The 72089-nt window shown below is 37.6% G+C and overlaps 2 protein-coding genes across 2 annotated transcripts; both read right to left on the bottom strand.

Moving 5' to 3' along the window:
- Positions 1 to 31682: 31682 nt before the first annotated feature.
- Positions 31683 to 32650, bottom strand: LOC5564600. The gene is made up of 2 exons (XM_001648896.2): positions 32252 to 32650; positions 31683 to 32190 (listed from the first exon to the last, which is right to left on the bottom strand). The coding sequence occupies exons 1-2, from the start codon at positions 32577 to 32579 to the stop codon at positions 31727 to 31729; spliced, it is 792 nt and encodes a 263-aa protein (XP_001648946.1). The 5' UTR covers positions 32580 to 32650; the 3' UTR covers positions 31683 to 31726.
- A 13994-nt stretch (positions 32651 to 46644) lies between these two features.
- On the bottom strand, positions 46645 to 70928 carry LOC5564603 (DNA replication licensing factor MCM4). Its single transcript, XM_021843707.1, has 6 exons — positions 70661 to 70928; positions 69550 to 70593; positions 50405 to 51005; positions 48712 to 49078; positions 46914 to 47366; positions 46645 to 46857 (listed from the first exon to the last, which is right to left on the bottom strand). Exons 1-6 carry the CDS (start codon positions 70731 to 70733, stop codon positions 46762 to 46764), a joined length of 2634 nt encoding a protein of 877 aa, XP_021699399.1. The 5' UTR covers positions 70734 to 70928; the 3' UTR covers positions 46645 to 46761.
- Between the last annotated feature and the right edge of the window lie 1161 nt (positions 70929 to 72089).

The raw sequence follows: 72089 nt of genomic DNA, 5'->3' as shown, positions 1-72089 counted from the left end.
ACAATTTCTGGTAGAATTGGTAGAGAACACTCTAGAAAAATTTCTATAGAAATCCCTGTGGGATCACTATGATAATTCATGAAGTTTTTCCTCTGGGAATCTGAGACGAAATTCTTCAAGAGCTTGCTGAAGTCTCTAAAGGTTTCTTCGGAGCCTGTACACCTACTACCAGTCCTGTCTTGAGGATTCATTGGATCAACTTTCGTTATCCTTCAAATTAAAAAATATTTAAATCCCTTTTAAATCAATTTTATTAAACAAATTTGACAAAAACAGACCAAACTGCTTTTATTTAACTATAAGTGAGGTTGTTTTAATTTCCTCATCTATTTCTAACATGGATAAACAGCAAATATTCTGTGAATTTGTATAGATTTTTTTTTTGCACAGAAATAACTCGTTTAATCGCAAAAGTATTCAGGAGAAACTAAAGATGTTTGGAAAATGTTTCATCGAGATGACTCGATATGATTACGCAGGAATTTCTTCAACAATACTCAAAACAAAATTTCAAAAAATCGTCATAATCTGCTCTAAATATGTTTAGAAATTTAATCAAATCATTTTTCATGAATTTACTACGAACTACTTCCATAAATTTCTATGGAATAAGCCAAGAACTTGTAAAGAGTTAGAGACTGTTATGCCTTGAATTTTTCAATATGGGACTACACTAATTTCATATTTTCCACAACATTTTCAAACAAGGTTTTGGTAATTTTTATGTGCATAGTAAAATATTTATCAAAACATGAATGTTTCAATAAAAAAGAGGTGGCACGAAAATCAATATGGAATAGTTGTGCTCTTGTGCTGATCTTGATTTTTTTTGTAGAATCGTGGGTAGGACAATCCTTTGACTGTCCTACCCAGGCATTTTTGTGCGTAGTACATGTCCTACCTGTCCTACCCACTTCCCGCGCCACTGTATGGACCAATGCACGAGTTCATTAATTTGACGTTTAAGCGATGCCGAATTTACTCTTTGCCATGGTTACGTAAATAACACGGCACCGCTAAAACGTCAAATAGTGAACTCGTGCACCGGTCCATGATTGAATCTTTTGCTTCAATGATAGAATGATTTCAAAGCCTGCGGTAGAACATTGACAGCTGCGGTAGAACTCTGCGGCTACCGTAAAATGGAAAAATTTCTTAACAACCGTAATATTTCATTTTTTTAAATATGACGCACCTTAGGATGCAAAAGACATTTATGCGATTATCGTTTCAGTTTTTTATATTACATTTATTGAAATTCTAACCCAGAAAACTAAAACCATCAATGATTTATTACAAAATTATGTTGATTGATAGGAGTCTGCAATCAACGTTTATTATGAACTTATAAGTATGGACCAAGGTATGGACAATTGCTCCTCACAGCTCCTAAACATCGATAAAACATTTATATGATGTAAATGTGTATAATCCTGACAAAACTGCAACTTTCTTTTCAAATTTGTAAATAAATATTATTCCGTTTTTGTCAACTGGAAATTGCCGATCGTGTTGATAAAAACGGAACATACCTGTATACAAAAAAATACCTACACGGGAAAAAAAAATCTGTGGTGAAAAACACTATTTTAGCTGACTACGCCCATTCTTGAAACTACCATGGAATTTCAAACCAATTTACTATGTTTACGGTACATCCCACCACATTATAGACAGACAGAAATAATGTACAACAACCTGATTTCGACTACAGACATGGTAAAATTAAGCGTATTTCTGGTCTGTTGAAAATTGCCGGTGCGAGCGCTTAAGTTAACCCCCTAAAATAGTAGTTTTTACTGCACAATTTTTTTGCGTGTAGTAATCCAATAGGCCTATTCACATGACGTCTTAAATCAGCTGATCGGGAAGCACTTTGACAGTTCTTCTATGAAAATGACAGGCTCGTGTTAGCACCGGTCCTCCACAGATGTAAACAAATGCATAGACGGATCTGTCACATGAAAAGGCCTATAACCGCTCACGAGAATAGAAGTAATATTGACTTCGCAGCACCAATCTGGAGTTCGCCGGTTGGACTTCCGAAGCGAAGTTTTGAACGAACTAACTGTCATTGCTCTGCCGGCTCGGCTTTTATCTCGACTGTTTTTGAAAACAGTCCAACATCACGTCGACGGAAGAAGTTTCACCACAACGGAGGATTTGTCAATTCGAGCGCGCCAAAATCCTTCCGATTGAAAATGTGTTGGCGGTGCTTAAGGTGCAACTGTTTGCTATCCATAAACGATGATCAATTTTGTAGTTTTGGGGATGTGATATCGGTTCTACCGGACAGAGATGAACTGAAAGTATATCAACATGCCTGTTATCAGCAAGCATATGACCCGATAGATCACCGAATGACCGATATGATATAAAACAGAAATATTTTCTTTTCAACGATAGTTTGAACATAGATTTTTCACGGATGCCACGATGAGTCTATCGTGTGTTACCTTAAGTTCGTTGATAAAGAAGAGGAAATTGAGCGAAGTTCTTTTTCTGAATTTTATCAGGATGCACAATAAACCATAGAAGAAGAATGTCGCTGGCGTCGCAGTAAGAACATCTTTTGCTGGCGGAGATAGGCAGGGCTATAAATGTCAACGCGAAAATGTATGCAGTTTGACACTTATATACCCAACATGTTTCTGAGCGAGAACAAAGGGAACACCAGCGACATTATTCTTCTATGGTTTATTATTTCTATCCTCACGAGGTCTTGTGTTTTAATATTATGTACCCGGTAGAAATCAAGACCAACATTTATTTATAATTATTGTTTTCTCGGGCCCAGTGCGTCGCAGCTAATATGTGATTAGTGCGCTGTGTTCATAAAAATCGTAAGAATGCAGCGGCCACACTAAAAAACTGATTTCAAAATGTGGCGAGTTGAGGCGCGTCGCGAGTCTCGCTGGCGCGATCCGGTTTGGTGGCGGTGCGACAATATAAAGAATTATTTTAAATATCAAATGAAAATAACGTCAGACGACTTAATTTCAAAGTTGCTCATATTGCTTGAAATAATCCGCGCGAAAAATGTAGGTTTTTGGCACGAAAAATCATTTTTTTTACACTAGTGAGCAGAAACAGGGGCATGAGCGGATACTGGTTCACTGATGGTATTATTTCAAAATTATTGTTTTTCTTCAAACCGCGTGAAAGTAACGTTGATTTGAAAAGTTATTGCGGCGCTTATATTAAATCCACATCCAGCGGCGGCGGTAACGCGCAGAAGATATGCGCGCAATTCAAACGCAACGTCAAAATTCAAGTAGGCTTGGATTTTTTCGTCGTTCAAGGACACAAATGTTTCAAATTTGCTAAATCTAAAACATTTGGTGATTTTCATTACTACTGCAACCGTATATCGACATTTTCAGATAATCGCATTACGTGGATTTATCTTGCAGAGCACAATACCGAGAGCGATAGGCCCCAAGCACAATGTGAACGGCAACGCGGTACCACGGCAAAACGGCATGCCCATTTTGATCTACACATTACTTATCAATCCCATGTTGACTAAATCCTTTTCAACATTGACTTGACAAGTAGAGTGTAGCTCAAAATGGGCTTACCGTTTTGCCGTTGTACCGCGCTGCCGCTAACATTGTGCTTGGGGCTATACACTGAGCCAACTTCCTTGCTAATTGTTATATGGAAGACATATACTCTTGCACTATTAGAATTCCATATAGAATTCTCCTTAGAGTAAAAACTATTGTTGAAAGCTATATGCAAAACATGTGATATGACTCTAGGGCGAGGTAGTTATTACTATGTGCTAAGCATTTTATTTTCAGATTTCAGCAAGCATACGCATTTCATCAGCTAGTATGATAGAAGCAGTTGTACATCGTTGATGTAATTTATATGTAAATATAAAAAGTTATTTCTATATGCGTCTAACTTGATTTCCATTTGTAACTAGGGTAATAATTATAGTGTTTTTTTTCTAAACCGAATTAAATAGACACAAATATTGAAACTATTCAAGTATTTATTAGTTGCAATATTATTACAATGCATTATCTTCTCCATTTATTCATAATTAAAAACAAGTATTTATCGAGCAACGGACTCATGTTCCGTAACCGGTCGTTTGAGAACGTCGCGACCCATTGGAAGCCCACACAATAGATACCTCAGCCAGCGCAGTTGCTGGCTAGTGTAGTGTGCTATTCCTATACCTAAAAAACAATGCGCTCTCGGGCTAGGCATTGGATATATATAGAAAGCGTTGTGTTTGGATGGGCATCTAATTCTTCCGAAAGAGGTGCACTTTGCGAAAAAGGACCACGTGATTATTGAGCTGAAATCGAATTCAGGTCAACTTCTGCGTTCATGAGTCCTCTCATGGCGTAGTGGAAACGCGCCCCAACTAGAGATCGGGGAGTCGTGAGTTCGATTCTCACTGAGAAGACGTGTAACTTTTTCGCAAATTTTCACATCAATTTGTCCATCTAATCCAATTGCAAATTATATGTAATGTTTAGCTTTTCGGTAGTTGTTAAACTTCCACTCGGCTGGTTAGCCGTAAAACCACGATTCATAATTAAAAACAAGAATTAATTTTCTTGTGTTGTGATGTTGACCATGTTTTGGTAGAGTTAACAGATTAATGTAGTCGGTTGAAAATCGTTAGTGCAGTTCTTAATGTTACCATGGATTCAGTAGTTTCTACAATAAAATTCATTTCAGTGTAGAATGTATAAGAAATGTCTGATAAAATTAACTGACAGATTTAGTTGAGTGTATGCGAATGCGCGGGTGGTCCGGCTCTGTCGTTTCTTGCGTGCGAGCAATGCGTTTGACATATCGCTTTGTTTTTCATAAAAAAAATCGTCAACTTCAGATTTCATTCTCGCGTTAACGTTCATAGCAGCAACATCGGGAAGTAGAAGCTGGTCTTGTTTGAGCTTGTTTCGCGGACACGCGGTTTTTGGAAAAACAGAAAGTTTTAATATTTTTGATTGAAGTGGTGGAATTGTTCATGATTGAATTGATTATTTGAGTTCCGCGTTTTTTTTTTAAACATATCCATTAACTTTTATTATCTTTGAATTCAGAAATCCTAGAGAAAAAAAAAATCAGCTAGAATAGGTTAGGTTTAATTTTAGTGATAAGTGGTGTAAATATAGGTTAAGTTTCAGTGGATGAGCTCAAGTGATAGTGAGTTTTTGGGGTTTGAGGACCAAGATGGCGTAAACCAGGACTCATTCCCAGGTAAGAACGACATAAAAGACGGACTAATGAAATGTGGAGTTAGACGAAAGTTGGAAGAAATTATCGAAAGTCAAAAAGCAAAAACCTGTAAGGTTGACAAAGGAACGGAAATGGTACAACGAAAAGAAATGACGACCAATCTGACAAACAAAATGAACGTCGATGGGACAGAAGAAAATGAAACAGACAAACTGAATGAAGCAACTGGAATGGAAAACAGAAGGAATATGAAAAAGGACCCGAAAACAAACAAGTACACGACCCGCGAAAACTGGATCAAGAATACGACAGATACAGTTTTCTTCATTGAGAGGGACAATCCAAATGACAAACCAGTGCACACGATGGAAATGGCCAAAATTCTTCATAATATTAATAAAATATAATATAATAAAAAACTACAAGGAGTTGAAATTCGCAGGACAAGGACGATACAGAATTTCCTTCAATCGACCGAGAGACGCAGAGGATTTGATTAATTCAAGACTACTGACCGAAGAATTCAAATTCAAGACATACGTACCTAACATGCTGAAGGAATCCGTAGGTATCGTTAGAAATGTCCCCCCTTCGCTGACCGACGATGAAATATTAAGCAACATTCAGACTGGAGGCAAAAAGAAAATTACGAAAGTGGAACGAATCAAAAGGATGAAGGACGAAAAATTGATACCAACGTACACAGTCAAAATTTTTGTTGCGGGACAAGAACTACCTGAAAATGTTGCTATTTACGGGGTAGCGGCGATGGTGGAAGCTTACATCTTCCCCATAAAAATGTGTAATAAGTGCTGGCGATATGGACACAGACAAAAATCATGTAAGAGTAGGAATGACCGTTGCGAAAACTGTGGTCTTGAACATGACAAGCAGACATGCACGAATCCGACTAATTGCTATCACTGCAAACAGACGCACAGAGTGACGGACAAAAATTGCCCGGAAAGGATTCGCCAAGACAAGATTCGTTACGTTATGGCTAATGAGAGACTGACCTTCATTGAAGCATCAAATAAATTCCCAAAACCACAACAACTACAAGACAGACTGGAATCATTGACAGAATTTCCCCCCATGACAGGAAACGACTGTAACAACACCCGACCAACAACCCGATCTCAAAACTCACTGACAGGTACAATTCACAAAACAGGAAACAATTTGAAACAACCGCAGGAAAAACCGTCCGAAGTAACTACAATCATAAACAAGATAAGCGCAATACAGAAATCCATCCTCAAACACGCAGATAAATCTAAGAACAACAAAGACACTATTGACACCGACATTCTACTGATTAACATAAGCGATCAAATTAAGTCGATAATTGAATCGGAAGTTATGAAAGGTCAGGCCAACCCAGCAAATACAGCATGGACAGTTACAGGAATTTAAAATTTATGCAACATAACATAACTAGTATTCGTCCTTCTGACACTCGTAAAGTACTGATAAACTTCCTCAATACAAATAGAATTGATATAGCTCTTTTACAAGAAATTTGGATTAAACCTAATGAAGAATATAAATTTGCAGGATTTCAATTTGTTAAATTACTAAGAAATAACGGTTACGGAGGCGTAGGTATACTAGTCCGTAATGAAATAACATTTAAAAAATTTAATTTGCCAGATTTAAGCCCATTGGAAGCAATAGCCATTAAAACATTAAACACAGAAAAGCCTCTTTTAATAATTTCAATATATATACCTCCACTCCCTATAAAGAATCAAGACATTAAAGACCCGTTAACAAAATTACTAGAAATAATTGAAAAATCAGAATTACCAACAATATTAGCTGGAGACTTCAATGCTCATAGCCAAACCTGGAATTTGAAACAAAATAATTGTCCAAGAGGAGAGTTATTAGAAAAACTATTAGAAAATACAGCTTTAGTTAATTTGAATGACGGTTCCCCTACATTAATCAAATCACCAAACACAACTCCATCAACCATTGACTTAACATTTGCATCATCAGATATAGCACATAAAATTGAATGAAATATACACTTTGATGAAATTATGAGTAATCACCGAATTATATCTTTTGAAATATTAAACTCTGCTAAAAAATATAACTATCAAATTGAATGTATTAACAAAACAAAAGCAATCAAAATGATCAATGAAATTGATGTGGAAACAATAACCGATCAACATAAAATTTTACCTATTATAAGAGAAAAAATCGACAAATCTAAATATTTAAAAAACAACAATAGAACTTCCAAAACATGGTGGAATAAAGAGATTGAAGAACAATTAAAAATGAAAAACTTTCTCTTAACAAAATATTTCAGAAATCCAACCTACGAAAATCTAATACAATTCAAAAATGCAAAGGCTAAATTAAAACAACTCATACGAAAAGCTTCAAGAAATAACTGGAACATACTGATTGACTCAATAAAACCTGATATGGACTGTAAAGAACTATGGAATATAATAAAACGAATTGGAGGAGGTTTTCCCACCAAAAACAATAATCACTTACTTAATGATGCAAACTTAGCTAACAAATTTGTTGATATAAATTTTCCAGAAATAATTTAAACTTTAAACTATAATCAATCCCCAAATACATTCACAACTAACATTTCAATTTCAGAAGTACACAAAATTATACATTCCAAGAAAGATAATTCAGCTCCTGGAACTGATGGTATATCATTTCACATCCTTAAAAATCTAAATTCATCATTAATAATTAAAGTAACAGATATGCTTAACGTAGTTCTAAAATCATACGATATTCCTGAAGACTGGAGAGAGATAAAAATAGTTCCCATTTTAAAACCCAACAAAGACCCTCTAAAAGCAGAATCATATAGGCCAATTTCGATGCTTTGTGTTTTCCTTAAACTAATTAATTTTGTGGTAAAAAAACATTTAACAAATTTTCTAATGGAAGAACAATTATTACCGGAATATTCATTTGGATTCAAACAAAAAATGTCAGCAGTAAACTGTGTTAACGCATTAATATCTCATATTAAAGAAGCTAAAAGAGAAAAAGAAATAGTAATAGCAACCTTTTTAGATTTATCTAAAGCCTTTGATAACGTCAACATTGAGAAATTATTAGAAATCCTTAACAATATACAGACTCCCCCCAAAATAATCAATTGGATATACCATTATCTTAGTAAAAGAAAAGTCATCCTGACACTAGCAAACGGAACAAAGATAATAAGAACTACTAACAAAGGACTTCCTCAAGGTTGTCCTTTATCACCTGTGTTATTTAATATTTATACTATGGAATTACATAAGTTATCAGGAGAAGATAAGATTTTCTTTCAATTTGCAGATGATTTCACTGCTATAGTTAAGGCAAAAACAATACCTGAGGCAGAAGAGAAAATGAATACTTTTTTAAACCAAATTTTAAATATATTTAATAGTTTAGGAATGCAAGTAAACCCCGACAAATGTGCAACAGTAATTTTTACAAATAAATTTCACCCCACTACAAGAATCACAATAAATAATATACCAATAGAAATAAATCCCTTTCACAAATTTTTAGGAATAATTCTAGATCACAGATTAAATTTCAATAAACAGGTGGAATACTCTACTACAAAAGCTAAACGAAAAATAAATATATTAAAAATGATAACAAAAAAGAAAAACGGAGCACATCCGGAAACTGCTCTTAAAATCGCAAAAACGATTGTTCAACCTCATCTTGACTATGGACTTACAATATCAGCAGGAACGTCAAAAACATCATTTACAAAGCTAGAAACTATCCAACACTTGTATATTAGAACGGCAATGAGATACTTAAAATCTACACCGAATCATGTTATTTTAGCCGAAACAGGAGAACTACCGTTAAAGGAAAGAGCAGAATATTTAGCTTTCAAAGAAATATCAAAAAATATTTACCATAATAACACTCCAATAGTTCCCATTCTAAATAAAATGATAGGATTAGAAGAAACACCAAAACACTGTTCATACTTAGAAAACATAGCTAACATTAACAATTTCCATTTACTACAGCTAGCCAAACCTAAACCATTCAACCCTATCAAAAATTTAGTAATTAAATCAGAAATAAAGAATTTAACAAAAAAGAATATTACAAACAAGGTACAAAAGCAAATGGTACTAGAAGTAATTCGATCACAATATACAAATAAATATCTTATATACACTGATGGATCTAAAATACAAGACAGAACTGGATACGGTTTTTATGATAGTAATGAAAAAACGTCATACAGCGGTAGACTTAAAACGCAATTCACCATAATGAATGCTGAACCTGAGAGAGACTCGCGAAGAGGAAAAATATCAACGTCATATGCAGCCCAGATTCCCCTCTCACGAAACGTCAAATGCAGCCCACCGTTTTTATGGCTGAAAAAGTGCAAAGTATTGTGTTCAAAGTAAACTGTTATTAAAAACCTCAGTCGGCGGAGCAGTTTTTACCAAAGTTGCTGATACATCTAAGCAGAAGATTAATTATTTCTAATGTCTGCTACGTTTGCTGGCATGAAATTTCACTCAAACGTCTATTTATGATTCGATGTGATGCAAACTCAATCATTTTTTGCTGAGAGGTTCATGTGAGAGTTTGAACGGCTTGCGCATAATTGGTATAAACACGAAGGGGAATTAGAAAAAAACTCAGCAATCACAGAAAAAGAAGACCGTCTTCGCGAGTCTCGTCTCAGTGCTGAACTATCTGCGATACTGAGGGCAATTGAACATATCCTTGAGAAGAATATTAAATATCCAGTGATATTAACAGATTCGAAAAGCGCAACCGAATTATTAAAGAATATTGAACCCACAGAGAATTATTTAATCAACGAAATTTTCCATAAAGTTAATCTATATAACGGCGAAATAATAATACAATGGATCCCAGGACATGTTGGACTTCTAGGAAATGAAAGAGCAGACTTGGCAGCAAAACTAGGAACGAATATGAATAAGATAGACGATCTGAAAGTAACTAAAAGCGACCTTTTACTAAACGTTAAGAAAGAAAACTACTGTATTTGGAATCAAAGATACAAGACTATTTCTACAGAGAAAGATAAGCAACATTTTCAAATTCTACAAGACGTAACTTCTAAGCCATGGTTTTACAATTCTAACTTACCCACAGACTTGACTATAATATTATCTAGATTAAGATCAGGACATACAGCAACAAAAGATAGATTACATAGTTGGAAACTTATTGAATCAGATAAATGTGAGCAATGTAATGTAACAGAAAACTTAACACATATTTTGCACCACTGCCCTAAATTTCAATCAGTTAGACAAAAATATCCAATACTATCACAATTTACAGACATTACACTTATTCTAGCTGAAAATAATACTGATAAAATAACCCAGATAGCTGAATTCATTAGAGAAATAAAAGTTAGTGTTTGAATATTAAATCCGTTTTGTTAACTGAATTCCAATAAATAAATAAACTTAAATTGACGTTTGGTCAGAACATACTCCCGGTACTGAAATCAAATATATTTGACTTGCTTATTCGCCTTTTCGTTAAAAAAAAAATGACATGAGCCTCTGTACGTGCCATAAATTCTTTTGTTCTCTTGACTTTTACTGTGCGCCGTGTGTTGGTGTTGTCTCGCTCTCTCTCACGGGTAACTTGAAAACAGGGCGCACAGTAAAAGTCAAACGTTTTATAGCATGCATAGGCTCATACGATGATGTCAAAATGCAAAACAAGACTTGGCTGAAATGGACCGATAGGTCTGCGCCAAAGCGAGAAGAAGAAAGAAAGAAAAAAGAAATAACACGGCACCGCTTAAACGTCAAATAGTGAATTCGTGCATTGGTCCATACATTCCAAAGCACTTTTCCTTTTCCTATAGGCCTTTTCATGTGACAGGTCCGTCTATGCATTTGTTTACATCGGTGGAGGACCGGTGCATACACGAGGCTGTCATTTTCATAGAAGAACTGTCAAAGAGCTTCCCGATCAGCTGTTTTGGAACGTCATGTGAATAGGCCTATTAGTGCTTTCATCTTTTAATTTCAATATTATACAATAAAATACTGTTTGGCATCTTCGGACTTCGGATAGTTGTAGTCATGTGACTTGACACTCTGAACTCAGAATCTTGAATGAAGTTTATTGAAATGAAAGTAAAAGGAGAAAGTCCTATGGGTATGCTGCACGAGCGAAGTGAGTGCGTTTGTAAAACATTGCATGACCATGTACCGCACATGTGGCAACAGTTACGAAGGTTTCAAAAAAAAGGAATTGAGGAGAGTTTAACTGCTGACCGGGAGGTCGCAGTTATTTATGCATATTTTGGTACTGACTGTGAGGTCGTCGTAAATTTAGGAAAGCAATTAAAATAGGATATCTTTAATGAAAATGTTTACCATATGTGGGTCATGGGTACAGTACTGAATTATGAGAAATGTAGTAATGCTACTACACCTCCCCTCTTAGCGAAGAATGGTGTAACCATTCGAAAAATGAAAAAGAAAATAAATTTTGGAAATAAACTCACTTCGTCGTTTCACATTATTTGATATTTTTATTACAAGTCTGTATGTTTAATAAGCCTGGATTTATGAACTTTTAATATGTTTGTTGAAATTTCGTGTTTAATGATAGCATTGGCGTTATCCAGCTCTATTACAATGTATGGTCTCTCTTGAACGGAATCTAATTTCCTTCTAGCTTCTAATTTTAGATAAACTTTATCTCCTACGCTGAGTGATGTTTGTTTTATTAGTTTATTGGCATTATTTGTTCTAATTTGTTTAACATTTTCTATTTGTTTGAAAATATGGTGATGTATGTGGTACCGAGATCCGTGGCACACGCGTCTAACTCAAAGAATGAATAGCCGTGTTCGCTCGCTAGTTAGTCAGACCATCGATAGCATTAAGTTAACACTAATACACAAGTGGTACTTACCGAGTATCGTTATATATACCTATATCATGCGCTGTCCACCACATCCCCCTTTTTATAAAACAAAGACATTATTACTTATCACCGAGTCATAGCAAATTTATTATAGTTCCTTACTCTTTAGAGTTAAACAAGATGATCAAATAAATGTTTTAATCCTAGTATTTACCGGAATCATATCTGTTGGTTACTTGCCGCGATCTTTCTGATCGTCGGGGTGCTGCGCTATTAGGATGATCACTTTCAGGAATCACGACTTCATTAGTGGTCTCTGCTGATTCCGAAATCTTCTTCAAGTGTGAAACATTTCTCTCGTATGATTTTCCTGTTTCCAACGATTGAACTCTTACGTTAGAACCATTGCGTTCTACAACTAGAAACTTCTCCTTGAGGAAGTTTGTCGAGAGTTTATTTGTGTGAAGAAGATTTTGCATAAGTACAACATCGCCAGCCGTGATGTTACTTAGCGTTGCTCTACGATGTGCATCCTCTCGTTCTTTTCCCGCAAATTTTTGAACTTTATCACGATCAGCGTAATCAGTTGAGAAACTGCTGTTGAAATGTCAGCCAGATCTGGGAGTTTTGAACGTATCTTGCGATTTTGAAGAAGCTCGTTTGGCGTCTTGCCGGTAGTCGAGTGAGGAGTATTGTTATACATCTCCAAGTATCGATCCATTTCTGTACGCCATGAACCATACAACGCGTTAGCTATCTTCAATCTCTTCAGAAGAGAACGGTTTTGGCGTTCAACTTCACCATTAGCTTGAGGCCAGTATGGTGACGTATGATTTAAAAAGATACCTTTTATCCGGCAGTATTGTTCAAATTCTGTAGCGACGAACTGTTTTGCGTTATCTGAAGTAATAGTACGCGGAATACCCCAAAGGCGGAAAATTTTGTCTAACCTTTTGATAGTTTCTTTAGCAGTGATGCTCGTCATAACATCAAGATCAACATGTCTGCTAAAATAATCAACCACTACCAGAATGTACTCTCCAGATGGTAGTGGGCCAAGAAAATCGATAGCTACATCTATCCACGGTCTATCCGGTAACGGTCTGCGCTGCATTGGTTCTGGAGGATCCGGAACCTGTACCAATCGACATCCTTCACATTTTTCGCACACTTTTACCGTTTCTTGGTCCATATTTGGCCACCAACATCTATCTCGTAAACGCCTTTTCATACAAGATTGACCTGGGTGCCCTTCATGAGCAAGCATTAGCATTCGGCCTCTTAAAACCGATAGAATGACTAACTTCGACCCTCGAAGGACTAGATCATTAGCAAACGAAAATTCGGTACGAAACGCAGAATATGGTTTCAGTTGCAAGGATGACCAATTATTTATCGGACATAATAGCCTCTTTAACTGCCTGTAGTTCTCTATCATTCATAGTGGCCTCAGTCACCTCGGAAATGTCAATTGCTGCCGTCTCTTGGATTGATCGAATCGTACTCTCGATGTCTGCGTCATAATCTGTCTCTTCTGATGCTTCGGATAGTTCAGCTAACGTTGTAGCAATCGACCGTCTAATGTATACGTCTGAGTCTTCCTGCCATGAACGATCTACTACATGAGACGCTAACCGAGACAAATTATCTGCGATATTTGACGAGCCTTTTCTATATATGACTCTGAACCTGAATGCTTGCAATCGCAGCAGCCAGCGTTCAATTCTAGCTGTTGGACGTGAATTTGGCGTGAACAAAACCTAAATGGAACCATCAATGGAAAAAAAAACTTTAATTCTTTCGACAACAAAATAAGATAAGAATTGAAAATACCTCCAGCGGTCGATGATCTGTTTCTAGAGTACAGGATATTCCGATAAGGTAGATCTTGAACCTTTCAATACCCCAAACGATCCCTAGGGCCTCTTTCTCTATCGGAGGATACCGTTGCTCTGCTTCTGATAAACTACGCGATGCATAGCTGATTACTCGCTGATTGTCTCTCAACTGGACCAAAACTGCCCCGAGTCCTACTCCTGAAGCATCCGTCACTAGAATTGTTTCGTCCTTTGGATCGTAATATCCTAGATGTTTCACATTTGCAATCCGTTGCTTGAGTTTTTCGAAACAGTTTTTATGTTGCTGTAGCCATTGAAAATTATTCGAATTTTTCAGAAGCTCTCGAAGAGGTTGACTTTCAGTTGCCAAGTTGGGAATGAAGCGGGAAACGTAGGTGACAAGCCCAAGAAAACTGCGTAGCTCTTCCTTGTTCTGTGGTGATCGGCATTCTAACAGGGACTTCATCTTATCATCAGAAGGAAGCACGCCGTTCGCAGACAACATATCCCCATGAAAGCGAACTTCTGCTTGATTAAACTTGCATTTATTGACGTTGCCATGTCTGTGTAGCACATCAAGCGTATGCTTTACCGTTTTGTCATGTTCCTGTTCATGTCATGTCCTCTGTTAAACCCCATATTAAAATGTCGTCAATGAAAACCACTGTATAGGGACATTAGGCTCTGGAAAAATTCTGGGGCGTAATCAACACCGAATAATAGACGAGTGTAGCGGTATAGTCCCCAGTTCGTTATGAACGTAGTGATGTCCCGACTATCTTCCGCTAGTTCAACCTGGTGGAACGCCTGTTTGATGTCCAATGTCGTAAAGTATTTTGCTCCATTGAATCTCGATAGCATATCTTCGAAAACGGGCAAAGGATGGTTCAATCGTTGGATAGCTTGATTTGCTCGTCTCATGTCAATGCACAATCGCAATTCACCATTATCTTTCAAAATCGGTACTAGGGGAGACACCCATGAAGCTGGTTTTGTAACACGTTCGATAATTCCCATTTGTAACAATTCATCTAGCTTCGACTTCACTCTACCAAGAATGGGAATCGGACAACGACGAAGAGGCTGAATCACGGGAGGAACTGAGTGATCGATAGGTAGAATTAACTGAAAATCTTTGATTTTTGGAAAATCTTTCGTTGCTTCCACTTGATTGACATTCTTCCCAAACGTGCTTCGCAGACCAAATTGCAAAAGACCTAGCTTTCTTGCGGTATTTTTCCCTAGCAACGACTGTTGACCGCCTTCAATGACGTAGAATGTTGCCTCTGTTGAAATTGTTTCGTTTCCATCTCTAACATCAAGGACCGCATCGAACACTTTTAGAAGGTGCAGGGGTACACGCCCATATGCGAAAAACCGCTTTGAATTGTCATGTCTCTCAGCTGCAAACTTAGCATCTTTCAATTTCAACAGATTTCATGTTGTATCATCGACTAGGTTGTACGTTGAACCAGAATCTATGAGCATTTCTAGTTCTACTCCTCCCTATATCCTACATTTGATAAGTTCATCTTCTTCATCAGCGATATTATAGACTGGCAACTTTTCCTCCTTAACCTCGTCATCGTTAAACATCTCAACATTTCTCACCATTCTCTCTCGCTTTGAATAGCTAGATTCACTTCCAAACCTATAAGGCGAATGATTCCGTTTTGTCTCCTTACAAATAAACGAAGAAAAATGTTACATAATAATGAAATAACACCTATTCGGAAAAAAATAATTTCTTACTGTTCGTCCATCCTTAGATTTACACATTGACTGAAAATGCCCTTTCATGTGACAACGATGACAAGTTTTATCCGTAGCAGGACATTTTTCGCTTCCTCGATGTTGAAATCTACCGCAACGTGTACATCTAGCTTTATGCGCTAATATTCCACTATTCTTATAATATGGAATTTTTCGCTTATCCACCAGAAGACGATTAATATTCACCTTAGAACCAGAATTCATCAATGATGCTTGCTGTTTTATGGATTGATGCGCGTTAATTATTTTCGTAGCATCATCAAGATTCAATCGTTCCTTTTCTAATAATTTCCGTCTCAAATCTTCCGATGAGTTCTGGATAATCTTGTCCATAATTGCGATTTGTCGACATTGCTGTTCGGTATGGCCAAAGAAACATTTCTCGGCTTTTTGCTGTACCCTCAAAAGAAATTTCTCAATTGGTTCATCATCGCACATAGACATCGACCAAAACTGGAATCGTTCAAAACTTTCGTGTTGCTTTGGAGAGAAGTGTTCTGTAAATTTCTGTTTGGCCTTTTCATATGGATTGAAGTCAGGGTCGTCAACTACGATTTCGTAAGCTCCGGGTATGCCGTAGAATACGTTTTGTAACTCCAAGCCTCCCATTGCAAGCATTTGAGCTTTGCGGCAATACCCATCATTTATGTTTGTGGCAGTCATCACGTTTTCAAACCAACGTATCCATCCAATCCAAGCATTTCTTATTTCAGATGGCGGGAGATGAAAATACTTAAAAGGGGGTAGATTGTACGAAGCCGGGTTGAAAACTGGAGTCACCTGTACTTCTTGAATTATTTCTGCTGCAGACGAATCCATTTTCCTATTGAACAAAACATAATAGCTCTATCATTCTAACAAAACTGAAATGGAAAATTTTCATCAAAGCCCAGTCTGACATTGCCTGTTATGGTCTTGCTAATTAGTGAATTAAATCACATTTTATTTTCACATTTCATTCTTTTTTTATTTACGAGCTCATTCATACAACAGTGAATCAAATCACATTTCTTTCAGTTTCTAAGCTGTAGTGAATTAAATCACACCATCCAAACACCTTGTTGACTCATCCTTGCACTAAAGCATTCATCGTTTCTATTTTTCCGTATATTCAACAGTGAATTAAATCACGTTTTCCTCAGCATTCAAGTTCTAGTGAATTCAATCACAGTATATAATTATTCCGTTGATAAAAACAGACAAAGTTGACATACACTCATAACCAATCACCCATACAGCTAAAAAAAATAGAACAGCATTCCAAAAAGAAAATCAAACATACATCCCAGCTGTTAGGGATTAGAGTCCATACAGCCCTACGGCAATCATTCACCATCACAGTTCATACTAACAACAACCCTTGGTTATTCAAGATCAAGCCGTCTCTTTTTCTCTCATAACTTCGTTTCATTCAGTGAATTCAATCACGTCCTTCTTACAACCAGTATTGCATTTCATTCTTATTGGATTCCTCTCAGTTGCCTATGCCAATATAAACTAGTGAATCCACACTCGGAATGGAGCAAAATCTGGAGACACCTCGCTCAACTCAGCAGTGTACGGTCTTTGGAGAACGAGATTAACTGTTTCTTGCTCTCTTTCGCTCTTTGCTTCGGTTTTTTTTTCTCTCAACGGTAGTGAGCGCAACTCCATGCTATCTCCACCCTACGCGCAGTCATCGCCGCAAAGCGAAACCGCTATTTTTTTTGTCCCGTGGTTATATCGATGTGCGAACACGTGTTAGTGTGGAATGTAGATTCAGCACGCTTGCATATTCGCGTGCTTCTTTTTTCTTTATAGCTACTATCGCGTTGACGCGTACTTACAGAACGCACTGCTTAGATAAGTGATTGTGTGGGCAGCTGCGTATGAATAAGCAATAATTTCTCTTGCATACAGAGTAGTGTGATTTTCGGTCACAAATACTCCTGTGCCACCTCTAATCTTGGTTGAATGATTAGTGATGGTCACTGCAACGCCATTTTGTACGCCAGTACGAAAGAAAGTACTGCATGAAACAAATCATCAACGAAAATGAAACATTCCAAATATGTATATACATTCTATTCTTTTCAAATCAATATGGTGCAACATACCTTGAATTGAAGATACCAGTCAAGCTCCATTCGCTCACTTACCAACAGAAATGATCAAAAAATTCACAGCATATAATCAAACAATAGCATTCAACACTCAACATTTTTTTCGATCATTTTCACATTACCACACTTTTTCTGCAATCACATATTCGAACCCCAAACATTCATTATCAATAATCACGTTTCTCCATATTTTTTTTCTACACAAGGCTTCATTTTTTTTTCCACATGCGTAATTGGCATCACATATTCGTACCCCAAACACGTTTTATTTTTAATTTTTTTTTTCCACTTTTCACACAAAGCCTTATTTTTCACATTCATAATTGGCGTCACATTCGTGGGTGATGAAAACATTCCGTTCTTTGTTCAATTCCACAGTATTCTTTGAAATTTCATTTCGATTATTTTACCTGGAAACACAGATTATCAATATATTCAATAAATGATATTCTTTGCCTTGCTTTCACTCCGATATTTTTTTCTTTTACCCTCGTCGCCAACTTGTGGTACCGAGATCCGTGGCACACGCGTCTAACTCAAAGAATGAATAGCCGTGTTCGCTCGCTAGTTAGTCAGACCATCGATAGCATTAAGTTAACACTAATACACAAGTGGTACTTACCGAGTATCGTTATATATACCTATATCATGCGCTGTCCACCACAATGTATATTCTGCAATTTGAATTTAAGCTCATTTACGTATGTTTCATAGTTATATACCGGATCTATTTGATTTAAATTTATCTGATCGAATTGATTTACTGACTTTCCAAAAACTATTTCAAAGGGCGTATAATTGTGGTTTGTATTTGGTGTAGTGTTATAGCTAAAACAGTAATAGGTTAACCAGTTATTCCAATTATTTTTCAGATTGTTGACAAAGAACCGCAGATATTCATTGAGACATCTGTGATTCCTTTCCAACGCTCCTAAAGTTTGTGGATGGTAAGCTGTTGCTAAGGTATGATCAATATTTAGTAATTTGCAAACTGAATCGAAAACGCCTTTATATTCCGTGCCTTGGTCAGTTCTGATTGCCTTCATCGGTCCATATATTAAAATACATCCCTCTACTACAGCTCTGGCAATTGTATCGGCTGTTTTGTCAGGAATAGGAATAGCAATTATATATTTACTCAGATCGCATTGAATTGTAACTGCGTATCTGTTTCCTTTATCGCTAATAGTGAAAGGTCCAATGGTATCTATTGCAACTATGTCAAATACTTTAGTTGGAGTTGTTGTTTTCACCATGCTCTCTTGTACTCCCGAAAAATGTTTATTCTTTTTGCAACTTTTACATGATTTGACAAATTTAGTGACAATGTATTTCATATTTGGAAAATTATATAAATTTTTAAGTTTTTTGTATAAACGGTTAATTCCAACATGTCCTCCAATTAATGTATTATGGTGATGTTCTAAAATGGATTGAATTTCATTTTGATCGGTGACTATTTTGGGGGATTTAAAAATAATTATCGAAATTTCTTTAAGTATATGATTTCCTATAGCTTTAAAATCATCGATACTTATATAACTAAAAATGACATCGCGAGTCGAAATAGCTATGTTCTTATTTTCAATTTTATCTTGTTTTATGAATTGTAGGGTACCCTTTTCAATTAAATGGAATATATTTGGCAAGTCTTGCTTAGTGATGTTGAGGTCTAACGCTAGAGTTAGGCTCTTTTTATAATTTTTTTTCAAGAATATTAATTGCCATTGTTGGTTCGTTTCTATTTGAATGAAGCGAAAATTGTAATTTCCTAAGTTTATATATTTGTTCACTATTAATAGCTTCATACACATGGAGTTGATCAAGTTCCGGTAATCTGCTTTGCCTATCTTTATTGTTATCATTATTGGCGAGGCTGGGTTTGCGTAGCATTGACCTAGTCTGCACTTGTAAAATACTCATAGACTTTAATTCATTCGAAGTAATATTAATTCTAGATAAAGCGTCGGCCACGACGTTGCTTTTACCTGGGACAAACTCAATTTCAAAGTCAAAGTCTTCGAGATCTATTCTCATCCGAGTTAACTTTGAAGAAGGTTTCTTCATCCCGAAAAGGTAAATCAACGGACGATGATCGGTACGAACAATAAATTTCCTACCTAGTAAATATGGAGTATAATGCATGATAGCCCAATGGATGGCGGCTAATTCCTTCTCGATGATGTGTTTATTTGCTTCACCTTTTGTAAACGCGCGACTAGCGAAGCAAACAGGCAGATCATCGTTTCCAAATTTTTGCGATAAAACAGCGCCGCACGCAAAGTCGGATGCATCAGTTGTCAATATGAAGGTTTTATTAAAGTCAGGATATTGTAGTATCCTAGGTGAAATTAGCATATTCTTCAATTTTTCAAAAGATTGTTGACATTCTTCTGTCCAATCGAAAATAGCTTCTTTACGTAATAATTTGTTCAAGCAGTGGCAAATTGCTGCAAAACTCGGGATAAATCGTCTATAATAATTACACATAGCCACAAAACTTCTGACTTGGTCAGCGTTCTGTGGTGTAGGATAATTTTTTATAGCATCATATTTGGAACTGTCTGGTAAAATACCTTTGTCTGTAATGTTGTGACCTAGAAATGTCACTTCGGATTTGAAAAAAATACACTTCGAAGGATTGAGTTTGAGGTTTCTTTGCCTTAAACATTCAAAAACTTTTCTTAAATTTTTCAAGTGGTGTTCAACGGAACAGCCTACGACGATAACGTCGTCAATATATAAAAATGCACACTTGGGACTCAAGCCACTGAGTGCAATAGACATCATTCGTTGGAAGCTGTTTGGACTTATGTTAAGCCCAAACGGTAATCTTTTATACTGAAAATGACCACGTTCCTGCAGAGAGAACGCAGTGAATTCCCTAGAGTTTTTCTCGATCTCAATCTGGTGGAAACCTGACATTAGATCTAGAGTCGAAAAATACTTGGCCCTATCAAGTTGGTCGAGTATGTCATCGATCCTTGGATGAGGAAATTTATCAGCCAGCAGCTTTTTATTCAACTGCCGGAAGTCAACGACCAATCTCCATTTCTTTTCAGACGTAGTCGACTTCTTGGGTACAAGTAATAGCGGAGAGCTGTAATTTGATATGGAAGGTTCAATGATGTCGTTAGCAATTAAATCGTCAACTTGACGACAGATTTCTTCCCTATGACACTGTGCATTACGATAATTTTTTATGTACACCGGTGTTTTATCCGTTAAATTAATTTTTTGTCGGTAAAAATTATTATACGATAAAAGGTCATCTTTCAGGCTAAAGATGTCGTTATATTCATTGCATAATTGTCTTATGGAACTTACAGCAAACGTTGGTATATTTTCTAAGTTTAATTCAGCGCTCAGTTTCTCGAGTCTGTCCGCGTTAGGATTTTTATTAACATTAGCTATGAAGAAATCGTTAAACAATGAAAACTTAAATTGAGGCTTATTAATTTGTATAGGATAATCATTAGTATTTATAATTTTTACAAATGGTGCTTTACTATTTACAATTGCGTTAGCGCAGAAAACTCCTGGTGCTATCTCAGCTGCGTTTACTACGACGTCTTCGTTCGTACCTAGATTACTAATGACTCTAAAAACTTCTGATCGTGCTGGGATCCACGTGTATCCATTGAGATCATTATGAATAGGTATTTCAATTCTAATATTATTTACATACGCAGATAAAATCCACGTGTCATAATTAATTTCACATCTATATGCCGTTAAAAAATCTCTTCCCAGAATACCATCCGTTGGTATCGGGAAGTCATCATCAGTCAAGTGAAAGGTAGTATTGAAAGCTATATTTTGGATTAAGACTGAGCAGTTGACCGTTCCAATACTCTTTAGTTCTCCTGGTGTTATCCCACGTAATATACAACTTTTTCTTGGGTTCACCGAGGTCGATTGCTTTAGAAATTTTTGTTTTAGCAATGAAACATCTGCTCCAGAGTCTACTAAAAACGAACAGGGTTTATCGAAAGTGCTTATCGAAAGGTTGGCAAAGTTTGAAGTTGCTACATTAATTGAGAAAATTGATCCACCGTTCCTAAAAAAATTTCGTTTTGTGGTGGCGTAGCTGTCGTAGGTTGATGTACCTGAGGGGTCATATTCCAGTGCGGTTGGTTAGGGTTTTGCATGTACGGAGTGAAGTTATTATGCATGCTCGGTGTTGACGCGGCGGTTTGTGAGTCAGCGAAATAAATTCTGTTAACGCGCTGTCCCTGGTGTGGGTGACCACGGCTGTTTGGTCGTCCTCCACGATAATTATCGTTAGGGAAGAATTGCCTTTGGAAACGCGGTGCGGTATTGTTAAAGTTAAACCGCTGATTGTAAGACGGTGTTCCACGGGGGTAAAAATTGCTATTTCCCGCATCGCGTGGGGCGTATCTTCCATTACCTCTATGTTGATTTCTATTTTGATATCTTGTTTGGTTCGCGTTTACGCTGAAGATACGGTTAAGTTCATTGTTCTCGGAGTTATCGGGTAATTCATTAAATTTCTGAATGGCTTGCTCAATACTTGAGAATGAGCCAGCTTGGAGTACAATTTTCGCATTTTCAGTTGGAACAGTTTTTACCAGCGCCTCGATACCTGATTTTGTGGCTATTTTCTTTGCGGTCGCCTGTGGGATGCCCTCTTTGACATATGTTCTAGTCAACTGATTGCAAAGTGATTCAATTTGTTCGCAAAATTGTTGTTTTGGAGAACCCTTTTTAACACCTTTCAGTTTAGCGAGCACTTGGTCTGAAGTTACCTTGCTTTCACAGTGCTGGCTAATTAAGTCAACAATTTCCTCTATTGATTTTCCAGTAATATCGTTCGGCAATGCATCTCGCGCTTTTCCAGATATTCTCGTAGATATGAATAACTTTAACGTTGGGAGGTCGGCAGCTTGAGCTGTTTTTAAAAAATTTACACTGTCTTTGAAAGCAGACAGCTTCTCACAATCACCGTCGAATAGCAATAAGATTGACGAGTCGAATAGCAATAAGTTGCAAGTCTCGCGTCGAAAGGCATGATTTCGGAAATTGGATTTATAATTGGTTTCGGTTGAATTACTAGTTTGCTATGTGTTACTTGTTTAATATAGTCAATGGAAGTTCTTGCTTTTTTGATATAAATAAAAAATTGCTTATCAGGGATTTTATCTTGGTTTTCTATTAATTCGGTTTATATCTCATTAAACAACCAAAAAGCTTTTTCTAAATTTGTCTGTAATGTATCTACTGTTATACTTTTATTAATAGATTTCCTAAGATTCTGTTCTATTCGTGTTAACTGATCAAGATTGTTCACTAATTTATCGAAAGTCATCCCTTAGTTAACTAACTTTTTGTACTTATCTGTTTTTGAGACCTCTCGCGGTATGCGATTCGTATCCCACATATTGCTGCTCTCGATTGCTGCTGTTGCCCGTTGGTTGGTTGGTTCATCTGTTCCCGAAATTGCGTTTCGTCTCGTTTATTGCGCCTTGGTTCTCGTTCAATCACTGCTGCAATTACTTTTCGTCTCGTTCACACCTTGGTTCATGTTCGATTATTGACGAAATTATGCTTCGTCTCATTTTACTGTGTGTCGCACCTTGGTTCAAGCTCGTTTGTTGTCGAAATTAAATGTTTATCGCACCTTGGTTCCACGCTGATTTAAATTCACGGTCACACAAAATGTTTTACTGTTGTTTTTTTTTTGTTTTACACTTTATCGCTTCGCACATTGTTCAGTTGGATTTCGCGACGTATTGTGTTTTGCATGCCCTTCTTCTGGTATTTGTTGTACACTCGGAGTTCCGATAGCGGTTACGATAGCGCCGACGGCTATCCTCATTTCTATAGTAGCGAGATCAATCTGGTTCACGATATGATTATCCGCGTTAAACCATCCCATCGTGACAACTTTGCAATTCCACCAAGTCTTTTTGTTTTTGAACACTTAGAAATCTTCCTTCACTTTGATACTTTTAGGCTTGATTCACTGTGTCTTGGTTCTGTTCACACTGTCACGGTCTGCCATTTGGCATCTTCGGACTTCGGATAGTTGTAGTCATGTGACTTGACACTCTGAACTCAGAATCTTGAATGAAGTTTATTGAAATGAAAGTAAAAGGAGAAAGTTCTATGGGTATGCTGCACGAGCGAAGTGAGTGCGTTTGTAAAACATTGCATGACCATGTACCGCACATGTGGCAACAGTTACGAAGGTTTCAAAACAAGGAATTGAGGAGAGTTTAACTGCTGACTGGGAGGTCGCAGTTGTTTATGCATATTTTGGTACTGACTGTGAGGTCGTCGTAAATTTAGGAAAGCAATTAAAATAGGATATCTTTAATGAAAATGTTTACCATATGTGGGTCATGGGTACAGTACTGAATTATGAGAAATGTAGTAATGCTACTACAACTGCTTATAAAATATAAAACAATACGTTGGTGATAGCGACAGCCCTGGGGACATTCCTGGGTTCGATGGAAGCGTTGCGGCCGGCCAACAGTTAAAGTACTTTGGATTCAACTACAGCACGTTTGTGTTGGATCTGAAACACATGTACCTACTCAGGCGGGTAAGTTGTGGTTAGTTTCGGCAAAGCTGTTGGACATTTCTTCAATATCCATAATGCTGCCTTCTTATTGGACCTTCTTATTTCTCAGCATTTTAACATACCAGTGGATATGTGCCTTTTCCCATGTTGGCCCAAAAGCCTCCCTCTCCATGTTGTTGGAAGCTAAACCTACCGAAGATTGAATTTAAAATTGGTCAGAAGTCGAATGTTATAACAGCTATAGGTTTGACTTGGAGGGAAGCTGTTTACATTATTTTTAATTTAGAGTCTTATAAGGATTAGACATGTTTCTACCACTTAGCATTGTGAAAAAATATTAAGTTATGTCAAGCAGAACATATTTTTTTATGAAATAAAAACGGTTTAAAACATTGTAATGTGTAGTATTTCTTTTTCTTATGGGATGAAAACTACGATGCAAGATTAAATAAATCATAACAGGAATAGGTTTGCTTGTTGTAATCTTTTGGTGGGACTCTTATGCGAGTACTTTCAATATGGGACGCATATGATTTGGTATTTTTTTCGCATTTGGTCCATACAAAGATACAACTTTAAGTGTGATATCATGAAGTACACTAATAATAAACATGATTCATGACGAAAACTCAAAAGTGATGAAAATTCAAATGGGACTGTTTTGCGAGTATGGGCAGATCAGATCTTGATGATTTATGCAAATTAAAATGATTGCCATTGCAAATAAATCAAGACATCTTGGCGTGTCCCAAAAATAGCCCTTTTTTACCTGACCTGACCCAGTGACCCACCAGAACATCTCCGACCACAGGAACATTCCCGAGATCCCTTGGCCACTTTTAGGAACTAGATATGTGGGCCAGTATACTGACAAAAAGTAATTGAAATCCGTTAAGTATTCGCTGAGCGGTGAGGGTTTTAGTATTTTTGCTTTCACTCAGGCCTACACGGGTTAAAACCGTTAATGAAATAGTTCAAGCATGATTGGGAATGATTCAAGATATCAAGAACCTACAAGAAAATCAGTAAGATGCTATACTTGTAATCAACTTGGTCATTTTACTTGCTTAATTGATTATGATAGTGGTTTTCGGCTAACCAGCCGAGTCGAAGTTTAACCCTCTAATAACCAACCCCGCCTTTAGACGGGGTTCACTTTGGAATTTTGTATATATTTTCGTAGTTCGGAAATCGAAATGACTGTATTTTTGGCTTAAACCTTAGCTCATAACTCGCGTATAAGGAAAGTTTTTTTTGACTTTTAAAACTTTTTTGTATTATTTTTTAAATGTTTAAACGACGTGCAATACAAAAAATCATACCTTTTATATTTTTCTACAATTGACCTATCACAGAAGAAGAGCTTGGTGGTATAAAAATAATTTCAAACCTGTTTTTTCCATTAGCTACACGGAAAATAAAATATGCTGCAGACAAAAATGAAAACTTGAATATTTTCAAAAATATCGTAGAAACTTCAATTTTTATTATTGTCAAAAATCAATAACCAGAAGAGGCTTCAAGAAAAAACGAAAAAGGGCAGGGATGTTCAATAATAAAAATTATAAAAATCAAAAACCAAAATTCATAATTTCACATATAAAAATAAATCATTTTCCAAAACGTGGTTAGAACGATTTTAGATAACGAAAAATGATCGGAAATAAAAATTTGGGTATTAGAGGGTTAACAACTACCGAAAAACAAAACATTACATATAGTTTGCAATTGGATTAATTGGACAAATTGATGTGAAATTTGCGAAAAAGTTAAAAAATGAAAAAGGGCACAGGGCACACATCTTCTCGGTGAGAAACGAACTCACGACTCCTTCCTTTCATTTATTTGGCTTTACATCAATTATCTTGATGAAGGGGACGGACCTGGTGTAGTGGTTAGAACACTCGCCTCTAACGCCGAGGACCTGGGATCGAATCCCATCCCCGACATAGTCACTTATGACGTAAAAAGTTATAGTGACGACTTCCTTCGGAAGGGAAGTAAAGCCGTTGGTCCCGAGATGAACTAGCCCAGGGCTAAAAATCTCGTTAATAAAGTCAAACCAAACCAAACCAATTATCTTGATAAAGCCTCGCCAACAATAATTCGCCAATTCACTCGGTTCATGGCCGCTTCTCTCCATCCTCGACTGTGACCAAGGCTCTCCAGGTCCTGGTGCACCTGCTCAATCCACCTAGCTCGCTGCGCCCCACGCCTTCTTGTTCCGACCGGATGCGTAGCGAACACCATCTTTACAGGGTTGTTGTCCGGCATTCTTGCAACATGCCCTGCCCAGCGTATCCTTCCAGCTTTAGCTACCTTCACGATACTGGGTTCGCCGTAGAGTTGAGCGAGCTCGTGGTTCATCCTTCGCCGCCGCACGTTATTCTCCTGTACGTAGATCGTCCTTAGCACTCGGCGTTCGAAAACCCCAAGAGCTTGCAAGTCCTCCTCGAGCATAGTCCACGCCTCATGCCCATAGAGGACTACCGGTCTTATGAGCGTTTTGTACATCGTACATTTGGTGCGGGGGTGAATCTCTCTTGACCGCAGTTTCTTCTGGAGCCCATAGTAGGCATGACTTCCGCTGATGATGCGCCTTCGTATTTCCCGACTAACTCACGACTCCCTATTCTCTAGATAGGGCGCGTTACCCCTACGCCACGAGAGGACTCATGCACTGCATTCGATTTCAGCTCAATAATCAAGTGGTCCTCTTTCGGAAGAATTAGATACTCATCCAAACACAACGCTTTCTATTTATATCCAATGCCTAACTCGATCCAATGCCTAACTAACAATGCGCATTATTTATGAAATACCACACACTGCTCGCCAACGATATATACAGGTCCGTATAAAATTCATAGTTTTGCTTAATGGTAGGTACGTTGTGACTGAAATAGATGAGTTCCAAATTGCAAATATCCCATTTAACTCGATGGAAATGGATGAGTGATATCGATGAGGACATCGATAGTATCAGGATGCCCGAGATATAGTAGGTGATAGTAGGCCTCGACTTACTACTAAGAAAAAGAGTGACATTAGACTGGCTCGTTATGTAATAAACGCTTAAGGGGGCAGGATCCGTCATTGATTTCGGAATTTTCAAAAGCAGTTTTTTTCGTTCAAAATCAAGAAAATTTACAGAAAAATGTGTTCACTGTATTCTGATCCCTACCGAAACACAGTGAACACATTTTCATCGAATAATGTTTAGTTTTGAACAGAAAAACTGCTTTTCAAGTTTCGATGATGACGATGATTACGATGACGGAGCGTTGATCGTTAAACCTGAAAGACGTCCCTCTATCATTTGCTACAACCGGTTTTACAGTTTTACCGTACGTGCCGAAAGAATGGCATCCGACCAACTTGCCCCAGTGCAGTGTCGTCCAATTGAGGATTTGTTCGGCTCCCTCAGTACCCTAGTGAACAAAAACAATTGGCGGGCCTAGAATACGAAGCAGTTAACGGCTGACCAAATCCCCTTCTTCAATAATCACTGACGTTGTTTTCAAGAATAAACATTATGTTTCAAATAAAAATAGTGAAAAATCTCATTTTTCATTGAACAACCGTTAGTATGAAAAATAGCCCTTAAAGCTAAAGAAATCCAAATTTTCCCGACAGTTTTGTCAAACTTTCAGGATGTGATTTATTTTTTGCTAGGATAAACGTAATTTATTTTTGTGCGTTTTTATACATTTTTTCGCGGTAGGGTGCCGGTACCAATGGTTGTAATGTACCAGTAGATTGGACTATGGAATAAAACGTACATTTTTTGATAAAAACGACATGTGCTATTTTTGGTGGATAGATCGCCTCTAGTTTAGTCGATTTGCCAAATTTCAGCTTTTTATTTCATCAAAAAGTCATATAAATAATTAAGTTTACGCAAAAAATTTGCTCCCTTGCACCAATAGTTGCCGTCGTGTTCCAGTAGTGGATCAACGGATGGAAGCAGTTTTTAAAATGGATGTATAAAAATGAAGAACAGTCCCAGAGATGTTCTTAATGCTTCATTCGAAAGATATTAGTTGCTGTTCGAAGGGAAAAATGTTAAACCTGTGTAAAAATTTGCCTTTTTGTTTAAAATTCCTTGTATAATTACCAAACGTCTACTACTGGAGCACTAGCGCAACTACTGGAACACGTGTACCAATAGTGGCTCAAGCGATTTTATGCTAAAAAAATAGTTTAATCACTCTTTTTATATTTTTCCCATATAGTAGAGATTGAAATCTTTCTGTTGACGCCAAAAGATCTCTGCTAAGGCTTTTCGTTATTTTGTTATGGTTTTTTATAGCTTAGGTAGTCCATTAATGGCACCGGCACCCTATCGTGGTAAAAAACACGCTCAAAAAAAAAAAAAAACAAAAAGACGTAAAACAAATGATCACTGTTTTTATGCAAATTAATTTTTTTATTATTTTTAATAAAAATGGTCTCGAAATATTTTTTTTTCTTTTGCTGCTTGCAGTGGAAAATTCTAGAAGCTCCAGCAAAACCTTTTCTATATTATATATAGAAATATATTTCTTATAGAATAGATATTTTTTATCAGATTCTTCAAAGCAAAGCTTCAGAAATCCTTGTAGAGGCTTCTTTAGCGATTCCTTCTAAAATACTATTGGGGACTCCTCCATACAAGGCTTTTTCAGAAAAAAAAAACCTCTTGAGATTTTCCGTATGCCTGGATGAATTTATCCAGAAAATTCTAGAGCATTCCAACGCTACTACCTCCAATGGTTTCCACAAAGTTTCCTCCGGAGAAAATTACTGGGGCTATTTTAGGAATATCTTCAGATATTTAAACTACTTCTTCAGATTTTTTCAAGTTGTTGCTGTAGGATGTCTTCTAAATATTCCTACAGAATCAAAAAAAAAAAAAAGACAAATTTATTCAAGAGCCAGAAAATCCTACAACAATTCCTCAAAATTTCACGACAATTTTTCCAGTTTTATCCAGGGCATTCATCAGGAATTAGTATATAATTTATTATAATCTGAGATTCCTTTTGATCCGAGCCTAAGGCTGAAAATCTCGTTAAAATATGTGTTTTGTATCTTTTTTGATTTCTTTAGAGACCTAATGCTTAAAGAAAGACTTTTTTCAGGCATGAGATCTCTATAGTTTCTGTTTTAAAGACGCTACCAGCCTTGCAAACTGAACAGGCCCTCATGCACCTTATCGCAGATAACCCTTACAAATATTGAGCATGAGCATTGATAACCTACAATTCGTAGTTGCCAAAATAAACGAAATTGCACAGTGAACCAACAGACTTGCCTTTGGCATACCTACCCGCCATCTTCAATGTACATTTTCGAGTAATGTCAATAACAACGGCGGCCACGTACATTCGATAATCGGAGAAGGGATCCATTGCTATTAGTCCGAGATCACCTCCGTATCTCCATAGTTTTCACAGGAAGGAGTTTTGTTAGTGAGGAGGTGTGAAATCAAGGTGTATTCAAAGGTTATTTTTTAGTAATTGCGAGAAATAAATAAAAGAATAGATACGTGTATCTCAAAGTTCTATAAATAGGAATAAGGACATATGTCGACGCATAAGCCTGATTCGTTGATGAAAAGTAGGGGAAGGGGTGGTAATATGAACACCTTAAGGAAATCATCTTGTTTCTGACAGAAAAACGAGAAATTTGTATAGTTCTATCGCACAACATCAAAAATAGGGATGTAATCTATAGCAGCGACATGGATTCAGACTAAAATAGCTTAATTCCCACATATTTTCATCGCTATCAAAAAGCGATTCAAATGTTCATTTAACCTGCACTATGTGGGTAAAATGAACAGCGGTTGGTGGTAAAACGAACACCATGCAAAAACGTGAGCAAAACAAATATTTCTGAAAATTTTCATTGTCCCACCGAAAATACATCCAATAATGATTGTAACCCATTCAAAAAGAAAACTAAAGATATCAGATTTGACATCACATCATAACGATATTCACCTCACTGAAAACCTCAACTCTTCTCAGCTAAAAGTTACGTCAATTCTAATTTTCAAACGTGGTTTTCTAAAATCTTAGTTTTCGTTGATATTTCCACTTCAATTGACATACGTATCAACTCGAACACTCAGATTTATGCTCTAAATCGTCCGTGCATGATAAAAATTAATCGCAATTTGTTTTTTCTCAGTAAAAGGCACGGTGTTCATTTTACCACCCCTGTTCATTTTACCACCACTTCCCCTAATTGCTTGGCCTATCTTGACGCATGGTAAATTCCTGCAAGGAATTTATCAAGTAAGCGTCTTTTTGATCGCAGTACGCAGTTGAAAGTAAATGCCAGTTCAAACAGGAGTCGCAGTAGAAAATTTTTGCAAGGAATCGGCTAGAAATTTCTTTAGCGATTCCTTCTCAAGCTAAAGGCTGGTTTGCTACTGACAAGAAAAGGAATCGCCTTCCTCGATACATGGAAAATTTCTTCCCAGAAATGGTCCAGCAAATCACATCACGCAGTTGCGAAGAAATGTTATTTCAAAGGGGGCTCTCTGTAGGAAATTTCTCGACCCATTCAGTCAAGGAATTTCTTTACTTTTCTTGAGCGAAATAGCATACTTAGCTGCAAGTAATCGATCAAGAATGCGCTTTTTTCTGATCGCAATACTCAGTTGAATAGAAATGTCAGTTCAAATGGAAGTCGCTGTAGAAAATTCCTGCAATAAATCGGCGAGAAATTTCTTTAGCGATTCCTTTTCAGTAGCAAATTAGGCTTAAGTATGCGTTTTCCTCAAGAAAAGTAAAGAAATTCCTTGATTGAATGGGTCAAGAAATTTACTACAGGAGCCCCCTTTGAAATGACACTTCTTCTCAACTGCGTACTGCGTTTAGAAAAATGTGGTTTAATGGACCATTTTTAGGAAGAAATTTTTCACGCATTGAGATATACGATTCCTTTTCTTGTCGGTAGCAAACTAGCCTTCAGATGCAAATCAGGCTTTATAGTGACGAACAATCCAGATTTTCTTTAACAATTACATAAATGTGTTGTGCTCTGCAAGAAAAATCAATGGAACATTTGTGTCCTTGAAGAACGAGAAAAATCAAGCCTACTTGAATTTCGCCGTTGCGTCTGAATTGCGCGTATGATGCAAATAGTGTGTTATCACAAGCATGAAACGAGCTCACCAGTTGTTTTTCCATTCTTGACTGAACAGTCACATTCTCGGCATCAACGCGTAAAAGCTAGGATTTAAAATCAATCCGCGCGAGAACGAACTCGACAGCTTGGGTCTTCGTATAGCAGTCTTACAAATATTGCAATAAAATATGCATGGATTTGATAATTTAATTTATTTCTAGTTTGTTGTAACTCTACGCCAGTGCATTCCCATCCGTTGGGTTTGTCCTCAATGGTTTCAAGTCATTCAAATAGATAGAATGCCGTTCAAAAAGTTCCACCAACGGCTCATCCGGTTTGTTGCATTCCTTATCAAACTTGGCTCCGATCGCCCAAAGCGACTCCAGATCGTACTGATCTCGAGCCGTTTCTGAGAATACGTGCAGCGCGATGTTTCCCAGGTCCAGTGCCATCCAGTCGCGACTGTTCTCTCCTTCAATCCTTGGGATTACGTCCGACTGGTTTCGCTTCATTTTGTACACCTTGCGAACGAATTCCGATATTCCTCTCATATGGCGAAAGCTCATGCCCGTCACGACACAGATGAAATCTACATATTTGAATTCTTTGGGCACGGAACACACGAATATGTTTTCGGCATTGTTGAGCCGCAGCACTGTGACCAAGTCATCTATTTCAAAGACACCTGCTTTCCCGCCTAAAATGAAGAAAGAGATCAGTCAATGTGCAGAATTATTATACCGAATTATATAACATACGTTGTAGATTGATCCCATTGAAAATACTTGGCAGAGGTTTGCCGGAATCCATATCTTCGACATCTCTTCTGGTTTCATCCTGGTGCTGTTGCCTCTGCAGTTGCCGTTCTTCCTCGACATCCAGAATCACCGATGCGTCGACATCGCGGAAAATTTGATACTTATTCGCAATCGATCCGGCTGAAGGAATGTGCTGTTCCTGTTTGTTCGTATGTTTCTTTGGATTGGCTGGATCTGGCGAACTGAATTCATCATGAAAAAGGCGTGCGATTCTTGTGCAGGATAGTCTACTACTTGTCGATAGCAATTTTTGCACGACTAGTGCCATTTTACTAGCGATTTGTGTGAAACGTAAATCTGAAGTTCTTTCTTTCTTCTTTCTTTCTTCTTCTCGCTTTGGCGCAGACCTATCGGTCCAATGAGAATATATACTAAGGTGTGGAAGAAGAAGCAATGGCTATGCATTAGTAAATATAAAAAACGTAAACAAAAATAACTACGTCACTAATTTACACGGCTTCTTATGGGAGCTCGCTCGCTTGTAGTTGTGAAACATTTTGCACCGTACACGGATGTCACGCACACTAAATGTCTTCTTCCCCACCTCGGTATATATTCTCATTGCTATCGGTCCATTTCAGCCAAGTCTTGTTTTGCATTTTGACATCATCGTATGTCATTTTTTTTTTAACGAAAAGGCGAATAAGCAAGTCAAATATATTTGATTTCAGTACCGGGAGTATGTTCTGACCAAACGTCAATTTAAGTTTATTTATTTATTGCAGCCTCCTGACACCGCCCATACAACCCCATTGAAAAATAACGAGCAAACATCTCTGGTTCCTAATGGGAAATGGTTCCCACTGACAGCTTAATGTTTGTAAACAAATAACCGTTTGAGGAATAATAATCGATGATGGCGAAATCTTTGTCTCCGAAAAATTTCTTTTCCCGCATAACAACAGTTATTCGAACAAACAAACGGTTGCAAACTATTGGATTGCAATACAGCAAGTCAATTTGGGTTGAAGTGATTAGCTAGAAACACATTTTAGTATTGGAGGAAAAATTCCCTAATATGATTAGGCCATTGTACGTTGTTGCTCTTGAGTTTGATGCTGACCACGAAAACATGGCTGCCTAGCACCGGGTTGATTTATTGGAATTCAGTTAACAAAACGGATTTAATATTCAAACACTAACTTTTATTTCTCTAATGAATTCAGCTATCTGGGTTATTTTATCAGTATTATTTTCAGCTAGAATAAGTGTAATGTCTGTAAATTGTGATAGTATTGGATATTTTTGTCTAACTGATTGAAATTTAGGGCAGTGGTGCAAAATATGTGTTAAGTTTTCTGTTACATTACATTGCTCACATTTATCTGATTCAATAAGTTTCCAACTATGTAATTTATCTTTTGTTGCTGTATGTCCTGATCTTAATCTAGATAATATTATAGTCAAGTCTGTGGGTAAGTTAGAATTGTAAAACCATGGCTTAGAAGTTACGTCTTGTAGAATTTGAAAATGTTGCTTACCTTTCTCTGTAGAAATAGTCTTGTATCTTTGATTCCAAATACAGTAGTTTTCTTTCTTAACGTTTAGTAAAAGGTCGCTTTTAGTTACTTTCAGATCGTCTATCTTATTCATATTCGTTCCTAGTTTTGCTGCCAAGTCTGCTCTTTCATTTCCTAGAAGTCCAACATGTCCTGGGATCCATTGTATTATTATTTCGCCGTTATATAGATTAACTTTATGGAAAATTTCGTTGATTAAATAATTCTCTGTGGGTTCAATATTCTTTAATAATTCGGTTGCGCTTTTCGAATCTGTTAATATCACTGGATATTTAATATTCTTCTCAAGGATATGTTCAATTGCCCTCAGTATCGCAGATAGTTCAGCATTCATTATGGTGAATTGCGTTTTAAGTCTACCGCTGTATGACGTTTTTTCATTACTATCATAAAAACCGTATCCAGTTCTGTCTTGTATTTTAGATCCATCAGTGTATATAAGATATTTATTTGTATATTGTGATCGAATTACTTCTAGTACCATTTGCTTTTGTACCTTGTTTGTAATATTCTTTTTTGTTAATGTTGCGATACGTGATATGGCTAGGGACGCGACTCGTAACTACGGTTTAAAATATAACTTTATTACTAAAAAGTATATCGAATTAAAAACGTGTATGCACGCGAGCCGCCGATCGCAATTGTAATAGATGATGATGGTGGCCAACAATGGAATGACGAATGCCGAAACTTCCCATGACATCTGTCACAAGCTGACGGCTGTCAGCGTAAGAGCCTTGGTGGTTGTTTCGGTGCGTCCGTTATTGGGATAGGGTTGTCCTCCCAACACCTCCCCCTGTTAATAAAGGCTGTACGGTTCGTACCTCACAGGCAGCCTTCGGATTCTTGAAGACTGTCGAGTAGGAATCGGTGGTTGCTGTGTGTTGCTTTGGGGAGTTCGTTGACGACGTTGAATCGGTTGCAGATCATCAAGTAGCGCAGCCGGCAGTGGTGTAGGCTGACTACTTTCATCTTCGGTGTCCGTTATGGTACTTCGAAGACCCCAACTGTCCAGGAGTATTGAGAGCGGAACTTGGGTGTTTGCTGGTGCACTGATGTTTCGCGCGCTGCCTTCAGACTCATAGCGCGACCGCATTTGATTGCAGTGGGATCGTATTAGATTCTGCTTCGATGATAGCCAAACATTGTACATGACGCTACCGATACGCTCGATCACTTTTCCAGGCTGCCAGGTCCACGTGTTTGCTGAGTAGACTTTAGCCCAGACGAGATCGTGAGGATGGTACTCGCGAGCTTTCGTTCCATGCTTCCGATTGAACTGCTTCTCTTGTTCATCTGTTGACTCATTGTACGGTGTTGGTGGCCGGAGCATTTCCAAAGATGTTCGTATCGGCCTTCCGTACATTAATTCACCAGGAGATTTTCCATCCGGAGCACTACGACAAGGAGTTGATCTGTAGCAAAGCAGAAAACTATCGATGGCTTCGTCGAGGGCTTCCCCCCCGGCGATGATTTTTTTGAGGGTCCTTTTAAATGTATCGACAAACCGCTCTGCAAGTCCATTGGACTGCGGGTGATATGGAGCGGTTTTGAGGTGGATGATTCCATTTGCTGCGCAGTATGCTTCGAACTTGTCGCTGGTTAGCTGAGTTCCGTTATCGGTAACTAACGTTTCCGGTTGTCCGTATCTTGCGAAGACTCCACGGAGAATCCGCAAGGTTGTTGCTGTAGTGATGTCTTTCGTTCGAACTACTTCTGGCCACTTTGTGAAAGAATCGACCAGAATCAAAAAGTAGCTCCCATCTAAAGGGCCGGCGAAATCCAAATGCAGACGCTGCCATGGCTTTGCTGGTTTGGGCCAGGACTCCAGGTTCGTTTTTCGATCCGTCTTGGCTACGCTTGCGCACTCGTTGCAGGAACGGACAAACTTGGACACGTCGTCGTCTATATTCGGCCAATAAACATACTGACGAGATACGGACCGCATACGTTCGACGCCAGGGTGCCCCTTGTGCAGTTGATCGAGCACTTTCTTGCGACAGACTGATGGGATGACACCATACATGAGGCATCCAGCAACAATGGAAAGACATTCACGACGTAAATAAAATTGCTCGATAGCTGAATCAGCTATATTCTTTTTATTCGATGGCCAACCTTCATTGACGTAACGTATGGTTCGAAGTAAGCAGTCGTCTCTTTTGGTTGCCCCTTGAATGACCTTGAACGAGAGTGGGAAAGCTTGCATCGATTCATTGATGGTGGCTCGAACGCTGTGTTCCAACTCTAAAGAGGCAATAACATATTCTTCTTCGGGCCGCACGTGGCTATTGATTAGTCTTGATAGAACGTCCGCGTGACCGAAGCTGTCGGTGGAGATATAGCAAATTTCGAAGTCGTAGAGAAGAAGCGTAAGGGCCCACCGCTGGAGCCTGTTGGCTGTGTAGGTGGGAATGCCCTTTTTCGAGCCGAAAATTTGTAATAACGGCTTGTGATCGGTTTCCAGGGTAAATTTTCTACCGAACAACATCCGGTGGAACCGAGTCACGGCGAAAACTAGTGCCAGGCCTTCTTTCTCTACTTGGCTGTAATTTGTTTCAGCAGCAGTCAAGCTACGGGACACATGGTAGATGGCTTTCACAGATCCGTCAGGGAATCTATGCGCAATGCGGGCTCCCAGCCCGACGGATGAAGCATCTGCTGAAACAATGATGTCCACTGATGGGTTGTAATGGGTGAGCAGTAATGGCGATTGAAGTAGCTCTCGGAAACGGTCGAATGACTTCTGGCAGGCGGGCGACCAATCGAATTTGGTGTCCACCTTCAAGAGCTCGTCCATCGGTTGTCGAAGAGTGCGCATCTCCTTAACATACTTCCCATAGTAATTAATTGCACCCAAATACGACCGAAGAGTGGGCACGTCATGTGGGGGCGGCATGTTGACTATTGCTGCCACCTTATCTGGATCAGGTTTGATGCCCTCTCCATCCAAAACTTGGCCCAGGTACTTCACTTGACGCATACTGAAGGTACATTTTTCAATGCGCACCGTGAAGCCAAATTCCTGTAAGCGAGCGAGAACTTTTTGGAGATTTTGTTGATGTTCTGCTTTGGTGCGTCCTCCGACCAGAACGTCATCTAAATAACCAACAGTGAACTTGAGTCCAGCGAGCATTGTGTCCATTATTTGTTGAAAGGCCCCCGGGGCCGATTTCACACCGGGTGATAGTCTGGTGAACTGATATAGGCCTTTGTGGGTGTTAATGGTTAGAAGCTGCTGACTTGTCTCGTCGACAGGAACCTGAAGATAAGCGTCGGATAAATCAATGTGGCTGAAATACCGACAATTGGCCATCTTCGTGAAAATATCCTCGGGTAATGGAAGAGGGTAGCAGTTTGGTTCTAACGCAGAATTCAGGCCTGTTGAGAAATCGGCGCATATCCGAACCGCCCCGTTCGGTTTACGGACGACAACTATTGGGGCCGCCCAGTCGGAAAAGTTGACCTTTTTCAGGATTCCCAAACTCTCCAACCGATGAAGTTCCTCCTCCACCACGCTCTCCATGCTGTACGCAACTGGTCGTTTGGGTCGAAACACCGGTTTTGGAGTTTCCTTCAGCACCAACTGGACAGGAGTTTTGTTGTAAAGCCCCAATTTTGTGGTGAACACGTTTGGAAACTGAGCACGAAGATCGGCAACTTCTTGGGTTTCCTCAATGGTCACTTGGTTGCAGAACGACGTGATTGATTGGTTCCACAATCCAAACATATCCATGAGATCAATTCCCAAAATGTCAAGCTGGACGTTAGGAGCGGCAACGTAACACTTACCCTGTTTCGTGACGTTGTTTAGGGTGATGCCACACTGCAACTCCGAGACAAGATCCAGAGGCTCTCCGGACGCTGTTCTTGCTTGACACGTTGCAGTTTTCATTTGCGGTCGACCAAGCTTTATCCACGAACGGTGCGAAATGATCGACACATCGGATCCCGTGTCCAGTTGCAGCCGGAGAGGAACACCATTAAGCTTGACGTTGATGAACTTCCGCCCCTGGCTTATGTTTCGGACTGTCACTGTTTTCGTCGACTGCTTCCGCTTGGCGGTACTTGGCTTTTTCGAACTAGGTGCGCTGGATGAGTACTTCGATGAGAAACAAGAGCAGTACCCTTCTTTGTGGCCCTGTTTCCCGCAGTCACGACACTTGTGATCGCGGAAACGACAATCCTTGCTGAAATGCATCCCGCCACAGGACCAGCAGGGTGTTCTAGGTTGATCTCGAGAAGGGCTGTTGCTGTTAGACCGATATGGCTTGTTTCGCTTGTTGTGGGCTACAAAATTCACTGTCGACGGATTCTCCACAAGCACGGTGTCCTGTTTGAGGTTCACCAGGCTGTTGCACTGTTCAACCACTTGCTGGAGAGTGAGATCCTCTGCTTCATTCAGTTTGTTGATAAGCCGCATTCGGATCTCCGCATCTTGCTTCGATTTGAGTCCACAAACAAACGTCAAACACTTGAATTGTTCTTCGGTCAACTCCGACAACTTGAAATCGACGCATGATTTATTCACCTTGCATGAATAGGCGAGATAATCTTCACTGTCTTCTTTGGTTGTTTGTAGACAGTTATAGCGCCGGCGAAAGATGGAAATGGTGGCACCGAAGAGCGCCTTTAGCTTTTCAACAGTCTCGGCGAAAGTGAATTCCCGAGTAGTTTTCGGCAAGATAAAACTGTTATAACGCTCGTGATCCGGTGGGCTGAGCTTGCGTAGGAGTAAACGCACTTTCGCGGCGTCATCCAACTTGGACGCGTCTCGATCAAAAAGATCACTATAGCGAGAGAACCAGGCGTCGAATGTGTTACCGCTTTCCTTGTTGTACACGAATTCCACCATATTGCTTGAGAGGGAATCGAGCACAACTTCATCGCGGGACAAACTCTTGATGGCGGATTGGGTTGCTGCCAGCTGTTGTGACATTTGCCCCATAAGCGCTTGTTGGTTACGGAGGATCTGAACAATGGTGTCCGTGATGTTGCCCGACTGTTGTTGGCCTCCAGAACCTGCTGCACTATTGGCGTTGTTAGTCGCCATCGCACAATTTTGTCTCCCACTACCGATCCACGAAGAACGCCTTTTCTCGGGATGAACGCGCGAATTTAGCACGAATTTACTACCGCCTCGTCGCCACTGTTGCGATACGTGATATGGCTAGGGACGCGACTCGTAACTACGGTTTAAAATATAACTTTATTACTAAAAAGTATATCGAATTAAAAACGTGTATGCACGCGAGCCGCCGATCGCAATTGTAATAGATGATGATGGTGGCCAACAATGGAATGACGAATGCCGAAACTTCCCATGACATCTGTCACAAGCTGACGGCTGTCAGCGTAAGAGCCTTGGTGGTTGTTTCGGTGCGTCCGTTATTGGGATAGGGTTGTCCTCCCAACAGTTAAATTCTTTATTTCTGATTTAATTACTAAATTTTGGATAGGGTTGAATGGTTTAGGTTTGGCTAGCTGTAGTAAATGGAAATTGTTAATGTTAGCTATGTTTTCTAAGTATGAACAGTGTTTTGGTGTTTCTTCTAATCCTATCATTTTATTTAGAATGGGAACTATTGGAGTGTTATTATGGTAAATATTTTTTGATATTTCTTTGAAAGCTAAATATTCTGCTCTTTCCTTTAACGGTAGTTCTCCTGTTTCGGCTAAAATAACATGATTCGGTGTAGATTTTAAGTATCTCATTGCCGTTCTAATATACAAGTGTTGGATAGTTTCTAGCTTTGTAAATGATGTTTTTGACGTTCCTGCTGATATTGTAAGTCCATAGTCAAGATGAGGTTGAACAATCGTTTTTGCGATTTTAAGAGCAGTTTCCGGATGTGCTCCGTTTTTCTTTTTTGTTATCATTTTTAATATATTTATTTTTCGTTTAGCTTTTGTAGTAGAGTATTCCACCTGTTTATTGAAATTTAATCTGTGATCTAGAATTATTCCTAAAAATTTGTGAAAGGGATTTATTTCTATTGGTATATTATTTATTGTGATTCTTGTAGTGGGGTGAAATTTATTTGTAAAAATTACTGTTGCACATTTGTCGGGGTTTACTTGCATTCCTAAACTATTAAATATATTTAAAATTTGGTTTAAAAAAGTATTCATTTTCTCTTCTGCCTCAGGTATGGTTTTTGCCTTAACTATAGCAGTGAAATCATCTGCAAATTGAAAGAAAATCTTATCTTCTCCTGATAACTTATGTAATTCCATAGTATAAATATTAAATAACACAGGTGATAAAGGACAACCTTGAGGAAGTCCTTTGTTAGTAGTTCTTATTATCTTTGTTCCGTTTGCTAGTGTCAGGATGACTTTTCTTTTACTAAGATAATGGTATATCCAATTGATTATTTTGGGGGGAGTCTGTATATTGTTAAGGATTTCTAATAATTTCTCAATGTTGACGTTATCAAAGGCTTTAGATAAATCTAAAAAGGTTGCTATTACTATTTCTTTTTCTCTTTTAGCTTCTTTAATATGAGATATTAATGCGTTAACACAGTTTACTGCTGACATTTTTTGTTTGAATCCAAATGAATATTCCGGTAATAATTGTTCTTCCATTAGAAAATTTGTTAAATGTTTTTTTACCACAAAATTAATTAGTTTAAGGTGATTATAGAACGAAGCCAAACTTTGAATTTTCAAGTTCACAAGACGAGAGTATCTGACAACAGTTCGCGTTGAAAACCAATCAACTTGCTTGCTTGCAGGTGGTGAGCAATGAGATAGATTTTTAACGCGAAGCGCTGTTTGGTTCTCAAGTCTTGTGCTCTTGAAAATTTGAGTTGTGGCTTCGTTCTATAATCACCTTAAGGAAAACACAAAGCATCGAAATTGGCCTATATGATTCTGCTTTTAGAGGGTCTTTGTTGGGTTTTAAAATGGGAACTATTTTTATCTCTCTCCAGTCTTCAGGAATATCGTATGATTTTAGAACTACGTTAAGCATATCTGTTACTTTAATTATTAATGATGAATTTAGATTTTTAAGGATGTGAAATGATATACCATCAGTTCCAGGAGCTGAATTATCTTTCTTGGAATGTATAATTTTGTGTACTTCTGAAATTGAAATGTTAGTTGTGAATGTATTTGGGGATTGATTATAGTTTAAAGTTTGAATTATTTCTGGAAAATTTATATCAACAAATTTGTTAGCTAAGTTTGCATCATTCAGTAAGTGATTATTGTTTTTGGTGGGAAAACCTCCTCCAATTCGTTTTATTATATTCCATAGTTCTTTACAGTCCATATCAGGTTTTATTGAGTCAATCAGTATGTTCCAGTTATTTCTTGAAGCTTTTCGTATGAGTTGTTTTAATTTAGCCTTTGCATTTTTGAATTGTATTAGATTTTCGTAGGTTGGATTTCTGAAATATTTTGTTAAAAGAAAGTTTTTCATTTTTAATTGTTCTTCAATCTCTTTATTTCACCATGTTTTGGAAGTTCTATTGTTGTTTTTTAAATATTTAGATTTGTCGATTTTTTCTCTTATAATAGGTAAAATTTTATGTTGATCGGTTATTTTTTCCACATCAATTTCATTGATCATTTTGATTGCTTTTGTTTTGTTAATACATTCAATTTGATAGTTATATTTTTTAGCAGAGTTTAATATTTCAAAAGATATAATTCGGTGATTACTCATAATTTCATCAAAGTGTATATTCCATTCAATTTTATGTGCTATATCTGATGATGTAAATGTTAAGTCAATGGTTGATGGAGTTGTGTTTGGTGATTTGATTAATGTAGGGGAACCGTCATTCAAATTAACTAAAGCTGTATTTTCTAATAGTTTTTCTAATAACTCTCCTCTTGGACAATTATTTTGTTTCAAATTCCAGGTTTGGCTATGAGCATTGAAGTCTCCAGCTAATATTGTTGGTAATTCTGATTTTTCAATTATTTCTAGTAATTTTGTTAACGGGTCTTTAATGTCTTGATTCCTTATAGGGAGTGGAGGTATATATATTGAAATTATTAAAAGAGGCTTTTCTGTGTTTAATGTTTTGATGGCTATTGCTTCCAATGGGCTTAAATCTGGCAAATTAAATTTTTTAAATGTTATTTCATTACGGACTAGTATACCTACGCCTCCGTAACCGTTATTTCTTAGTAATTTAACAAATTGAAATCCTGCAAATTTATATTTTTCATTAGGTTTAATCCAAATTTCTTGTAAAAGAGCTATATCAATTCTATTTGTATTGAGGAAGTTTATCAGTACTTTACGAGTGTCAGAAGGACGAATACTAGTTATGTTATGTTGCATAAATTTTAAATTCCTGTAACTGTCCATGCTGTATTTGCTGGGTTGGCCTGACCTTTCATAACTTCCGATTCAATTATCGACTTAATTTGATCGCTTATGTTAATCAGTAGAATGTCGGTGTCAATAGTGTCTTTGTTGTTCTTAGATTTATCTGCGTGTTTGAGGATGGATTTCTGTATTGCGCTTATCTTGTTTATGATTGTAGTTACTTCGGACGGTTTTTCCTGCGGTTGTTTCAAATTGTTTCCTGTTTTGTGAATTGTACCTGTCAGTGAGTTTGGAGATCGGGTTGTTGGTCGGGTGTTGTTACAGTCGTTTCCTGTCATGGGGGGAAATTCTGTCAATGATTCCAGTCTGTCTTGTAGTTGTTGTGGTTTTGGGAATTTATTTGATGCTTCAATGAAGGTCAGTCTCTCATTAGCCATAACGTAACGAATCTTGTCTTGGCGAATCCTTTCCGGGCAATTTTTGTCCGTCACTCTGTGCGTCTGTTTGCAGTGATAGCAATTAGTCGGATTCGTGCATGTCTGCTTGTCATGTTCAAGACCACAGTTTTCGCAGCGGTCATTCCTACTCTTACATGATTTTTGTCTGTGTCCATATCGCTAGCACTTATTACACATTTTTATGGGGAAGATGTAAGCTTCCACCATCGCCGCTACCCCGTAAATAGCAACATTTTCAGGTAGTTCTTGTCCCGCAACAAAAATTTTGACTGTGTACGTCGGTATCAATTTTTCGTCCTTCATCCTTTTGATTCGTTCCACTTTCGTAATTTTCTTTTTGCCTCCAGTCTGAATGTTGCTTAATATTTCATCGTCGGTCAGCGAAGAGGGGACATTTCTAACGATACCTACGGATTCCTTCAGCATGTTAGGTACGTATGTCTTGAATTTGAATTCTTCGGTCAGTAGTCTTGAATTAATCAAATCCTCTGCGTCTCTCGGTCGATTGAAGGAAATTCTGTATCGTCCTTGTCCTGCGAATTTCAACTCCTTGTAGTTTTTTATTCCAATATTATGAAGAATTTTGGCCATTTCCATCGTGTGCACTGGTTTGTCATTTGGATTGTCCCTCTCAATGAAGAAAACTGTATTTGTCGTATTCTTGATCCAGTTTTCGCGGGTCGTGTACTTGTTTGTTTTCGGGTCCTTTTTCATATTCCTTCTGTTTTCCATTCCAGTTGCTTCATTCAGTTTGTCTGTTTCATTTTCTTCTGTCCCATCGACGTTCATTTTGTTTGTCAGATTGGTCGTCATTTCTTTTCGTTGTACCATTTCCGTTCCTTTGTCAACCTTACAGGTTTTTGCTTTTTGACTTTCGATAATTTCTTCCAACTTTCGTCTAACTCCACATTTCATTAGTCCGTCTTTTATGTCGTTCTTACCTGGGAATGAGTCCTGGTTTACGCCATCTTGGTCCTCAAACCCCAAAAACTCACTATCACTTGAGCTCATCCACTGAAACTTAACCTATATTTACACCACTTATCACTAAAATTAAACCTAACCTATTCTAGCTGATTTTTTTTTCTCTAGGATTTCTGAATTCAAAGATAATAAAAGTTAATGGATATGTTTAAAAAAAAAACGCGAAACTCAAATAATCAATTCAATCATGAACAATTCCACCACTTCAATCAAAAATATTAAAACTTTCTGTTTTTCCAAAAACCGCGTGTCCGCGAAACAAGCTCAAACAAGACCAGCTTCTACTTCCCGATGTTGCTGCTATGAACGTTAACGCGAGAATGTGCCGTGTTATTTATGTGGCCATGGTAACGAGTGAATTCGGCACCGCTCAAACGTCAAATTAGTGAACTCGTGAATCGCTCCATGGACCAATGCACGAGTTCATTATGTGACGTTTTAGCGGTGCCGTGTTATTTATGTGACCATAGCAACCAGTGAATTCGCCACCGCTCAAACGTCAAATTAGTGAACTCGTGCATTGATCCATAGAAAACTTGACAACTAATGTGTCAAGGTGCGCGATAACAAAGTAAGCGAATCCCAAGTAATGGGACTGGTATGCGAGTATATTTGAATGTGATAAGAAAAGTACTCGGATAACGAGTCCCACCTGCAAGTATCTTTAATTTGTACACAAAAAACAATCGAATTAACAATATTTCAGTAGTTGATCATTTTCTTAATTTCTTGTGATGATGTGTTGAGTAGTGCCACTAGAATTTTCTGCTGCCTGCAGCGGCGATGCGAAATCTTTAGCAATAATGTTCAGTTGCGTTTTTCTCGACATGATGATTTTCCTAATGGGACTGTATTGCGAGTATGGGCAGTGATATTCAGCATTATAAATGAAGAGGTAAGCACCGCCTAAAATGCACTGGATGTGGCCACTTGGGCTTAATGCCATAAAGAACCGACTATAGATTTGTTGGATACTAAACCGTTTCAATTTTTTAACAGTAAAGATCAAACATAATAATTTACTGAAATGCTCTCCTATGGGCTTGACACATATGTTTAGATACAAATTGACCAGTTTGTCATAAATTTGAGGCATCCTGGAGACCCAAAATAGTTATTTCAAGGGTCAAACGAATGCAGGAAACATGGTTATCCAATTCAATCATTTCTCAAAAGGTTTACGCTGATGTGTCTTTCTTAAAATTCCTTGAAATAGTGGCCACATTATAGCCGATTCAGGAAAATATCTGTAACTTGAAATTTGCCTACCTCCAGGGGCACAGAAGTACAGCACCCTTCTCAGCCGACCTGACCTAGTAACCCACCTGAATAACTTCGAACACATGAACATTCCCGAAATCTTTTGGCCACTTTTAGAAACTAGATTTGTGTGCCAGTATACTGACAAAAAATAATTTAAATCCGTTAAGTACTCGCTGAGCGGTGAGAGTTTTAGTATTTTTTCTTTCACTCAGGCCTATACGGGTTAAAGTTCGAAAGTCTTGCTTGATTTTTCAAAACAGGATCGATAATTCCTTCTACAATATCCAACAAAATACCACACGGGAAAAAATTCTGTGGTAAAAATAACTATTTTAGCTGACTACGCCCATTCTTAAATCTACCATGGAAATTCAGACCAATTTACTATGTTTACGGTACACCCCACCGCATTACTGGTATATTTGACAGAAATAATTTACAACAATCTGATTCCAACTATAGACATGGTAAAATCAAGCACATTTCTGGTCTGCTGAAAATTGCGGGTGCGAGCGCTTAAGTTAACCCCCTAAAATGGTAGTTTTTACCGCACAATTTTTTTGCGTGCACGGTCCATACACATTTTAAATTTCTTGTTTCTGAAAAAAGGCCACGTGACCTTTTGGTTAATGGACAACCCATTAAACTGCAAATGTTTAACCCATGTCTACCTTTCTATTCGCTCTAACGAAGATACGGTGCTGCCATCTGGAAAAAGTTTACCCGGTGCGTGAAGCGTCGAAAATTTTACCCGGAAAAGAAAATTTCAAATGCTTATATAAAATTAACTACAATAGGTATTTAAAATCTTTTCAGTACATGTTTATAAACTTTTAATGGGCTACATTAAAGACACTTTATTTTCATTTTTATGTGTTGTCCTCAATATTCTGCGGATTCTATAGCTTATCATAAATCTAACCCCGTACACTTAACAGAATTTAATTAAATTATGTTTTGAATTTTTTAGAAGCATTTGAAAATTGACATGTAAAGAATCGGAGCTTCACGCATAGTGTCAACTGTGGTAATTGCCTTCGTCATCGCGAATTGGCTGTTTGAAGTAGAGACTGTAATACCCTAATACACGTCCCGCTCCGTTTTTCTGCGATAATTGCGAAGCTTACTTACGTGCCACCCAATAACCCAATTTAGAGCATACGAAATAACCCGACAAAGCAGGCTTTGGAAAATTTAACGATTATTCCATCCCATTTATCCGCCTGCATTCATACAACACGCATGACATTTATCGTTCGTGGAAGATAACGAGCCATGAACGAAAACAATACAAACATACACCATCCACTGTTTGACGCCGATTACTGTGTGCCACCACTTGTAACATTCGCTGACGCACTTTCATTCTGATCGAGAAACATAGCCGTATATTTTTCATTTTCTGTGCTATGTTTACAACCAAAGGGGTGTTTGATGATCCCATAGATTATAATTAGGTTGTTTGAAGGCTGCATTATCAGAAAATATGAAAGTTCATACCAATTTTATGCAAAACATATATCACTCGTATGGCTCGATACTGTTGTAGTCTGTGAAAGTTGTTGCTCTTGGACGCTATTGCGCCACGTACCGAAGGAGAGAGTGAATGTTTACATTCATAGGGCTCACCGATTGCGATGTGCCACGAACTGTTATGGTTCATGAACTGTTACACTCTCTGAATATGGTTCGATCGGCTTATGCGGATCAAAATCCAAACACTGCGACAAAGCATTTAAGCTCAATATCTGCCCAATGGCAAAGTTAAAAACGGTATTTTCAAGGATGTCATCCGATCGCATTTTGATGCATTTATACTATCAAATTATGTAAATGTATTTTGTATAGTTAATGATAATAAAAACAACTTACTACTAACCTTGATTATTAAAAAGAAGAAAGGTACCGCATAGCAATGTTACTCACTGCATATTAACATATCCTGATGGTGTTGTTGCCCACAATGACGATAACGCCCTCATCTTGCAGTTGCTTAAGAGCGTCCTCGAATTGTTCTTTTGTGACCAACTGTAAAAAGGATGGATAAAAAGTGTATTTTGCAAAAAGATATGATGCTAACTTACCACTTGAGACCCCTCTTTGATTTCGCCAAACAATTTTTGATACGGCAGTGTCAAGATTTTGCCCTTCGTTGCCAGGCTCTGCTTGATGCTGGCAACTAACTCGGCACGTTTTTTCCTTGATGCGGTAGATAAACCGGTTGTCAGAATACCAACGTCTATCTTTCCAGTCAGCGGATCGGTAGCGGACTGTTTCAAAGCCTCGCGATGCAGTGAATAGGCTTCTTCCACGTCCACTACATCGACAGTCTGGCTGAAGCGGACCTTAGCATGAGCTTCCGCCAATCGGATTAAACTTTCCAACTGTCTTGGGTAGGCCGTAATTTGGCCACGACCACTTCCGTGCTTGCGCATGTCGACATATGCGTGAATTAGACGCTGCTGCGCCTCCTCTGACAGCACAGGGTTGATGTGCTCTTTAGCATAGGCGATGTAGTCCCTTAAGACACTCATATCCTGCAAAATGATCAGTACATCAGTTATGCAGTGTAAAATAAGGTGCGACTTATGATTTGAAGTTTTGCAAAACCTTAAGTTCGTTTGCTCTGATTTGAAATCACATAAAATGAGAAACCTAAAAGTTTGTGCATACATATTAAGCTTAGAGATGGTGCTAATGACCTGATGATGAATGTTATTGTTATAATAAATGACATTCATTGAAGTTTACAAAGCTTTCAACACACTAAACACAACATGAATATGATTAAACATATAGGAACGGGCGGATTTTTCATTTTTTTTTTGCACCGTTTTTGCATGTGCATTTTGTTTGGAAAATACTCTATGCCCTAGGAAGTCGATGAAATTTCCTTTACGAAAAGATCCTCGACCGTTGGAAACCGAACCTACGACCCTCAGCTTGGTCTTGCTGAATAGCTGTGTATTTACTGCTACGGCTATCTGGGCCCTTGCGCCACCTCTATACTGCCCATAAACGCATAATTGTCCCATGTGAATAGGAAATCCAGCAAACATGGGACCGACATGCATTTATGGGTAGTATATCATAATATCTTTAGCTCAAACTTTGAGCCTTTGGCCTCTTTTTATATGGTGAAGTTTTCTTTGAATTGAGATGATGTTCTCAAAACCAAAAGCTCATGTCTTTTTGTTTTGAGAACTTTCGCAAAACAATCCGCACCCTAGTGTAAAGTTAAAGCAATCAATACCGTAAAATGGGGCGAATAGAAACACTTTCCGACATGTTTGAATGTGTACAACTTAAACCGTGTGGATAAAATCCAATTTTATTAGTCTTAAATATGGGTCGCGTCTTCCTTTACTAAGACCCCAATCGCTGTTAAAAAATAAAAATTATATCGTACAAATATTTATGAAAATGTTGTATGTTTCTATTCACCCCGCAATGGGGCGAATAGAAACATTGTTCAGTAAATATCAATACTTTTTTTATTTAAATGGGAAAATAAACACATTTTTAACTGCATCTTGAAGAAATATCAACATGTATTTACTTAGTGAAGAAAAATATTAAAATTTTTGAAATCAAGTTCAATTTTAGATCATTTTTGAAATCAGCCAAAATGGCGGATGTTTCAAGCTATCAAAAATGATTGAGATTTCAATATTTTCTTCTCAAATTTTTAATGAGAAATGTAGCAACATTTTTAATTTGAAAATAGTTTAGCGATACTCTGTTGTTATTGAACTAATGAAAAAAAAATATTTCTGTAGGTTTCTAAAGTTTATCATTGCATAATAGTCGCATTTTTAACTAAAGGTCGCTTTGTTTCTATTCGCCCCACTTTTTCTATTCGCCCCGTTTTACGGTACTTACGAAAAGTGTATCCTCATCATTTTCACGGTTTGCGTAGTACAGTGAGACCAAATGTGCAGCGAGCCGTCGATCGAACTGTTCGTTCTTGGGATCTACCATTATGAAGGTCAAGTCGAATCTAGACATCAAGGTGGGCGGAAGCTGGACGTTCTCAATAACGGTTTTGTTCATGTTCCACTGCGATTCGATTGGATTGGCCGCTGCCAGAATTGAGGTGCGAGCGTTCAACTGGCAAATAATGCCAGCCTTTGCAATACTAAGCGTCTGCTGTTCCATTACTTCGTGCAGCACACTTCTGGTGGTGTCATTCATCTTGTCGAACTCATCGATGCAGCACACGCCATTGTCGGCCAACACCAAAGCACCTCTAAAATGAAAGCATTCATGTTATCCTTAGTATGGACTTTTTTTCGATCCATTTCGTAATTCAAATCAATGCAGTGTTTTTTTCTTGAATTCGTCGAAAGTTGAAATAGTTTTTCTCCTAAACAATCGATTTTATCAGCAAAGTTTGTACAGAGAAGTAACTAGATTTGTGAAAGCCCTTTTTGGAAAATTGAAACGCACTCTTGGTGTATTCGGCAAAATTGTAGCTAATGTTAATAGAAGACACTCGGTCGAAGACACCTAAGGCGGCGTCCATTTATTACGTAACGCTAAAATTGGAAATTTTTGACCCCCTCCCCCCCTCCGTAACGCTTTTTGTATGAAAAATTTTAAATTTTTGTATGAGCCGTAACGCTTGAGCCTACTCCCCCCCTCCCCCTTGAGCGTTACGTAATTTGTGGATGCCACCTAATTTCTATCTCTTATTATAAGAATCCATATGGGACAGATATGCTTTTATGTGCAGTATACGTATAAGTTTCGGAGTGATCCCTGATAGCTACCTGCAAGCACCATATTCTGAACGGTTAAGAAAATCCAATTTGAATAACTTAAATTATTAACGATTTCAACAGCTAGGATATTGGTTTGTCTTGCCGTTGCATTTGTCTAATATTTAAATAAACGTAAAGATTAAAATAAAACGTCCATCAATTATCAATTATTTAAAAAATCATATGTTAGTATGACGCATGCATGTTCCTAATTATGGACGCCATATACATCAATGGTCCTAATTATGAACACACATTGTTCCTTATTATGGACAGCAAACGAACTAAACGTATAATATTTGTTGACAAAACACCTTAACCATGTATTTTAGTTTTGAAATGTTACAATGAATCATGTTTCGAACTGACAGTTTACTATTTTGGATGTAAAAACAATGAATGTTCAAGATAAGGAACGGACCGTTCAGAATATGGCGCTGTCTATAATATGGTACTGGCACGGTAGACGGGTACCTAAAATTATTCCAGAACAAGAAATGTCTAGCGTACCTCAACACTAGTAGAAAAAATCCTGAAGCTTTCCCTCGAGAATTTGAGAAGGAATTTTAGATGAACGCGTGGAATAGTTGCGTTAGTATTTTAGTATTTTGCATTGGGACCAAAACCAGATTTCCCGGAGGCTTTGTGAAACCAGATATGCGGATGCAAAGCCCACCAGAAGTTAAATCAGTCAATTGTTTGAATTTTTGGGTAGAAAAGTTTAAGGCCTTATTTGTTACGTTTAGTTAGGAACTAAGGAAAGTTCAATTAAATATTTTTCTACCCTGAATACCTATTAAGGATATACTTACGTTTGCAGAACAAGTTGTCGTGTTTCTGGATCCTTTGTAACATATGCTGTAAGACCCACTGCAGACGATCCTTTTCCAGAGGTATACTGGGCTCTTGGCACCAAGTGATAGACGTACTGCAATAGTTGAGATTTGGATGTACCGGGATCTCCACAGAGTAAGATGTGAATTTCCGCACGGAAGTTTTGTCGACCGGAAGTGGCCTGCTTTTTCTTCGAACCGCCGAACAGCTGCAGCAGTATACCTTTCTTAATTTCGGTGTTTTCATAAATGGAAGGAGCAATCGTCCTAACCAAGCGATCATACACGTCCGGCTTTTGAGATAACTTCTTCAGCAGTTCCACTCTCTCTGGAGGGAACATGTGCTCTTTACCTTCCTCCTGCTCGTACAATCGTTTGTCGTCCACCTTACGGAAGTGCAAAACATCGATATGCGTCTTGTACACTGATTTTACGTTACGCTGGCGTGGATTTTCCTGAATTGGCATTGCCTTGTACACGCCGGTTACCGTAACTCGATCTCCCGGTTGAACCTTGTCCACCAAATCGTCATGAGCAAGCAGTAGCACGTTGTGTGGTGTCTGTCCAGCAGCCATATCATCTACAAAATATATTTCATTAATATTCTGGGTAGACTTGTTCCCTGAAGAGACTTGATCCCTCTCTGTTTTCTCGAAATCTAAAACCGTTTTATTCTAACTGATTTTGTTCTATACTTCGTAAATACGAAAAAGGATGTCAAGGCTGAACATTAATCAGATGTTTACACTGAATAATATTTTAGTTATGCATGTTTTGTTTAGTCTCAGTTAAAATTTAACTAAGATCTTTTGAACAACTTTGAAAAAACATATTAACTCAGCGTATATTCTTCCGAAATGTTTTATAACTTAGAGGATTTTTTTTTCAAATCATTTATATCATAGTTTCCCAAACTGTGGGTCGCGACCCCCAGGGGGGTCGTGAGCTGCTCTCTGGTGGGACGCGAAAAAGAAAACCTTAATTTGCACTTATTTTTTTTTAGAATTTTTGTTCTACAATTTCGAATGTCTCTTCGAATGAAGTCAAACGGTTTGAAATTGTTCTCATTTTTTTCCAGTGATTATTTTTTAATGATTATCAAAGGTATTGATGATCAAGATGCTTATTTATTTATTTATTTATACACCAACAGACAGTAAGCCCCAATGATGTTTTAAACTAGAAAATACAGTAAAATACTAAGTTGAAACTTAACAAAACAAGGCAACAAAATGTCAAAAAAATTAAACAAATGAAAGTCACAAATATTCACACAGAGAGTCGGGATAAAATTTCTACATAGTTACGACGTATTACTTGACGGGACAGGTGAAAATCAAACCCTTCAGCAACCCTATTGAACACGCGTTGAAGACCGACCATAGCACTGTTTTGGCCATAGTTAGTTCGTCGCAATGGTAACATCAACATAGCATTGTTACGCAACGTCCTGGAGTGAGCACTCGCATTGATAGATTCCAGGAGCGCAGGACAGTCTATTCTTCCTGAAAGCAAGTCAGCCACTACCATCGCTCTATTGACGTCTCTACGAGTCTGCAGTGATTCCAGTTGAATGAGTTGACACCTACTTTGGTAGCTAGGCAACCGGAACGGGTCTCGCCATGGAAGTCGACGGAGAGCATAACGGATGAAGCGACGTTGCACTGACTCTATCCTCTCCACGCCGTTACGGTAATACGGATGCCAAACTGCGGAGCAATATTCAAGTGTGGCCCGAACTAATGAGCAGTACAAAGATTTGAGACAATATGGATCCGTGAAATCCTTGGCAATACGGAAGATAAAACCCAATGTCCTAGAGGCTTTCTCGATGACATAGGACAGATGGTGTTTGAACGTCAACTGAGCATCCAGAATAACGCCAAGATCTTTAACATCTTCTACTCGTTGAAGCACCTTTCCCTTGAGCTGATAACAGAACAGGATGGGCTGCAGTTTGCGTGAGAATGAGATAATCGAGCGTTTCTCAGGATTAACTGTCAATCGATTCATGTCGCACCAAACTACAAAAACATCTAAATCATGTTGAAGAGCAACGGCGTCGGCGATGGTACGGACCCACAGAAACAGTTTTAGATCATCTGCATAAGATAATCGAGGTCCTTTAATTACTGTGTTGACATCGTTGAAGTACAGCAAAAAAATCAGGGGTCCCAAATGGCTTCCTTGAGGTACTCCGGAAGTTGCCGTGAAAGATTCGGAAGAGAATCCTGCCAACTCCACAGTCAAGCGACGATCAGTAAGATACGAGCTGAACCAGCGCAACATTAGGCCCCCGACACCGAGCCTTTCCAACTTAGCGACAGTTATTGCGTGGTTTATTTTGTCGAACGCAGCGGTCAAGTCGGTATAGATCACATCCGTCTGGGCTCGAACAGCAAAGCTGTCGGCAATGTGTGAAGTAAGGCACAACAGGTTGGTCGTTGTGGAACGCCCCGATACGAATCCGTGTTGATCCTCACTAATGTAGTGTTTACAGTGGAACAGCATTGGTTTCATGACTATCAACTCGAAGAGCTTAGAAATACAACAAAGTGCTGAAATTCCTCGATAATTATTGACATCCTTTCGATCGCCTTTTTTATGCACAGGAAACATAGTAGCAGTTTTCCAGGCCGCAGGAAATCGTCCACTATTTAACGATAGGTTGAATACATGGCGTATAGGAACCAGCAAATTGACGATGTGCGCCTTCAGCAAAACAGATGGAATTCCATCGGGACCGGGGTTCAACGATGATTTTAACCGTGCAGCTGCCTCGATGATCATATTATCATCGACAGTGAGCATGTTGAACGTTTCACCGAACAAAGGTACGTTGTTTGCAACATTCGCAACGTGTTCTTCGGATAACTCCTCTTCGCAGAAAACGCTGGAGATTTTTTTAGCAAAAAGGGTGCAGATATCATACCAATCGGAAGCTACCTCTTCATCTAGCTTCATAACGGAGGGGAGACCAGATTGCTTCCAGAATGATTTCGGTTTCGATTTTAGATTCAGCTGAACCTGCTGCTGATACCGTTTATAACAACGTCGACTAGCGTTCTTGTAAGCATTATTGACTCTTGCGTAGTGATCTCGAAGTGAAGGCGTGCGGTGTTTGGAATAGAGTCTCAGAGCAGCTCTTTTTGAAGTCTTCAGATGGCGTAGCTCGCGGGTCTGCCACGGAGGACCCGAAGAAGAATGAACTTTCTTGGGCACATGCCTTTCGATAGCGTGTTCGATTACATGAGATAATGTCAAAGCAGCGGTGTCAACATCATCGGAGTCGAGTACGTGAAGCCAATCCACAGATGAAAGAAACTCCGCTATACTCTGTTGGTCAGCGTTACGAAAATCGTAGTAAACTGGAGAGATGGATTCACGGTGGCGAATTTCGTTGTGTTGAAGAGCGATAATCAATGGACGATGATGGGCAACATTCTTCACCATGCTTGATGTGGCATTTGATTTTTGTTTTTTTTTTTTTTTTTATATGCTAGAAAATTGAAACTGTCAGCTATAGCACAGTTGTCAAAATCTCTTCTTAAAAACAAACTTTATTTCGCATATCTGAAAAAAATTGCGAAAAAACTATGGCGAACTATTTCACATCAACGCTACTGTGCAAGGATTTTTGATAGCTTTCGAAACTTACATACTACATTTCTGTGTAAAACTTCTGAAACATAAACTAAATATTGCTTTGAAATTTGTTTCAAATAATTTTATCACAAATACTGGGTGCTTAGTGATTTTTAATGATAAACCGCACTCTCAATGCTAAAATTTTCAGCTTAGTAAAAATTTGCTAATAATTACGAAAAAAAAACACAATATTGATAATTCTTTAGTTGAGAAAGTCATGAACTTTTTTTTTCGTTATTCCTAAAATCTATGAAAAAATCATTTATATTTCCATCAAAAATATACTATGATGAAATATAATAATCCAATGTGAACAATATCAATTCAACGAGAATTAGAGATATTGAAGTTTTAGAAACATTGTAGGGTAAAAGCACCGGTTTTGACCAGCCTAAGAGAAAATGTCAAGAAAAATTAAATGGGAAGTCGCATTTATACTACAAATATGTCAAATGCAAGCTTTCAATCTATATTATGTGTGTAAAATATCAAAACTGAGCTATAACCATTTTTTCGCTTTGAAAATCCTGTTGGTCAATATAGGCCAACGGAACCAGTTTCAGCCATAGATTTAACTTCGGTTCCTGAATTGGCCAATCACATTAATTTCTCATGAGAGTGGCCAAATTAGGAGTGCCTTGGCCAAATTAGGTGTATGGGAGTTAAAATTATAAGGAAAATTAATTATTTTTCTTATGTTTAGAATCTATTTGGACGAGTAAATGAATGTAGCTCTATAATGTGAATGTGGTCTACTGAACACAAAAGGTTTCATGCTGATTGGCTATATAAAACGGTGTACAATTTCCTATGGCTACAACTGGCGTGTGGCCAAAACCGGTGCTTCTACCCTAAGCTCTGTAATTCAAACGTTATTGGTGCGTGTTCATGATTAAATTCCGTATCCGAAAAAGTAACGATAGATTTCGAAAGTATCAGTGGATAACTAATTTTTAAACATTTTTAATCTGGTGGGTCGCGAGGAATGTGCCAAATGGCTAGTTGGGTCGCGAGCTCGAAAAGATTTGGAACCTATGATTTATATCATACCCGAACTATAAAAAATCTCTTATATTAAACATGATTCTAGTCTGTATTACAAGATTCATTATATATAAACACTTTGGGGCCCAGATAGCCGTAGCGGTAAACGCGCAGCTATTCAGCAAGACCAAGCTGAGGGTCGTGGGTTCGAATCCCACCGGTCGAGGATCTTTTCGGGTTGGAAATTTTCTCGACTTCCCTGGACATAGTATCATCGTACCTGCCACATGATATACGCATGCAAAAATGGTCAATCGGCAGAAAGCTCTCAGTTAATAACTGTGGAAGTGCTCATAAGAACACTAAGCTGATCAGCAGGCTCTGTCCCAGTTGGGATGTAACGCCAGAAAGAAGAAGAAACACTTTGGGACACTTGATCCCTCAATTAAGTTTGAAGACATTATGGCTGGTATCTGGGAGTGTCTTGCAAACAGGAGATTTAGAGACATAAGGCTTTAAAAATATACCAAATATGAACTAAGAAAACAAAAAGAAGCCTCACAGGAACCAAGTGATAAAGTTTGATTCCTTAACCCTCTAATACCCAAATTTTTATTTTCGATCTAAATATCATTTTTAGTTATCTAAAATCGTTCTAAATAGGTTTTAAGAAATGATTTATTTTTATTCGCAAATCTATGAATTTTGGTTTTTGATTTTTATAATTTTTATTTTTGAACATCCCTATCCTTTTTCATTTTTTCTTGAAGCCTCTTCTAGTTACTGATTTTTGACAATAATAAAAAATCAGTTTTTACGGTACTTTTAAAAATAATAAATTATTGATAATTTTCTGGTAATATTTTTATTTTCCGTGTAATTAACGGAAAACAGGTTTGAAATTATTTTGATACCACCAAGCTCTTCTTCTGTTATAGGTTGATAGTAGAAAAATATTAAAGGTATAGTTTTTTATATTACACGTTAAATAAACCCCAAGCATTTGTGGGTTATATAAGAATACAATTTTTCAAACAATTTTCAAAAACACAAAAAAGTTTCAAAAGTCATAAAAAACTTTTCTCATATGCGTGTTATGAGTCAAGGTTTAGGCCAAAAATAAAATCATTTTGATTTCCGAGCTACGAAAAATTACACAAAATTCCAAAGTGTACCCCGTCTAAAGGCGGGGTTGGGTATTAGAGGGTTAATCTCACAAGACGTGTCTCTTTTTTTTGTGATTCTTCATAAGCTATGAGTACTACCGCAAGGACGCCATTCGCCGCTCATACTCCATTCATCGCTCAATGAATTATTTTGGAGAAACTGAACAAATTTACGCAATAAAAACTATTATCATGTATGAGCATATCAATATGGATTGTAGAGTGAAATTCATATAATTTTATATTATATATTTTTTATAAAATTAATTACATGCTTCTTAAGATAGTTAACATGAGTTTACCAATGATTTTATTATAGAAGATCAGAAAATGCTGTAAGGTACCGTGGGGCAAGTGGGTAATGGAATTCGCATAGTTGAGATTCTTCAAATTCTAGAGACTTGAAATTGAAACAAATGAGGTCGTGTATATTTTTTAGCTTGACTGCCACCAAATATAAGTAGCATGATGAAATTAATTTTTATGAAAAATAGAAGAAAAAAATACAGAAAAAGTTTATATTCACGATTTCTATTAGCTTTAACATTTGTTAAGGCTTCCCAAATGAACAATAACATAAGTAAAATGTAAACAAAGAAAATGTTATTGTTTTCACTTGAATTTTCTTCTGTTCAGTTATGTTAGTTGAAAAGATTCGACAACATTATAACTGCAACATTTTCAATGTTAGTTCTTACATTATAGGACAGCAATTGCATTTCTGCTCTGTAGAATTTCCACCGCTGTTATTTGTTTTTGAGAAAGTCGAATATGACGTCGGATAACTCTTCGGGAGAAATCAAACGGAATCCTTCAATAACGTATTTAGAAATGTTTTTATGTGGATAGACCTATACCCCATTTTTATGTTTTGAACTAGCTTACATAGACATTCCACGAGATTTCCGTGTGTTCTCTAATATTGCAACTTTTCAGTCAACGTCTTCCTTTTAATTGGCTGCCCGAAGTAGACATATTAATATTGTAATGTTTGGCAACATCTTTTAGAGAAGTTCCATGATTTCTAATAGCTTTTAACGCTTGAGTATAGTGTTCCTTGAATTATCAGCACGTTATGTTTTTCTATGATAATTGCGAACCATGTTTACTTATGGCTACTTAAGTACGAAAACTCAAATTCAATCTCTTATGATAAATTTTTTACTTGCCCCACCTAATAATAAAATTGACGGTGTTTAAATTTAGTTATTTTTAGGTCTACGTCGAATTAATTCTAAAACTTTTTTTATTGCAGTTTGAAACTGTCACAGAGGACAACTAAGAAGTGGTACAGGAAATTATTTTCCGCAACTTTTTTCCACTGAAAATATTAAAATAAGATTTTACGCCGCCAACTTGTTACGGAGTAACAGTTGACAGGTTAACAATTTTTCGCTCTATTATGCAAAAATGGCTGAAAAATCTCAGAAATCTCTTACCTGTCGTAATGTTCTGAATGGCCTCAAAGGTTTACGCATGAGTTTAAAACGTTAATTCACATATTCAGTAAAATATATCAATTGTTTTCACTTACTCCATTTACCCACTTACCCCGCGGTACCTTATTATTGTACAAAGATAACAGCCAGCGTATGAAAGTAAATGAATTTAAACTAGTGCTATATCCTCATCTTTAGGATGAGCGGTGAATGGTTCCCTAAACCTGTATCATTGGTATTCATTTTGTTCGGTACCGTTTAACATTTTACACATTTCAACTCCTTTCCTACAAAAAAATATGTTTTATCCTGCGTCTAGCGTGAAATGTTGTTTTAAATATCGAAAAATTTGTTTTTGACGGAAATTAACATGTTGAAATGCTGTTAAAAAAGCGGTGAATGTGCGCCCTTATGGTGCCATTTTTTTTTTAATTTTCTCTAAGAATTTTATCAGGAATTAATTTTGCCATATGCCTGAAGTTCCCTTTCAGATATTACTTTGAAGATTTCTTCCGAAGGTCATTTAGTGATCTAAAAATCGCTCCAAGAATTTCATGAGGATACCGTGATGGATATTTTTTAAGTGTACTTACAAAAAAAAAATAGCTCTGATTCCATGGATTCCGATATATTTTTTCCTACTTTAGTTAATTTATTAATAACAATCTCTATCTGACTTATGTCTTAATAAAGTATAAAATAAAATCTGCATTAGAGTAAACACAAATGAACTAACACCAAAAACAGCTACAGAATAAAACACAAAACTTACTTAGTACACATATAAACTAAATTACTGGTGCGGAAATGCGACGAAAATCGTTGCTGTACTACACTGCCCATAACTGCATATTTGTAACATTCGACAAAAGTAGGCATTGAGTAAATGGAATACTAAGTGTGCATTTTATGGCAGTATGGGAGGAAACTTAAACTTCTAAAAATTACCAGGAACTCAAAAATGCTTATTTGAGGCTGATATTTAGTACAACTCATATTGCATACCAGGTGATTTCTTAGAAAATAATTCTGGTAGAAAATTCATAGCCATCACATTACGAGGCTCATTTATAATCTCAATGTGACTGTTATGCGGTTATATTTACCAATGTGACAAAACAACTTGGTATTTTTTTCGAATTTTCTAGAACAATCTCACATATTTTTGTAAGTTGATCGAAAGTATTTATCATTTGATGACTCTCCATGGTATTAACTCCATTTTGTCAAAAATGTCGAATGTGACTGTTTTGCAGTTATGGGCAGTACAGAGACAGGCATGTTGAAGTCCAACAGGTGAGCAACGCTATTGAAAGTGTTCGACATGAAGCGAATCCAGCACGATACGGTGCTGTGCAGGGTCTGGGTCATTTGGCATAAGGTCATTTGGCATAACGCCATTTGGCATAAAGGACATTTGGCATAACAGCCATTTGGCATAATTTTGAACAATGTGAAAATAAAGGGTCATTTGGCATAATGGACATTTGGCATAATATCAAGCCATGTGTAAAGTAGGAATCAATTAGCATAATATCAAACCATATGTGAAGTAAAGGTCATTTGGCATATCGTACATTTGGTATAATATCAAATTATCTGAAAAGTAAGAGTTATTTGGTATAATAATGCAAAAACTCCTTTTTTCACATAGCACTGTTGTAATATTACGCAAGAGAATAAGTCATGTTAAAAAGAAGGGCAAATTCCTACATAAAAAATAACACGTCCAATCGTTATAGCAATAACCCTAGAAAGAATACCTTATGTTTCTCTAGATAAATATCATGACTAAACAGGATAACAGAAGATGAACTAGGGTGTCAATCAGTGACGCAATATTTCTTAAATTCAAATTAAAAATTGAAAACAAGGTCATGACTTTGAAAAACAGAAGAAAAAATGCAGCAACATTGCTGCTACAATTATCTTTTAAATAACATATCGTTTTTTTTTTTCAACGAACCCGATCAACCAGTGCACACTGGTCCAGGAAGCTAATTTGGGCGGACATGCGGTTTTCGTCTCGATTTATTGATTTTAGAGCCATAGTTGCTTCTGATAATATGTTCAGAATTTTAGGTTCCGGGTCATTTGGCCGAAAGGGTCATTTGCCCGAACGCCTTTTGGTCGAATGCCGTTCGGCCGAAATTGAAAACAAAAGTGAACTATTGTTAGCATGGATTTATAATGAATTTCAAAAAACTTTTTCAGCTTACTCATGAAGAAGGTTACACCATCATAGCTTTTTAGTAGTAGTTCATGAAACAGTTCGTGCTGAAAGAAGAACATCCTAAATGTAAGCAGTTATTCACTTCTCTGCTAGCGGTGATAGCCACCTGCAGATGTTTGTAGTTAGCTTTTGTCAGTAACTTAAAAGGTTTTGGATTGGGTTTCTTTGATCCCTCGAATCGTACTATGTAATATATGTCATGGTTCTAGCAATCACAAGTCTTGGTTTCTTTGATTTAAGTATTTCCCGAGTCGTTTATTGCTATACGCAAGCAACGGTACAAAGTTCAGTTCACATGTTGCAATCTTAAACTTGGAGAAGAATGACATCTCACCCAAGTTGAGGTATAAAAAAAATGATTTGAATAAGACGTAAGAGAATCTGGGATAATCTGCACCCTTGAGGCAAAACAACCCCACGGTGCCTTTTATGATTATTTGTAAAAAATTTGGAAAAGATACGACAGGGGCGGATAGGAGTGATCATGTGATGACATTTGATTTTACAAATCCAATTTCCAGAAAAATGTCTAAATTTTTCTAAAATATTTATAGAATCCCCGAAAAGTCGTTTTACTCCTGGGGTGCATATTACCCCTGATACCCTTATTATAAGCTTTAATATGAATAACTATGAGAAATACTTCACTCTTGAAAGAACAGCCTATGATCAAAAGAAGGAAAAATCTCTTATGAAAATTAAGGCAAGTGTAATGCATATAATAGTTTTATCAGTACAACTACAAAGAACTTCCGATGATTTAAAGATGGTAAAATTCCCAATTAAAATATAAGCTGAACTATTGTCAATAGTAATGAAACCAGTATAACTCGAAAGAATAGCCTATGTGCAAAAGAAGGAAAAAATCTGATGAAATCAATAAAACACATCTTTGGTAATCCAGAGGCGAATTAACCGTCACCTCAGAGTCTTGGCGCGATGTTAAGAGTTCACAACTTCGTCCTGAATTAACGGGTCGATTTTATCATTCTCTTAGACTGCCCATAAACGCATAATTGTCCCATGTGAATAGGAACTCCAGCAAACGTGGGACTGACATGCATTTATGGGCAGTAGAGCTCTTATAGAGTGACAAAAAATTACGTCCCGTCACATCATAAAAAATCAACAAATTAATTAGTTTATCAGTTATTGGGCCACACTTATGAAACCTACACATCAGAAGAGTTGTAATTTGATTTTACGATGATCACAAGAGTGAAGTAGAGGCCAACTTCTTTATTTTAACGAATCGTGAGTTGGTATGTTCAGCAAAGTTGTAGCAAATGATCAGAGTTGCTCAATATCGATCATAACTGCGTATGGCTGATTTACATAAACTATTAATATCTCGCTCAACTTTACTAAAGGACCTATCTAACATTGAGAGCCTCTCTTTGTTTACTTTCTCTTTGATTAATAACTGAGTCACATTAACCTCTTCTGTTGCATTTTTTGTATGAAACGCTAGTCAAGGAAATTGCCATTCGATCTATAGAGAAAAACTTCTCAAAAGCTTTAGTATTCCACTGTTATAATGAAAAGAGAACGAGAGAGAAGAGAATCTCTCATTTGTACATAGGTCCTTTAGTAATGTTCAGCGAGATATTATACTTGTTTTTAATTATGAATCGTGGTTTTACGGCTAACCAGCCGAGTGGAAGTTTAACAGCTACCGAAAAGCTAAACATTACATATAATTTGCAATTGGATTAGATAGACAAATTGATGTGAAGATTTGCGAAAAAGTTACACGTCTTCTCAGTGAGAATCGAACTCACGACTCTCCGATCTCTAGTTGGGGCGCGTTGCCACTACGCTATGAGAGGACTCATGAACGCAGAAGTTAACCTGAATTCGATTTCAGCTCAATAATCACGTGGTCCTTTTTCGCAAAGTGCACCTCTTTCGGAAGAATTAGATGCCCATCCAAACACAACGTTTGCTATATATATCCAATGCCGGGCCCGAGAGCGGATTGTTTTTTAGGTATAGGAATAGCACACTACACTAGCCAGCAACTGCGCTGGCTGAGGTATCTATTGTGTGGGCTTCCAATGGGTCGCGACGTTCTCAAACGACCGGTTACGGAACATGAGTCCGTTGCTCGATAAATACTTGTTTTTAATTATGAATCGTGGTTTTACGGCTAACCAGCCGAGTGGAAGTTTATCAACTACCGAAAAGCTAAACATTACATATAATTTGCAATTGGATTAGATGGACAAATTGATGTTGTGTTGTGTTTGGATGGGCATCTAATTCTTCCGAAAGAGGTACACTTTGCGAAAAAGGACCACGTGATTAGCTTTTCGGAGTTTGTTAAACTTCCACTCGGCTGGTTAGCCGTAAATCCACGATTCATAATTAAAAACAAGTATTTATCGAGCAACGGACTCATGTTCCGTAACCGGTCGTTTGAGAACGTCGCGACCCATTGGAAGCCCACACAATAGATACCTCAGCCAGCGCAGTTGCTGGCTAGTGTAGTGTGCTATTCCTATACCTAAAAAACAATCCGCTCTCGGGCCCGGCATTGGATATATATAGTGATCCTATATAGAGAGATAAGCGGAAGTAAATGTGCTTATTCTGCGCGGCGTGTGAGTCGAGACGAGTCGCTCTCACCGCGAGTGACGTGAGACGACTAATGTTAATCAAATAGGAGTGAGTCGACAATTGTCACCTCATTCGACTCGTGTCACCTCACACGCCGCGCAGAATAGGCACAAAAATGGAATGATTTGGCAACAGACCAGCAGTGCTGATTTTGCTCGGCGCCGAGAATAATATTGTAACACGGACATGACTTCCTCATTGCTAAAAAGTGTATTTTGTTCCGTTATAGATCTTTGAGCTACATACCCTAACTAATAAACAGCCAAAAAATCTACAACTAAAAATCGCATTCACCAAAATTTTAAAAAGAAAAATATTTCATTTCTTTGCTTCAAGCAAAATTACTTTTACCAAAATAATTTCAAGCGGATTACATTACTCCTCAAGAAAAGTTCAAAACAAACATAACGCATGTTCATTTGGCTCACATTTTGACAGCTCTCGCTGCTCGATTGGCTCACACTTTGACAGAAATGTCAGCTTCCGCAAATCTCTCTTATAAAGGATTACTAGATATATATAGCAAGCGTTGTGTTTGGATGGGCATCTAATTCTTCCGAAAGAGGTGCACTTTGCGAAAAAGGACCACGTGATTATTTCATTTCATTTTCATTTTGCAGCGTTTGGTGGGGCAATGAGAGCGCAAGTCAGTCCAAAGCCGGGGGCAAGGATAGGTAATGGCCGTAATAGTCTATGCGGACCACTTGAACACCATCGGAAAGGATAAGAAGGGTTGGGGTAGGGTATAGGGAATTGGAGAAGACTTGACACAGTAATGCGATTAATGCTGCAAAATGTAAATGTGCTGAAAGCAATTTAATTTGAGTTTTGAAGTTTGATTTGACTTGTTAAAATTCCTAATAGATCGGCCATTGTACAAGTAAGAAAAACTATGCTGATCGCTTTCTAGAAATTTTATAAACAACAAAATAATAACAATATGAGAGTGATGCTAAGGGCTGCTGATGGCACGATGCGACACTTTAGGAGATTTTGATACTGATTGAACATTACTATAAAGAGCGCAATTCAATCGATGGTGATAACTTTACAAACTTTATCTGTTTTTGCACTGATTGACGATGCTGATTTATATAAAAATATTTGATATTATTAGTTCATTTGTTTGTGTGATTAAGGTGTTAATAATGGAAAAAATTTACATACCCTCGATGATACTTGATACTTTCCTGACCAGAAATATTATATTTGGAGCACCTTTTTCGAAGCTATTCTATCCAGGTATCCATGTACTGCTTTCAATTAGCAGGGTGGCCACCAAATATTCATTTTGAAATTCCCGCTTTTTTCCCGGGTTTTCCCGGTACAAATTTCATTATTTTCCCGGTTTTTTATTGAAACTGAAAAAAAATCTACTTCAAGCTTTTTAATGGCATTTTAAGGAAATGTTTACGACCAATCGGAAAAATAATATTATTTGTAGAAGATTGGCTTGTTTTTGGCTTCCACACAATTAGTATAAAATGAAAATAACTGAAAAAAAACTTTAGTCTTTTTTCTCAAAACTAGTTTTCTGTCACTTATACCTTCATTTAGCTCAATTGTGCTATTCTATTCTTGGCACTTTTAATTCACTTCCTAAACACCATTCCATTTTCATACATAGATATGCCTTTTTTGTGCATCTTACTACAATGTTTAAAAGTATTTCAATACAAAATCTTTTTTATCTTCATAAAAGGTAAGGATGAAATGAAGCAAACTATGCCAATGGTGTTGAATCATGTACCTCAACTTGTTTATACAACTTTTGGTCAATTAGGTAACGAATGACACATTAAGCTCTCAAAGCAACTAAAGAAAATTTTAAGTGCTTAAACTGTCTGCAAGAAGTTTTGAAACTCTGATTCAAAACTTTGAGTCAGATACAGTATTGGACAAAACATTTGCAACTTATTCGATTTTCCATACAAAATGACCAACTTTGGTAAGCTATATCTCGGTTATTTATGGACCGATTTGAATGAAATTTTGGCAGAAGATCAGACATTACTTGAATTTCAACATATATTTTTGAGTGATTTTTCCAATAACAAATTCAAGAGCAGTAACGGTTCGACTAAAGTGAATTTTTTAACGATTTTTTATAAATGACATAACTAAACAGGTTGAAGAAATAGCTTCATGGTATCTTCTGCAGAGTTGTAGATTTTAACAAGATGAACAAGTTTGCTGAAGACAGTTTTTGTGTAGGGCTATCAGATTTTGAGATAAATAGTTTTGAATATTTCGTCGAAAATTACACTTTAGTTAAACCGTTATTACTTATAAACTCGTGATTGGAAAAATTATTCAAAAATATATGTTAAAATTCAAGTTATATCTGATGTTCTGTGAAAATTTCATTCGAATCGGTCTATAAACAACTGAGATCTAGCTTACCAAAGTTGGCCATTTTGTATGGAAAATCGAAAAAGTTGCAAATGTTTTGTCCAATACTGTAAGTTAGAGAAAAATCAAATCAATTGTACAGTATGGCCCATAAAAAATGCGAAAATGGTCATATCATGTTTTATGATAGATTTTACATAGAAAATGTGAATGAAACATAAATATTATTCATTACTTGTATTGTTTAATCTATTTTGACTCAGTTTTTTTTGCTTTGGATATGATTTTTATCTGTTACTTTCACCTTACCAGAGAGAAATTGGAAGCATACCTTCAAATTTTATCATGCGGACGTGGAGTTCAATATCTGTGTGATGAAAGCTTCTAAAACATCAACGATGGCGTGGGATTCTTCACAGGCCTTGTCTCCAGCATATGCCCATATCAAATGATAGAATTGGTTCATACCTGGGTAATTGGAGACTTAAATATATTTTCGAAAAAACGGCTCATTTTGAACCTTCATATAAATGTGATAAGCGGCGCCGTTTTGCTCAAAACCTATGAGCTAATATTGATATAAGTTGTCTCTAACCGATGGAACAAATTTCATCCTCAAAAATCTGTTATAGGCCTCCGTATTTGTTTTTTATTCAACCTTAACAAAAAATAAAAGCATACCAAACCTATAAGACGCAAATGCCCTCAAAACTATGACCCTGGCAAAACATTTTATTGTGATGATGAAAAACACGTTCTCTAAGTACTCCTCCATCCTCTGATATCAAATAAACTAAAATTTTCAACAATAAAGTGTGATTTTTGAAGGTGGAAAGTTTATCACCAGAGTATACGACAATCAGACGCTGTTTCTAGCTTTTGGCGGACAAAACCTTTGAACTTATTTGCTTTATTACATTATTTAAGACAGTAAGAAAAATATGACAAAAATTGTCCTGGGTAGCAAAGTTGTGTCAGAATATACTACAATAATCAGAAATTACATTCGCCATCAAAAACAATAAAAATAACGCTTTTGGATGCTATATTCATGTTCAAACAATTTTCGCATTTTTTTATGGGCCATACTGTAAGAGGAAAAAAATCATAAAATATTTCGAACCATTGCTAATCAATGAGTGAAGTGAAACAGTTCTAAGAAGTATAGTGTAGCAAAGTAGATTATTTCTACAAGAAATTGAATCATTATTGTTTAAAAGTTATTTATGCATAATTGAATATGTTTAATGGCATTATCATCAACCGTAAAAACTTTCTACGACTAATTTTGTAGATTTGGAGCTTAAAGATTTTCATTCGAAATTTTTTTCCCGGTGATCATCTCAAATTCCCGGTTTTTCCCGTCTTTTTCCCGATGGATTCAAATTCCCGTCTTTTTCCCGCTTTTCCCGTTTTTTCCGGTTCGGTGGCCACCCTGAATTAGTGATGCTCATAATCATGCAACAGATAAGAAGGAGAGAAAAAGAGAATATAGGAACAGTGATTAGTAATGAGATAATTATGTAGTTTTGTCAGAATTATGAACAATTAAACAGTAGTAATGAATAGCTTATAAAATGACTTTGCAGCATAGCTGAGCCTTTCGGATCGTAAGACCGATGTATAAAAATAATTTGTTTCGAAATTGTCCGCGTGGTCTTCTAGTGCCCCTATTAGATAAGAATCAGTCATAGACATACATACCGAATGCTCGCCATGACCCTATGACCAACATTTGTATATGTATACACGCAAAAAAATTGTGCGGTAAAAACTACTATTTTAGGGGGTTAACTTAAGCGCTCGCACCGGCAATTTTCAGCAGACCAGAAATGCGCTTGATTTTACCATGTTTGTAGTTGGAATCAGATTGTTGTAAATTATTTCTGTCAAATGTACCAGTAATGTGGTGGGGTGTACCGTAAACATACTAAATTGGTCTGAATTTCCATGGTACTTTTAAGAATGGGCGTAGTCAGCTAAAATAGTTATTTTTACCACAGATTTATTTCCCGTGTAGCCTTAGCTGATGTGGCTTTTCTAATAGGTAGTTCTTTCACTCATTGTTGTCTTCAAAACCTTGTCAAGTATAGAAAATTGATTTTATTTTATTTATTACTACATTGAAGATACATTGTATTTATTAAGTATTAGGTATTATTTTATGTTTTTATCACTATTGATATTATCAAGGCCAGATTTCCCAGTAAGTGAAGAATTTTATAGTACTAGAACACCATAGAAGATCGCTAAACATTACCTAATCATGGAACGGCTTTTTGCTCTATTATTTTAGGTGGATGCTATTGATCTCCCTTTGCTCCTATCCGCAACCCGGTGCACGCGCCCTGTTGGTTTTTGAAAACCTCGTAGAAGATTACAAACCGTCAATGGCATTCTCAATTACTACCCCACATTGCACATACAAGGGTCTGATTGTGCTCCTAACCCACCCTCAGTTCGTAATCTTCTCGCCAGTTTGAAATTATATTTTCCCGAAGTGAAAGTAATTTTGATGAGTGATAGCCTAGTGCAGCCCAACTGCATAGTACAGTAGTTTAACCAGAATCTTAAGGTCAGAAGATAAAATCTAAAGTTTGTAATAAAAAGGTTGCCATTGCTTTGAAATTCACCCAACATCTAATCAAAACTACTAACAACAGCGATCACTTATCAAAATGCATCGCTCCCTGGAAAATATAATCCCAAGCCCAGGGGCGAAAAAGGACCACGTGATTATTGAGCTGAAATCGAATTCAGGTTAACTTCTGCGTTCATGAGTCCTCTCATAGCGTAGTGGTAACGCGCCCCAACTAGAGATCGGGGAGTCGTGAGTTCGATTCTCACTGAGAAGACGTGTAACTTTTTCGCAAATCTTCACATCAATTTGTCCCTCTAATCCAATTGCAAATTATATGTAATGTTTAGCTTTTCGGAAGTTATTAATATCAGTTGCGAGCTATCAATATCTCTTTGATTTGGCAACCAACAGCAGTGATGCGACATCGCACGCTAGATTAAAATCACGTGACAATTCTCCTTCTCCCTGGGGCCTTCCTTAGCCAGTGGTTAGAGTCCGCGGCTACAAAGCAAAGCCATGCTGAATCCCGAAACCCGGTCGGTTCAGGATCTTTTCGTAATGGAAATTTCCTTGACTTCCCTGGGCATAGAGTATCATCGCACCTGCCATGCGATATACGAATGCAAAAATGGTAACTTTGGCAAAGAAGCCTTTCAGCTGTCGTCGCTCTTGAGTGTTTTATTTTTTTGATTTTTTGGCCTACTATGTTCTACAAAGTTTTAATACTTATCATTTCCTACAACTTTGCCATAGTTGTATTTCTTATGGTTTTCATGTTATTTTATTGTTTATATTTTGTGTGCCTTGTATCTACAGAGAATACATAAATTATTATAAAATAGATTCAGCTGTTACTAAAATAAAACAGTAATAAAATGCTAAAATCTTCAATTTAAGTATGTACAGAAAATATATTGAAATTATGCGAATTGTCCGTTATGCCGAATGACCCTCATCTTTCACTTAGTTAAAAATTATGCCAAATGTCCGTTATACCAAATGACCGTTATGCCAAATGTCCTTTATGCTAAATGGCGTTATGCCAAATGACCTTATGGGCTGTCCATTTATTACGTAAGACATTTTTCTGGGTTTTTCAACCCCCCCTCCCCCCATGGTAAGATTTTTTGTATGAAAATTAAAATTAAATTGAATGGCGCGTAAGAAATCTCAGACTCATGACTCGAGTGAATTGACGAAATATTGTTGGCGTGCTTTTATCAAGCTAATTGATGTGGAACCAAACAAATAAATAGTCATGTATACTCCGATTAAAAAAAGCGTTAAGTTAAGCTGCTATTTCAAAAATCTTGGTGAAAATTCAGTGAGAGTTCTGTCCAAGATTTTACTGTAAGAATTGTGCTTAGCATTCCTTCAGAAACTTGTCCAATATTCATTTGAAATCCTACCCTGGAATCTTCGAGAATGCTGCTAGGATTTCAAAAGAAACCCGCTCATAATTCTTCTATAAATTCGTCTAAGATTCTGTTAAAATAATAACCAACATTACCCAGTTATGTTGTAAGGATTTAAGTAAATTACGTAATATTGAACTCGATGAAAATCCTGTCTCAAAGCCTATGGAATTTTGCGCATGTCATCCGTGAATGTCGTGTCAAAAATTTCTATTATTTTTAATAATTTTACCAAGGATTCTTTGTAAATCACTCCCAGGAGTTGATTAAATACTTACATTCATTAACAGCCTATGACCAGTTAAATTTTGTTTTTAATGTTATCTTTGTTATTAAAACTTTAAAGAACAGTGCTTAAAATTTTAGATTCTAATAATTGGTATTTCAAATAATTACCGAGCTAAAATAGCTAAAGCTTGAAGTAATTTAAAAGCAAAAATATTTAGCCTTGGTATGTTCTAACTTCAAGTTGGTAGAATATTGAACGGGCCACATTTGACAAGAATCTTCAAACCCTACCCTCAAGAGCCTCAAGAATTTTGCGCCAGTGTTCACTGCATACAGAATAAAGAAAATAGAGATTTTAGAGACCGTTTTGGTTAAAAAATACTTTAGGAAATAATAATCAAAAATCTTAAGAAAAGACCTGCTACCAGTCTATGTATTGTTCTTTCATAAGATACTTACCAGGAGCCTCCTGGAGCTTGATCATCTGCCGATCGGCAAACTGTGACCGATTATGGATTAATTGAAAGCAATGGTTTGTGTTACAGTGCGAACATAGCGTCGGTTCAGCAATTCTTCCCCGTTCCAACTCGACCACGGTGCTGAAACTGCAGACAATACACTTGAAGAATGCTTCCCTCATTTCCGGCATAATGTTCGAAGTCCGGATCACCATTCCACTGATAGTGATCAGCTGATCGATGTCCTCCGGATTCAACGCCCTCATGCTTCGTGTTTTCTCCGCATTGAAGGGTCGAACCTGGATTTGATGATCCAGGATAGCGGCCGGGTAACGCTCGAAGAACATCTCATTAACGGCCACGTCAAACGTTGGGATCACGTCCTGGGGATAACAAATCAGCTGCCGATACAAGGCCTCATCGAACGTTTTCAGATGGGCACAATTAATGTTCAGGAATGGCTCCTCCAAGGTATTGATTTCCTCGAGCTTCTGCATGTAGAGTGGGTCGTTCAGGTTCATGCCTTCGGAGACTTCGTCCAGGGCCGCATCCGGGTCAATGTACCTCATAATGAAGTCCTTGAACTTCTTCAAACATTCCGACACAACGACATTAGTTCCCCAAACGACCATCTTCGGCTGGCTGGCCCCAACCGAATCGGCCTCCGATTGTACACTTCCCTCGGGAATCGGTTCCAGCTGATCGGATCCAACGTTAACCTGCCGCAAGGGTCTATCCGCACGAAGATCAGGCCGTTGGCGCATTGGAGTGCCCCTGATCCCAGATCTCGGAGTACGGACCGATCCCATCGAACTGGGAGTTCCATAATTCAGCGGAGAGCTGATGTCGATCTCACTCAACCCCACAGCCCCGCTTCCTCCGCCAGCATTGAATGGACTCGTCGGTGGGGCCATAGCACTTCCGGATCCTCCCACTGCGGGGGAGGTGGGAACCGTAACATTGTCGGAACTTTCCACTACGACGTTCGGATTCTGAGATCTGCTTCCCATGCGCAGAGGGGTTTCTGTCTCACTGTTCGATGTAGCTACAATCAAGAATTGACCATTTTTGTTCAAATAACGTCCGACAAAACCACATAATTTTGTACTTACTTTGCTTCGAAGGAGTGCTTTGAGAACCATTCTCCTGTCGGCGACCTCGAGTTGATCTTGCTGGGCTAGACATATTTACCTATACCTAGGCACAAACACTTTTGAACAAATAGTTAGATCAGTAGGAACTCAATGTTTTAAGCAAATAACAAGATTATTAAGGCTTCAAATTGTACAAAATCTACAAAATTGTGAGTTTTGCGCGTGAACAACGAGTGTTTCGCTTCAGCACTTGCCTCGAACCAATCGTAAATAAAAAAGCGCGCGAAGCTATTTTACCGCATATGACGCAAGAAAATACAGGAGGCTTGAAATTATTTCAAGTTATCGGTTCAAAAACATACACTAAAACACGCAAAAAAATTGTGAGGTAAAAACTACTATTTTAGGGCCATTTTCTTCACACCCGCTTTGGCCTTAAACCTAGTTTAATCATATGGGTTAACGTGGTTTACGGCTTAAGCGAAAGTGAAGAAATCGGCCCTTATAAGCGGTTTCTTCACCACCGCTTAGGCCCTAAACCTGGTTTAATCGTATGGGTAAACGTGGTTTACGGCTTAAGCGAAGGTGAAGAAATCGGCCCTTAGGGGGTTAACTTAAGCGCTCGCACCGGCAATTTTCAGCAGACCAGAAATGCGCTTGATTTTACCATGTTTGTAGTTGGAATCAGATTGTTGTAAATTATTTCTGTCAAATGTACCAGTAATGTGGTGGGGTGTACCGTAAACATACTAAATTGGTCTGAATTTCCATGGTACTTTTAAGAATGGGCGTAGTCAGCTAAAATAGTTATTTTTACCACAGATTTTTTTTCCCGTGAATGAATCAAACAGGCTAATTTATAAGAAATTTCATATCTGTTCTACTGTATCCTTGTTGTATAACATTGATATGGATTAATATGCGTATCATCTGCAAAGCACTTCTAATTCAACAGCATCCTTATGAACACAACAGTCATTGGCTTACATTGGAGCTATATGCAAAAGACATATAACCAGTACATGCCTCGTATAGTTTCGGCAGGTTAAACGGCAGCGCATTTGTTATATGCGTATTCTGCATATCATCAGTATTATTTTATCCAGTGATCGCAACCTGGGAGGGAGGCACAGATACTACACACGAAATATAGAACAACGTTTGTTTGAACTGCAAGATAACTCCAGCTTGCCAACAACAATCAAGGCAGGCTTGGGGAAAATTGCTAGTTTTCTTTTGTTGTGTACTTTCGATCTTTCCTGACAAACATGGAAAAAGGGCCACAGTTTTCTAGGCACTAATTATTCTTTTTCATTGTAAAAAGCAAAACGATGCGTTTTTCAATGCTTTATATTCAATCAGATTGAAATATACTCACGCGACATTACTTGCACTATGTGCAGGAACCAGTGAATCAATTGTCACCCAACATGCAACAACAAAGACA

This window comes from Aedes aegypti, chromosome 2 (genome assembly GCF_002204515.2).
Source record: "Aedes aegypti strain LVP_AGWG chromosome 2, AaegL5.0 Primary Assembly, whole genome shotgun sequence".
In the NCBI taxonomy this organism is placed as follows: Eukaryota; Metazoa; Arthropoda; class Insecta; order Diptera; family Culicidae; genus Aedes; species Aedes aegypti.
Note: the sequence above shows the minus strand (reverse complement) of the source record. Positions and strands in the feature narration are given on the sequence as shown.

What these genes read in the sequence shown, in the direction of transcription:
- LOC5564603 (XM_021843707.1), bottom strand. Translation starts at nt 70,733, where the DNA reads ATGTCTAGCCCAGCAAGATCAACTCGAGGTCGCCGACAGGAGAATGGT. An exon ending in AAGCACTCCTTCGAAGCAAA is followed by an intron (nt 70,594 to 70,660) that starts GTAAGTACAAAA and finishes TCTTGATTGTAG; the next exon opens with CTACATCGAACAGTGAGACA. An exon ending in ATGATGAGGATACACTTTTC is followed by an intron (nt 47,367 to 48,711) that starts GTAAGTACCGTA and finishes ATCATTTTGCAG; the next exon opens with GATATGAGTGTCTTAAGGGA.
- LOC5564600 (XM_001648896.2), bottom strand. Translation starts at nt 32,579, where the DNA reads ATGGCACTAGTCGTGCAAAAATTGCTATCGACAAGTAGTAGACTATCC. An exon ending in CAATGGGATCAATCTACAAC is followed by an intron (nt 32,191 to 32,251) that starts GTATGTTATATA and finishes TCTTCATTTTAG; the next exon opens with GCGGGAAAGCAGGTGTCTTT.